The following is a 57,441-nucleotide window of genomic DNA, read 5'->3' on the forward strand; positions in this document are numbered from 1 at the left end:
TCTCGATCTCCTGACCTCGTGATCCGCCCGCCTCGGCCTCCCAAAGTCTCTATTTTTTTAAAAAAGGTCCGGGCACGGTGGCTCAAGCCTGTAATCCCAGCACTTTGGGAGGCCAAGGCAGACGGATCACGAGGTCAGGAGATCGAGACCATCCTGGCTAACCCGGTGAAATCCAGTCTCTACTAAAAAATACAAAACACTAGCTGGGCGTGGTGGCGAGCGCCTGTAGTCCCAGCTACTCAGGAGGCTGAGGCAGGAGAATGGCGTAAACCCAGGAGGCAGAGCTTGCAGTGAGCCGAGATGGCGCCCCTGCACTCCAGCCTGGGCATCGGAGCGAGACTCTGTCTCAAATAAATAAATAAATAAATAAATATAAAAAATTAAATTAAATTAAATTAAATTTAAAAAAGACCAATGTGCCAGGCGTGGTGGCTCACACGTGTAATTCCAGCACTTTGGGAGGCCAAGGTCGGCAGAAACTTTCCATATGTAATGCAGGTAAAAATAAGCCCTCTCTGGCCACAGTCCTTGAGCCTCTACTTGGAGACGCCCACGGTGAAACATTTCTTCCCTGTCCTCCCAAGGATATTATAGGCACATGTAAGCATCTCTACCAAAAATACAAAAATTAGCCAGGTATGGTGGTGGGCACCTGTAGTCCCAGCTACTTGGGAGGCTGGAGGCAGGAGAATCACTTGAACCCAGGAGGTGAAGGTTGCAGTGAGCCGAGATCGGGCCAACTGCACTCCAGCCCAGGCGACAGAGTGAGACCCCATCTCAAAAAAAAAAAAAAAAAGACAGATTAAAAAGGAAAAGAAAGAAGATAAAGGCTAATGTAGTACATCCTCAAAATAGCCTCAGACAGACATAGATTTTGTAAAGTTAGATTTAAAACAACAAAGAACAGTAGAATGCAATATAACATATGCCACAGTTTTTGTAAAAAGTAAAATTAAATGTATCTTTTTGCTTGCATGTGCCTATAATATCCTTGGGAGGACAGGGAAGAAATGTTTCACTGTGGGTGTCTCCAAGTAGAGGCTCAAGGACTGTGGCCAGAGGACTTATTTTTACCTGCATTACATATGAAAAATTTCAAAAACATACATTTTAAAATAAATCAGTAGTATGTGGCTCACTCCAAGTACTTAAACAAAAATATTGTTCAAAAATTAGACTTTTTTTTTTTTTTTTTCTGAGATGGAGTTTTGCTCTTGTCACACAGGCTGGAGTACAATGGCACTATCTCAGCTCACTACAACCTCTGCCTCCCGTGTTAAAGCAATTCTCCTGCTTCAGCCTCCTGAATAGCTGGGATTCCAGGTGCCCGCCACCACTCCCAGCTAATTTTTGTATTTTTAGTAGAGACGGCATTTCACCACGTTGGCCAAGCTACTCTTGAACTCCTGACCTCAGGTGATCTGCCTGCCTTGGCCTCCCAAAATGCTGGGATTACAGGCATGAGCCACTGCGCTTGGCCTTTATTGTTTTTTTTTTTTTTTTTTCTTTTTTTTGAGACGGAGTCTCGCTCTGTCCCCCGGGCTGGAGTGCAGTGGCCGGATCTCAGCTCACTGCAAGCTCCGCCCTCCGGGTTCACGCCATTCTCCTGCCTCAGCCTCCCGGAGTAGCTGGGACTATAGGCGCCCGCTACCTCGCCCGGCTAATTTTTGTATTTTTTAGTAGAGACGGGGTTTCACCGGGTTAGCCAGGATGGTCTCGATCTCCTGACCTCGTGATCCGCCCGTCTCAGCCTCCCAAAGTGCTGGGATTACAGGCTTGAGCCACCGCGCCTGGCCGGCCTTTATTGTTTTGTTTTTCTTTCTTTTTTTTTTTTTTGAGACAGTCTCCCTCTGTCATCCAGGCTGGAGTGCAGTGGCATAATCTTGGCTCACTGCAGCCTTTGCCTCCCAGGTTCAAGTGATTCTCCTGCCTCAGCCCCTTGAGTAGCTGGGACTACAGGTGCGTATTACCACACCTGGCTAATTTTTATATATTTATTTATTTATTTATTTTTAATTTTAATTTTTATTTTTTTGAGATGGAGTTTCGCCCTGTCACCCAGGCTGGAGTGCAGTGGCGCAATCTCAGCTTGCTGCAACCTTTGCCTCTCAGGTTCAAGCGATTATCCTGCCTCAGTCTCCTGAGCAGCTGGGATTACAGGCGTGAGCCACGTCACCCGGCTATTTATTTATTTTTGATACAGAGTCGTGCTCTGTTGCTCAGACTGGAGTGCAATGGCGCAATCTTGGATCACTGCAATCTGCGCCTCCTGGGTTCAAGTGATTCTCCTGCCTCAGCCTCCTGAGTAGCTGGGATTACAGGCGCCCGCCACCACACCCAGCTAATTTGTTTTGTATTTTTAGCAAAGACGGGGTTTCACCACGTTGGCCCAGGCTGGTCTTAAACTCCTGACCTCAGGTGATCCACCTGCCTTGGCCTCCCAAAGTGCTGAGATTACAGGCATGAGCCACCACGCCAGGCCATAATTTTTGTATTTTTAGTAGAGATGTGGGGGTTTACTATGTTGGCCAGGCTGGTCTTGAACTCCTGGCCTCAAGTGATCCTCCCACCTTCGCCTCCCAAAGTGCCAGGATTACAGGTGTGAGCCTCCACATCCAGCCCATTCATTATTACTTTTATTACTTATTAGGCAATTTTCCAAAACAAAAGCTGGAAATCAAACCAGGCAAAGTGGCTCATGCCTGTAACCACAGCATTTAGTGAGATCCTCCTCCAAGGCAGGAGGATCACTTGAGGTCAGGAGTTGAAGAGCAGCCTGGCCAACATGGTGAAACCCCATCTCCACTAAAAATACAAAATTAGCTGGGTGTAGTGGCGGGCACCTGTAATCCCAACTACTCAGGAGGCTGAGGCAGGAAAATCACTTGAAGCTGGGAGGCAGAGTTTGCTGTGAGCTGAGATCACATGATTGCCCTTCAGCTTGGGCGACAGAGTAAGACTCCATCTCAAAAAAAAAAAAAAAAAAAAAAAAAAAAGGCCGGGCGTGGTGGCTCATGCCTATAATCCCAGCACTTTGGGAGGATCTGGTGGGTGGATCACGAGGTCAGGAGATCGAGACCATCCTGGCTAACATGGTGAAACCCCATCTCTACTAAAAAAAAATACAAAAAATTAGCCGGCCGTGGTGGCGGGCACCTGTAGTCCCAGCTACTTGGGAGGCTGAGACAGGAGAATGGCCTGAACCCAGGAGGCGGAGCTTGCAGTGAGCCGAGATGGCACCACTGCACTCCAGCCTGGGCGACAGAGCGAGACTCCATCTCAAAAAAAAAAAAAAGAAAGATCAGGCGAGGTGGCTCACCCCTGTAATCCCAGCACTTTGGGAGGCTGAGGTGGGAGGATCACCTGAGGTAAGTAGTTTGAGACCAGCCTGACCAACATGGAGAAACCCCATCTCTACTAAAAATACAAAATTAGCCAGGCATAGTGGTGCATGCCTATAATCCTAGCTACTCGGGAGGCTGAGGCAGGAGAATCCCTTGATCCCAGGAGGCAGAGGTTGCGGTGAGCCGAGATCAAGCCATTTTACTCCTGGGCAACAAGAGACTCTGTCTCAAAAAAAAAAAAAAAAAATTAGCTAGGTGTGGTGGCGCATGCCTGTAGTCCCAGCTATTCAGCAGGCTGACCCAGAAGGTGGAGGTTGCAGTGAGCCAAGATTGTTCCACTGCCCTCCAACCTGGGCAACAGAGTGAGATTCTGTCAAAAAAAAAAAAAAAAAGCAATTTGTGTTAATCCACTCTTTTTAAATCTGCTTTTCATAGAAAAAACTTTTTTCATATTTATTTCATAATAGATTTACATAATTGCTAACTGAATTGCATATTTAAAATAGATATTTTTCACATATGCAGATCTGGGAAGAAATAGAATAGATTCTTTTTTTTTTTTTTTTTTTTTTTTTTTGAGACAGAGCCTCGCTCTGTCACCCAAGCTGGAGTGCAGTGGTGCAATCTTGGCTCACTGCAAGCTCTGCCTCCTGGGTTCACGCCATTCTCCTGCCTCAGCTTCCCCAGTAGCTGGGACTACAGGCACCCCCCACCATGCCCAGCTGATTTTTTGTATCTTTTTAGTAGAGACAGTGTTTCACTGTGTTAGCAAGGATGGTCTCGATCTTCTGACCTTGTGAGCTGCCCACCTCGGCCTCCCAAAATGCTGGGATTACAGGCATGAGCCACCGTGCCCGGCCGTAGAATGGATTCTGGGTGAACACACAAGGGTGTGGAAGTAAGCACAAGTTTGTTCGTTCGTTCGTTTGTTTTGAGATGGAGTCTCTGTCGCCCAGGCTGGAGTGCAGCGGTGTGATCTTGGCTCACTGCAACCTCCGCCTCCCGTGTTCAAGCGATTCTTCTGCCTCAGCCTCCTGAGTACCTGGGATTACAGGTACTCCCGTAATCCTGGCCACCATGCCCAGTTTATTTTTGTATTTTAGTAGAGATTGGGTTTAACCATGTTGGCTAGGCTGGTCTCAAGTTCCTGACCTCTGGTGATCTGTCCGCCTCAACCTCCCGAAGTGCTGGGATTACAGACGTGAGCCGCTGGGCCTGTAATCCTGGGAGACAGAGATCGCAGTGAGCTGAGACCGCGCCATTGCATTCCAGCCTGGGCGACAAGAGCAAAACTCCGTCTTAAAAACAAACAAACAAACCCGCCCACCCTGCCTGAACAAAAAAAAAGACTATTTTTCAGCCAAATGCTTAATTTCCTGAATTTCAGTATTTTGGGGGAATACTTTAGGCGAACAGTAACTAACATATATCCCTAAAAGTTGTGGACATTTAAGCTTTTTCAAAATTTCTAACCCTAACTACAAGTCAACCCCCAGCACTAGCTGAAGCTGCAGTGGGAGGAGGCATCCAGAGGTGGGAGATGGTGAGTGCCTTGGGGCCAACTTGGGCTTCAGGGACCTAGTTTTAGGTGCAGTCAGTGGCCTCCCTGGAAATTTCGACACCGTCTGGGTTGTAGTGCTGCCTCCAGCCTGTTCTCCACTCTGAGACGAGCTCTGGTCAGACTGGCTTTGAGTTCACTTTTATAATTACCACCTGGGGAGCCTTGGGGCAGTGATTTATGCTAAGTCTGTTTCCTTATCTGTAAAAAGGGTATAATTACAGTACTTACTTCCTCTAGTAGTGCCTAATTTTGGTACAAATTGAGTATCCCTAATTAAAAATCCAAAATTCAAAATGCTCTAAAATCTAAAACTTTGAGAGTGCTGACAAGATGCCACAAGTGGAGAATTCCACACCTGACCTCATGTGATGGTTGTAGTCAAAATGCAATCAAAATTTTGTTTCATGCACATTTAAAAAAATATTGTATAAAATTATCCTCAGGATACATGTATTAGGTGTATATGAAACATAAATGAATTTTGTGTTTAGACTGGGGTCACATCCCCTAAGATAGCTCATAATGTATATGCAAATATTTCAAAATCTGAAAAAAATCACAAATTCAATAAGATGGTACCAAGAATTTCAGAGAAGGGATACTCAACCTGTAATTTTTTTTTTTTTTTTTGAGATGGAGTCTTGCTCTGTTGCCCAGGTTGGAGTGCAGTGGTGCAATCTTGGCTCCCTGCAACTTCCACCTCCTGGGTTCAAGCGATTCTCCTGCCTCAGCCTCCTGAGTAGCTGGAACTACAGGCATGCACCACCACGCCTGGCTAATTTTTGTATTTTTAGGAGAAATGGGGTTTTGGTATGTGGGCCAAGCTGGTCTCGAACTCCTGACCTCAAGTGATCCTCCTGCCTTAGACTTCCAAAGTGCTGGGATTACAGGCGTGAGTCACCTTGCCTGGACTGTATCTTTCATTTATGCAATTGCTAAATCTTTTTAAAATCTAGCTGCTCTTTTTTTATTGGTGGTTTGCCTTCTTATATGGTTTTTGTTTTTTTTGTTTGTTTTGAGACAGGGTCTCATTCTTTTGCCTAGACTGGAGTGCAGTGGTGTGATCATGACTCACTGTGCCTTGACCTCCCTGGTTCAAGCAGTCTTTCCATCTCAGCCTCTTAAGTAGCTTGGCTAATTTTTTATTTTATTTTTTGTAGAGTCAGGGTCTGTCTCCCTGTGTTGCCCATGCTGTTGTTGAACTCCCGAGTTCAAGTGATCCTCCCATCTAGGCCTCTCAAAGTTTGTACTTTTTTTAAAAGGTGTTTTCCATTAAAGTCCCATGTGTCCTGGGACACATAAACATCTCTTTTTTTTTTTTTTTGAGACAGAATCTCACTCTGTCACCCAGGCTAGAGTGCAGTGGTGCAATCTCAGCTCACTGCAACCTCTGCCTCCCGGGTTCATGCCATTCTCCTGCCTCAGCCTCCTGAGTAGCTGGGACTACAGGTGCCCGCCACCACGCCCAGCTAATTTTTTTGTATTTTTAGTAGAGACGGGGTTTCACCATGTTAGCTGGGGTGGTCTCGATATCCTGACCTCGTGATCCACCCGCCTCAGCCTCCTAAAGTGCTGGGATTACAAGCGTGAGCCACCGCGCCTGACCCCACATAAACATCTTTATGTGGGGCCTAGTTCACTTTCTGCAGGACTGCTGCTTGCAGCCCAGTTTTTGTATTCACTGGTCTGTGGGGCAGTGACATGGTTCTCAGAATGGGGGCTCTATTTTTGTACCTGTGATGCTGGGCAGATGGCAACTTCCTCAATTTCCTGTGAGAGTGTTTGTGTCATTTATCTAGGTCAATTTCAAGGACACAAAGTCTTTTATTTTTTTTGAGACAGAGTCTCACTGTGTTGTCCAGGCTGGAGTGCAGTGGTACAATCACAGCTCACTGAAGCCTCGACCACCCAGGCTCGAGTGAACCTCCCACCTCAGCCTCCTAAGTAGCTGGGACTACAGGCACATGCCACCACGCTTGACTAATATTTGATTTTTTTGTAGAGACAGGGCCTCACTATGTTGCCTAGACTGGTCTTAAACTCCTGGACACAAGTGATCCTTCCACCTTGGCCTCCCGACGTGTTGGGATTACAAAGTCTTTTCTAGTCCCATAGTCAGGGAGTCAAGCCCAGCCAGCCGCCTTTCCTCAATGGGCCTTGAGTCCTTCTCGGTCCCCACTGCACCCTCTGGCTGTGGTTCCTGAGTACCATTCACCCCTGAAGCTTTTTCCTTTCTTACTCTGGCAATAATTTTGTGATCTTTTTTTCCAGTGTGTCTCTATGCATGGAGTAACAAAGAAACCATCCTACAGTAGCCCCAAATCCAGCATGGATGGGTCAGAAGACTGACCACCAGGTGTTCTGGAGTAGTCAGCTACAATGTAGAAAGGGTGGAACAATGACCTCATAATGATGCAGCAGTGACCTTGTAGAAAAGTAGATAGGCTGGGGGCAGTGGCTCACGTTTATAATCCCAGCACTTTGGGAGGCCGAGGCGGATGGATCACTTGAGCCCAGGAGTTCGAGACCAGCCTGGCCAACGTGGTGAAACCCCCATCTCTACTAAAAATACACAAATTAGCCAGGCATGGTGCTTGTAGTCCCAGCTACTCGAGAGGCTGAGACATGAGAATCACTTGAACCTGGGAGGTGGAGGTTGCAGTGAGCCTAGATCACGCCACTGCACTCCAGCCTGGGCAGAAGAACTCGACTCTGTCTCAAAAAAAAAAAAAAAAAGAAAAGAAAAGAAAAAGAAAAAAAAGGCCAGGTGTGGTGGCTCATGCCTGTAATCCCAGCACTTTGGGAGGCCGATGTGGGTGGATCACGAGGTCAGGAGTTCGAGACCAGGCTGACCAATATGGTGAAACCCCGTCTCTACTAAAAATACAAAAATGAGCTGGGCGTGGTGGCAGGTGCCTGTAATCCCAGCTACTCAGGAGGCTGAGGCAGGAGAATCGCTTGAACCTAAGTGGCAGAGATTGCAGTGAGCCGAGATTGCACCACTGCACTCCAGCCTGGGTGACAGAGTGAGACTCTGTCTCAAAAAAAAAAAAAAAAAAAAAAAAAGTGGGTAAAATGTGATTGCTCATCTCTGGACTGTACTAGAGAAACAGGAAGTTTTATTTTCTTTTCTTCCTGACCAAGGAAGGATGAAGGTATCGGCAGACAGGAACAAACTGGGATTTATCCCAAGAACAACTTACTTGTGAATTTTAAAGGGCTCCCATTCTCCTCTGGCAAGTGGCAATTTAGACTATGCCATAATTCTGAGGACTTGCTCTTGGGCCAAAGCCTCAGGGCTCAGGGTCCTCTCAAAGCCTTGACCCGCTCTGGGGTTGTAACTCTCCCTGGTGTGGAAAAATGGTTCGAATGCTGTTGCTTTCAAGAGGTTCTTTTTCTTTCTCCTCAGCTGTGTTGGTGCGGGACTGTCACATGTCTTTGGAGTAGAATAAGATATGCCAATCCAGACTCAACTCCATCTCATTAAGATCCAGTGATCTTCATTTTCCGATTGTCTACCCCAAGCTCTCTTCCTCTCCAAACTCATCCTCCACCCTGCTACTGGACTTGTCTTTGTACTCTCAAAGCAGTGTGAGGAGATTCATCAACCAGTGGTGTGGACATGTGAACAGCGTGAGGCAGAGAGTAAGCATCACCCTACAAAACCTAACCCCTTATAGGGTGGCATTCCCTTTCAGTCAGTCTCCACTATCTACTGATCCCAGGAGGGAATTTGCCCCTCAGCAATTTGACATGCCACAGCTCTCATTCTCTTGTGGAATGCCTGCCTATCTGCGCTGCCTCCCTCTCAAATCTCTCCTTCCCTCCACTTCTTTTTTCTTCCCCTCTGTCTCCTCCTTCCCCTCCTTCTTCTTTCCGCCTTCTCTCCTCCCTCTCCCTCCCTTTTTCTCTCCTTCCTCTCCCTCCCTTTTTCTCTCCTTCCCTCCCCTCCCTTAGCTTGGTGTCCCCATCTCCAAGGCTCTCACTTTCACACTCCCAGGACATTCCTAGCCACTGAGTGGAAATCTCCGCCTTTGAACTCTGAGGTGTTTATATGTGGGTACTTTGGAACACTTAAAAACATTTTTTTTTTTCCTTAGAACACCTTATAAAGAACCTTAAAATTAAAAAAAATCTTTTTGGTGGGGAGATGAGGGTCTCGCTATGCTGCCCAGGCTGGTGTTGATCTCCTGGGCTCAAGGATTCCTCCTGCTTTCAGCTTCCTAAGTAGCTAGGACTATAGGCAGGAGCCACTACATCCAGCTTTAAAAAAAATCTTAATAGTTTTTACTTGAAAAAACAATCTGTGGCCAGGCACAGTGGCTCATGCCTGTAATCCCAATACTTTGGGATGCCAAGACGGGCGGATCACCTGAGGTCAGGAGTATGAGACCAGCCTGGCCAACATGGCAAAACTCCGTCTCTACTAAAAATACAAACAAAATTAGCTGTGTATGGTGACACGTGCCTGTAATACCATCTGCTCAAGAGGCTGAGGCAGGAGAATCGCCCAAACCTGGGAAACGGAGGTTGCAGTGAGCTGGGTCGTGCCACTGCTCTCCAGCTTGGGCAACAACAGCAAAAACTCGGTCTCAAAAAAAAAAAAAAAAAAAAAAAAAACAGAAATCTCTGGACAATGGGAAGGGGCCAGTACCGCACATCTTGCGCCCTGTCATACAACAATATGCAGCCTTGTGTCTGGAATCCGTCTATATGCCCATGTCTCCTTCCTTCACTTAGGTTTTAAGCTTCTTGAGGGTGGCAGCCGGACAGGAGCAGTTTGTGTGCAAAGTCCCTGCAGTGGCATATGGCAGACTTTAAATACATCAGGACCAGAGGATGGACTGGAAAGGAAATCACACCCAGTGGTGGCAGAAAACCAAACTTGATGACAGAGGACCAGTAGAGGAGGCAGCTTGGGTATGTGTCCTCAGATGCAGACACAAGGCCTTCCCTTTCTGGATGAGACAGGCACTGACTAGAGCAGGGTTTGCCAGACTCAGAGGGCCACATTTTAGGGACAGTCTAAAATGTGGTATATGGACAGTCTGCCAGTGGTATGTAGAATGGGTTAAAACTGGAAAACTGGGCTGGGTATGGTGGTGCACGCCTGTAATCCCAGTACTTTGGGAGGCTGAGGCAGGAGGATTGCTTGAGCCCAGGAGTTCGAGACCAGCCTGGATAACACAATGAGACTTTGTCTCTAAAAAAACAAACAAAACTGGGTGATTAGGAGGTGACTACAAGAGCATAGGGAGTGAAAAATGACAGGATGTGTGTAAATCTGAAGAAACGGTCAGAACTGAAGGTCAGAATGTGTGCTCTGCAATATGTGAATACAGTACGAATGTGCTCCAGGAAGAATATCTGAAACAGATTCTCATGACAGTTTCCAGAAGTATGTGGCTATACTCAGAGTTGGGGAAGAAGATAGCAGGAAGTGGGCAGAGGCAGTCAAAGTGGAACGGGGATTGAAGAATTGATGCCCCTGATGAGAAGTGAGAGAAAAAAAAAAAAAAGGCAGCTTGTGTTGGGGCATGTGTGGGAGCAGGAGCAAGTTTTTGACAGGACAGGCTGTCACATAGGGTTTTGCTGCTGAACTCCACCAAGCAAAGTCTTGGAGCAGAGTTCCTCAGCTGCTGAGATCCACACTCACACTCAGCTGTGGCAGAAGGCTATGGAGTCTACAGTTAATTCCCGGAGTGTTAGTTCCCCACGGGCATTCTGGGCATGTGAGGGGCTTGTAGGGCTGGGCTGGAGACTAGATGAGCCTGCTTGTGTGCAGGAAGTGCTAAACTGAATACTGAGTGCCAGGCTTGCCTGGTTCCATACTAAATAGGGAGTCACGGCTTCTGTCCATTCAGGAAATACATGTACATCTCATATATACCTATTCCACAAACTCTTTTTGAAAGCCCAGACGATAAACAGGCACAAAGCTACCTAAGCTCAAAAGGCCACCTGGCTCTACATGTGAGACATTAACGTCAGGGCTTTATAGATACTTTTCTATATATGGCCTCAAGCAAACCAGAAGAATGTAAGTGCCATCGCATGTCCACAGGTCAGCTGCAGACCCCCCTTGAGCAGACTTGAGACTTTTTGCACTGACCTGGGTTCAGATTCCTGTGTCACCAACTGGAGCCATGTGACCCTGGGCTTGGGCTAACATCTCTGGTTTTTTTTTTTTTTTTGAGACAGAGTCTCACTCCGTCACACAGGCTGGAGTGCAGCAGTACAATCTTGGCTTCACAACCTCCACCTCCCAGGTTTAAGCAATTCTCCCACCTCAGCCTCCCGAGCAGCTGAGACTGCAGGTACGTGCCTCCATGCCTGGCTAATTTTTGTATTTTTTGGGTTTGTATTTTGACAGGGTTTCACCTTGTTGGCCAGGCTGGTCTCAAACTCCTGACCTCAAGTGATCCACTTGCCTCCGAAAGTGCTGGGATTACAGGTGTGAGCCACTGCGCCAGGCTCTAACATCTCTGAATCTGAATTTCTTTGCTTGTAAAATGAGGCTGGTATTTATCTCCCAGATTAATTCAGGAGGTTAAATGAGATAAATCCACATAAGACAGGCTGGTAGGTTTTCAAAGAAATGTTTAGTGACTGTCCCCTTCCATAGGAAAAAACTTAAGTTTTGAAGCTAAACAGACCAGACTCTCAGCACTTTCCCACTTCAGATTATGTGACCCTGGGATGTTGAATCATCTTCCTCTGCCTGAATTTCCTCATCTGTAAAATGAAGTATTATTGACTTCTTGCTGTGGAGATGGAAAACTGAGAGGAGCCTGAGGCACTCCAGCAGAGTGTGGCCTGAGAGTGGCCAGGGCTGGTTACGTCCACCCTCTCCAACACCTTCAGAGAGGGAAGGACTCACTTTTTCAGTTTCTTCCTTTTTTTTTTTAAAGACAAGATTTCACTCTGTTGCTCAGGCTGGAGTGCAGTTGCATGGTCACAGCTCATTGCAGCCTCAACCTCCCAAGCTCAAGCAATCCTACTCAGTCTCCCAAGTAGCTGGGACTACAGGTGTGCACCATCACACCCAGCCCTTTCTCAGAGTTTTTTTTTTTTTTTTTCTGAGATAGAGTCTCACTCTGCCGCCCAGGCTGGAGTGTAGTGGTGCAATCTCGGCTCACTGCAAGCTCCGCCTCCCGGGTTCACACCATTCTCCTGCCTCAGCTTCCCGAGTAGCTGGGACTACAGACACCTGCCACTACACCCGGCTAATTTTTTGTATTTTTAGTAGAGACGGGGTTTCACCATGTTAGTCAGGATGGTCTTGATCTCCTGACCTTGTGATCCTCCCGCCACAGCCTCCCAAAGTGCTGGGATTACAGGCGTGAGCCACCACGCCAGGTCCTTTCTCAGAGTTTCTAAAGCTGAAAGTCATTGTCCAGAAATATTTAGTCCATACCTCTTTTTACACAGAATATATTTAATTCCATCATATTAGCTAGGAACAACGTTAACCAACAGAAAATGTAATCACGAGCTACATACAATAGAAGATCAAATGAAGCACACATATCCATGGAAAAATCATGCCAATTAAATATTCTCTGCATTTCCATTAATAGTAGTATGCTACTCTTTGAATTTTTTGCTGATAAGCAGTCAAAACATTTAAACTCAAAATTGACAAATCAACTAGCTTGCTTTTTGTCATTTGGAAGACTACCATTATTCAAATTTATTATGTAATACACTCATCTAGGTAATGAAACATCTGTGAAAAAGTGTGGGAACCACCTCATCTGTGCATAAAATGGCTATTATACATGAATGCAGACATTTGAAGTTAGAAAGGAATATAACTCAAATAGCAAAAGGTCCTAATTACAGAGTTTAAAAATAAGCAGTTTTATTTTCAAAAGTACATACTAAGTCCAGACTGGGCTATTGCCAAATAACTAATCTTTAGAGTCTACTTTAACATGTTACATGGTATTCCTGACTCTACAGACCATCAATATCTGTAGAGGGTAGCTCCTAAAGGTCCCAAAGAACAGGAAACACGCAGGAATAAAGGACTTCTCATGAAGAGTAGGTGGGAATGAGTGGGCAGGCCTGTATCTTCTCAGCGAAGTAAGGATTGAGTATAGAGAGCTATTTGTCTTAACTGGGCTTCCCTGAAGAATCTGAGCCAAACTGGAATAAACCAGCCTCATTTCCAGTGTTGAAATGTTAGCTGTACAGTGGCTGTACAACTACAGTTTATTTATAGAATTAGAAAGAAATAATTTTAAAAAATTTTAAAAGCTTTCGTGTAATCATTAATCAGAGATGATATTCAAAAATTCTGGAAAAAAAAATCTGACTCTCCAATTATCACATAAACAGGAAACAGGGCCATGCCACCAGGGAGGACTGTCTCAGCTGCCATTTAGGGAGCTGACCCCTTTGTTCTCCCGAGACCAGTTCCTGAAAGGAGGGCCTGTTTTGTACAGATGTGGCCACGGAGCTCATGGGGCCCTTGTATCACTTAAAAAATACGTATCTTTGGCAGGCAAAACATTCATTCCGATTTCACTAACTTTCATGTATCCATTTCAAAGGTCTATAACATATATAGTAATTTAGTTTTCTAGGTGCATAATTTGAATCTAGGGTGCTTACAGCTAGGAGACAAGATGAACAGAGGTAATTGTCAGGCACTCCTATTTTAACATGGCTATTCTTTTCTGTTCACATATTGCCAGCAATTAGTACATTTTTTGAAGCTTTCATGAAACTATGCCCTGTGATGCTCTTCCAACTTGGGGATACCAATACATATGGCTGTGTCTGAGATATACATTTTTTTGAAATGTCACAGGTCTACTTCTCAACATTCTAATGGATTCACACATTACTTATTATTACTGATTCTTAACGACCTTGGTACTTCCTGCAGCAGTCTTCTAAGTGACTGGCCTGGGAGTCCCAGTTTTTATGTTCTCCATTTTGAGATTATCCTGCCCATGTTCTCACTGAACCTCTGGTAATAATGGCTCTTAGAAATCTTGACTGAAAAACGGGGTCATGGTGCTTTCAGGTGTTGGAGGTCTTTGAGTACCAGGAACTGTGCTAAGTGTCTTACGTGTGTTCTCATTCAGAGATCAGAGTGAGGTAGGTACTATCATTTCTACTTTAGGGATGAAGACAGAGGCTTAAAGCAGTGAAGTCACACAGCCAGGGACTGGCAAACAAAGATCTGAACCCAGGTGGATATGACTCCAGAACTATAATCACCCTTGAAAGAATTACAAAGCCCAACTCTCCACTGCTCTCTACTTGTAACTCACAAATCTCTACCCTCAGGGGCATAAAGCCCACAAATCCTGTATGTATTCCTCTGTTTATTTTCTACTGCTGCTTTAACAAATTACCACAAACTTAGTGGCTTTAAACCAAGTTTCTGTAGGTGAGAAGTGTGGCACAGCACAACAAATTTATATGCTCTGGGTCTCACCAGGCTAAAATCAAGGCATCAGGTAAGGCCAAGATTCTCGTCTGTGCCTCAAGGTGCTCTTCCAAGCTCACTGGCAGGATTCACTTCCTTCTCTTGATTTCCACATGGCCCCTCTATCTTCAAGTCAGCAATAGCACCCTGGGCCTTCCTTTGAATCTGACTCCTACATCCTCTTCCATTTTTAGGGATTCATGTAATTATACTGGGTTCCCCCCGCTAATCCAGGATAATATTTCTATTTTAGAAATTTTAGTTACACCTGCAAAGTCCCTTTTACCACATAATGTAACACATTCACAGACATAACACTGGGCATGGAAGGTGATGGGGACCAAAATTCTGCTTATCACCCCCTTCTGGAACCTCTCTTGTACATCTACAGCACTCAAGGCAAAATGCCCTCTCCCGTCAAGTTTTGCAGTACTCTGTCCTCTGCCAAGTGTCCAAGCAGTTATAGCAGCTGGACTGGGCCTCACTCAAAATATAAATTAACACCATGTATTTTCACCTTAAGAAATGCTAGTTGGCTGGGCCTGGTGGCTCATGCCAGTAATCTCAACACTTTAGAATGCTTAGACAGGCGAATCACCTGAGGTCAGGGTTTGAGACCAGCCGGGCCAACATGGTGAAACCCCATCTCTACCAAAAATACAAAAATTAGGTGAAACCCCATCTCTACCAAAAATACAAAAATTAGCTGGGCATGGTGGCATGCGCCTGTAATCCCAGCTACTTGGGAGGCTGAGGCAGGAGAATCGCTGGAACACGGGAGGCTGAACTTGCAGTGAGCCAAGATCGCGCCATTGCACTCCAGTCTGGGTGACAAGAGCAAGCCTCTATTGAAGAAAAAAAAAAAGCTAAGTTAACTGGTAGAAGATTGTGGAAAAGCCTATTTTTACTGGGGATAGGAATGGGATGGTCTTCAACTGTTACACATTTCAGGTTACCCCACTCAGGACTCCCTATGAAACAAAACCTGAAAAACGGACACTAACTATAACCCTTTCACTCCCAGGTTCTCACCCTTTCCAGCGCCTGGAGATCCCCAGACTTACTAAGTCTTCACTCAGGATGGTAGTGTGGACCAACACTGCAGCAACACAGTTTATCCGAAAGGTCAAACATAAACAGAACATTTTATACATTCAGAAAATTACTCATATGCAAGTAAAAGTGCTCTGAAATTACTTTAAATCAAAGCTGCTCTGAAGCAGATCAAGAGTCTTGCTTAAAATTGAATTCACGTATCTGAGAAGCAAATGTCCTTGTTCAGCACATTCGGGTGGTTCCTTGGTTCAGCTCAGCACACATCCCAGTAGAATCTTGTTTCACTAGATCACCAAAACCTTGCAGTCACCTAATACAATGATATCTTCTGATCTAAGAACACCTTCTCTTCTCTAACAAGAAATAACAGGACAAATAGAGAATAAAAACAGCAGGCAAATAAATAAGGGCCATCTCATAGATGAGCTGATAACTGGATAAAATACAAGTAAAATGTTAATTATAGATATAGGTGGTGAGTATAAAAATTCACTGGATAACTACTGTAACTTTTTTGCATGTTTGAAAATTTTCATAATAAAATGTCAGAAGCATCGCAATAAATTCAACCATAGGCACCAAAGCAAGTCACATTTCTCATTAAATGTTTCATAAAGAGTCAGATACTCTCCAGGCCATTTGTTACAACTTCCCATATAAACGCCATTCTTCATTCTCGAGACCTTATTTGTGTTGTTTCCCCACTGCACTCTTCCCAAATGCAAACCAGGCCCAGTTCAGGTTCTCACACCTTCTATTTGAAAAAAGAAAAAGAAGTCCTTCTTCTCTCTGCTTAAGTGCCATTGCACTTCACTGTGTTGTACTATCTAAAATACAGATCTGATGATTTCTTAGGTGTTACACTAGTTAGACTGGGCGTTGTTTTTAATGATAAGAAATACTTTTTAGGCTGGGCACAGTGGCTCATGCCTGTAATCCCAGCACTTTGGGAGGCTGAGGTGGGTGGATCACTTGAGGTCAGGAGTTTGAGACCAGCCTGGCCAACATAGTGAAACCCCATCTCTACTAAACAAACAAACAAACAAAAAACACACAAAAATTAGCTGGGCATGGTGGCACATGTCTATAGTCCCAGTTGCCTGGGAGGCTGAGGCAGGAGAGGCGGAGGTTGCAGTGAGCTGAGATTAGGCTATTGGACTCCAGCCTAGACAACAGAGTGAGATCCTGTCTCAGAAGCAAAAACAAAAGAACAAACAAACATTAGCCAGGCATGGTGGCAGGCGCCTGTAATCCCAGCTACAAAGGAGGCTGAGGCAGAAGAATCACTTGAACCTGGGAGGTGGAGGTTGCAGTGAGCTGAGATCGTGCCACTGCACGCCAGCCTGAGCAACAGAGCAAGATTTTGTCTGAAAAAAAAAATTAAAAAAAATAAAAGCTATCTTTTAGATATGCATTAAGATATTATACATGAAGTGATATGACAGCTGGAACATGCTTTAAAATAACTCATGGGGTTGGGTACAAATGAAACAAGACTGATGATAACTGTGAGAGTTAGACCCAGAGTACCTGGCCTAGTTGTTCTATTTCTGAGTTTTTTGTTAGAAAACAAGTACAACCCTGGGAAGAAATTATGTAGTCAAGTAACTATCCAACCAAAATGAATTAGACATTTGAAGCAATTTTCTATAAAACTGCAGTAAAAATTGCCCTGAATCAAGTGATTCAGCCAAAGGAAGGTCTGTTGATTATATTGCACCCCCCGTTTTTCTTTTTTTAAACAATCAGCTTTCTATTGCTACCTTTACTGTAGGCCTGACTCTCAATACAGAAACTTCAAAATGGGTGCCTAGATAATTCAATCAGAATTTGAAATTTCTATTTTATCCTGCCTTGTGAATTAATGAGCAAAAGTTCTTTATAGGATTCCAGCTAATAGATGCATAAGGAATGACAAGATATCACCAGTTGGCAACCTCTAATAGAATCCCAGATCTGGGCAAATAACATTAATGGTGGCTAAATCCATCAGGGGAAAAGCTGATAGAGAACTTTTATAATGAATGGAGTGGGCTGGCAGCATCCAAACCTACTATCAATCTTAATGTTACAAGATGAGAGCCATTATGTGCCATGATGTGATACAACAGGGAGCATATATCTCCTATGAATTGTTTTTGTGAAAAAGCAAAACAGAACAACAAAAGCCCTCTAGATCTGTCAGTTTACAGAACATATAGGGGACAGAAAAGGTGTAAATGATCCCATTAGGATACATTCAGTAAAGTCCACTGAGGGACAATTCTGTAGGATGAACAACTTAGTTTCTTCAAAAATTAAAAACAGGAAAGTTAAATCCATAGATTAGATTAACAAAATGCAAGATCTAGATCTGTGTCTGGATCTTGATTCAAACAAACCAACTTTTTAAAAAAACTTATGAGACAATCAGGAAGTTTGAATATTGACTGGTACTTGCCATCAAAAAATGTTTTAGCAGTCTTAAACAATGGTATTGTGGTTATGTTCTAAAAAGAACCCTATCTTTAGAGTTATATTTGAATTATGTCTCTGATCACACAGACACGAAAATACTATGCCTGTAATGGGACTCAAACTGATCCCTGTGGGTTGGGGCAGGGGACAGGTGGGGATGCAGGTAAACAAGACTGACCACAGGACAGCTGTTGAAGTTAGAGGATGGGTACACGGGGCTTCATTCTGCTATTCTTTTTGTGTATTTGTGAAAATTTCCATAATAAAATGTTTAAAAAAATGAGTTTGGAGAGCATTATACTATAAAACACTAAAAAATTTCCTTCTTTAATGAAGACTTGCAAGCAGAAAAATATAATTTTCTAAGGGTCTACTAGTACATTAACTCAAATTTAACAGTTATTTGGGGCAGGGCAAGGTGGCTTATGCCTGTAATCCCAGTACTTTGGAGGCCAAGTGGGGAGGATGGCTTGAGCCAGGAGTTCAATACCAACCTGGGCAACATAGGGAGACCTCTGTCTCTACATAAATAAAAAAAATTAGCCAGGTATGGTGGCATGTCCCTACGGTCCCAGCTATTTGCAGGGCTGAGGTAAGAGTACTGCTTGGGCTTGAGACGTGGAGGCGGCAGTGAGCCAGGATCACGCTACTACACTCCAACCTGGGCAATAGAGCAAGACCCTGTCTCAAAACAAAAAAAGTTTCTTGGAAACTGATAAATAAAAATAATTTTTAAAAGATTGTACAAATTACTGTTATTGCATCACTAAGAGACTACTAAAAGTTGGGATTTTATTTTTTTTTTGAGACAGAGTCTCACTCTGTCACCCAGGCTGGAATGCAGTGGTGTGATCTTGGCTCACTGCAACCTCTGCCTCCTGGGTTCAAGTGATTTTTGTGCCTCAGCGTCCCAAGTAGTTGGGACTACAGGCATGTACCACCATGCCTGGCTAATTTCTGTATTTTTAGTAGAGATTTTTTTTTTGAGACCTAGTATCACTCAGTCGCCAGGCTGGAGTGCAGTAGTGCCGTCTCAGGTTACTGCAAGCTCCACCTCCCTGGTTCACGTCATTCTCCTGCCTCAGCCTCCCAAGTAGCTGGGACTACAAGCATGTGCCACCACACCCAGCTAATTTTATTTTATTTTTTTAGTAGAGACGGGGTTTCACTGTGTTAGCCAGGATGGTCTCGATCTCCTGATCTTGTGATCCGCTCACCTCGGCCTCCCAAAGCACTGGGATTACAGGCATGAGCTGCTGTGCCTGGCCGAGATAGCGTTTTACCATGTTGGTCAGGCTGGTCTCGAACTCCTGACCTCAAGTGATCCACCAGCCTCAGCCTCCCGAAGCGCTGGGATTACAGGCATGAGCCACCATGCCTGGCCAAAAATTGGGATTTTAAACCAAAAGGAAAAACCTTTGATAAACTGAACATCAAGCTCTGAAGTCAGCCAGATCTAGGTTTGAATCATAGCTCTGTCATTTTCTATCTACTAGTTGAATGTTTTTTGGCATAGCACACAATTTCTGTGACCCTTAGACTCCACATCTATAATGTGGGGGCAATAAAATTTCTTAGTAGAGCACTCAGCAAAGGGCCTGGCACATGGTAAGTGCTCAGTATAGAATTCAAATAATTCCATTACCATTTCAGTCATAAATGCACACTTTTCCATAATCTAACATCTCTCGAATTGGGATGTCTCATAATTGATGGTGTATCATGATTTAATTGGCAGGTTTTTTTCCTAGTGGTTTGTAAAAAATGGTGCTACAGATCAATAGCATGTAAGAGTCAATATACCATGGTATCAATCATTGTAAAGCTATATTCCCAATTTCTGTTCCAAGGTTACTCTGAATAACCAATCTGAGATTTAAAATATTTAAAGTCTGAGCAAAATATTTCTAATACATCATGAACAGAACAGTTTTGAGACAAATTAATTTTGTAAAAAATGGTTTATCAATTCCATTTTTGTATAAAACACGCGGGAGAAACCTAGCCAATCAACACACAACTGTCACCACATGAAAAGGTACTTTTATCAAACTTCGAGTCTAAGAACGTACAAATGTTTCTTTTATCATGTCTACAGTAATTGTCTATGCTTTTCCATTTAACTGTTGTTAAAAATTCCACATATCCCCATTATTTCTTCTGTCCCAGTTACAGTACAACGACAGGGAGGAAGAGGGTTGGTTAAAGCATCCCTCTAAGCAGTTTTCTGCTGTCCCTTCTTTCCAATCAGAGATTTGTGGATGTGAGGGATCACACCTAGAATGAAATTTAAAAAAGTTATTAAAAACTTTTAAAGTTTTTGCCTCAAGAAGTTAATTACACAAAAAATGAAATTAAGTCCCTTTTCATATTCTGATACTGTTGAACTATCTAAACCAATGGCTACCTCCCACGGGTCTGTGAACCCTTTAAAACTGTATGTAAAATTGTGTGACTTTCCGTGCATTTTTCGAGAAGAGTAACCACGGTTTTTTTTTTTTTTTTTGAGATAGTCTCGCTTTGTCACCAACGCTGGGGTGCAGTGGTGTAATCTCAGCTCACCGCGACCTGGGTTCAAGTGATTCTTGTGCCTCCGCCTCCTGAGTAGCTGGGATTACAGGCATGCACCACCATGCCCAGCTAATTTTTGTATTTTTAGTAGAGACAGGGTTTCACCACATTGGCCGGGCTGGTCTTGAACTCCTGACCTTGGGTGATCCGCCTGCCTATCAGCCTCCCAAAGTGCTGAGATACAGGTGTGAACCACCGCGCCCAGCTGTAACCATCGCTTTCCTGATGTTCTCTGAGGGTTATCCAAATAAGATTCAGAACCACCAACTTACCTCTCACTTTCACTGATCCTGACCCACTTTTCAAGTGTATTTATTTCAACCCTTCCCAGTGTATGTTATGCGACTTCTCCAACTCATTTTTCAAACACAGTTAAAAAGGTATGGGAAATATGTTAAACATCAGGCTTTAAGTATCATATGAAATTTAGATAAAGAACTGGCTAAAATAAAAATAGCATTATATATGGGTATAAGGAGAAATATTTATTCAGATCATTATGAAAAGCTTAGAATTGTTATAGATTTAATATTTATGAAATTAAAGTTTATATGCTTTCTAGTTAACCAATCAAATATACTGTATCATTGATCTGAACGATATTAGTCAGAAAGACCAGTAAGAATCAAGGCTTAAGTAGTAATACATACCACCCCCAGCTATGGTAGCCTTGATAAGAGAATCCAACTCTTCATCACCACGGATTGCAAGCTGCAAGTGACGCGGAGTGATACGCTTTACTTTGAGATCCTTAGAAGCATTACCTGCCAGCTCCAGCACCTACAAAGCATCCATGATTAGCATATCAAATGATGGACGTTGGATTCCAAATGAAGGATCTCTTAGCATTTGTACATACAAAACGCACAAACAATACATAAACTGATAACACATTTTTCTTTTCTTTTTTTTTTTTTTGAGACTGTAATCTCACTCTATTACCCAGGCTGGAGGGCCAGGGGCGCAATCTCAGCTCACTGCAAGCTCTGCCTCCCGGGTTCGCGCCATTCTCCTGCCTTAGCCTCCTGAGTAGCTGGGACCACAGGTGCCTGCCACCACGCCCAGCTAATTTTTTGTATTTTTAGTAGAGACAGGTTTCACCATGTTAGCCAGGATGGTCTTGATCTCCTGACCTCCTCGTGATCCACCCGCCTCAGCCTCCCAAAGTGCTGGGATTACAATTGTAAGCTGCCACACCCAGCCAAAGTCACATATTTTAATAGATACTTGTAGTCCATTTTTGTACAACTCTTAATAGCTGAAACGCATTTCCTAACGCTATTAGAAGTTTTCAAATGTATTTTTTAAATTTTTAAAAAATAAAAGAGATGGGACCTCCCTATGTTGCCAGGGCTGGTTTCAAACCCTTGGCCTCAAGTGATCCTCCTACTTCAGCCTCTCAAAGTGCTGGGAATACAGGTGTGGGCCATCGCACTCAGCCTAAAATATAATTTAAAATTATTTCTTTTTTTTGAGATGAAGTCTTGCTGTGTTGCCCAGGCTGGAGTGCAATGACGTGATCTCAGCTCACTGCAACCACTGCCTCCTGGGTTCAAATGATTCTCCTGCCTCAGCCTCCGAAGCAGCTGGGACAACAGGCGCCTGCCACCATGCCTGGGTAATTGTGTATTTTTAGTAGAGATGGGGTTTTGGCTGGGTGCAGTGGCTCACGCCTGTAATCTCAGCACTTTGGGAGGCCGAGATGGGCAGATCATGAGGTCAGGAGATCGAGACCATCCTGGCTAACACAGTGAAACCCCATCTCTACTAAAAATACAAAAAAATCAGCCAGGCATGGTGGCAGTACCTGTAGTCCCAGCTACTCAGGAGGCTGAAGCAGGAGAATGGCATGAACCCAGGAGGCAGAGCTTGCAGTGAGCCGAGATGGCGCCACTGTACTCCAGCCTGGAGGACAGAGCAAAGACTCCTTCTCCAAAAAAAAAAAAAAAAAAAAAAAAAACACCAGACACAGGATTTCACCATATTGGCTAGGCTGGTCTCAAACTCCTGACCTTGTGATCCGCCTGCCTCGGCCTCCCAAAGTGTTGGGATTACAGACACGAGCCACTGCGCCAGGCCACCTCTTCCTTTTAAGTAGAGCAGTGTTGGTTAGACATGAGAATCAATTGAACTTTAAAAATACAAAAATCAGGCCGGGCGCGGTGGCTCAAGCCTGTAATCCTAGCACTTTGGGAGGCCGAGACGGGCGGATCACAAGGTCAGGAGATCCAGACCACCCTGGCTAATACGGTGAAACCCCGTCTCTACTAAAGAATACAAAAAACTAGCTGGGCGACGAGGCGGGCGCCTGTAGTCCCAGCTAATTGGGAGGCGGAGGCAGGAGAATGGCGTAAACCTGGGAGGCGGAGCTTGCAGTGAGCTGAGATCCGGCCACCGCACTCCAGCCTGGGAGACAGAGCCAGACTCCGTCTCAAAAAAAAAACAAAAACAAAAACAAAAATCTGCCGGTTGTGGTGGCACACCCCTGTAATCCCAGCTACTCAGGAGGCTGAGGCAGGAGAGTTGTTAAACCCGGGAGGTGGAGGTTGCAGGAGCTGAGATCGTGCCATTGAACTCCAGCCTGGGTGACAGAGCAAGACTCCATTAAAAAAAAAAAAAAAGTTGACTGCACCCACACAGTCATTGTCCAATCTTGACCTAAACTGTTTTTTTTTGTCTGTTTTGAGACGGAGTCTTGCTTTGTCACCCAGGCTGGAGGGCAGTGGCGCAATCTCAGCTCACTGCAAGCTCCGCCTCCCGGGTTCACGCCATTCTCCTGCCTCAGCCTCCCCAGAAGCTGTGATTACAGGCGCCTGCCACCACTCCCAGCTAATTTTTTTTGTATTTTTAGTAGAGACGGGGTTTCACCACGTTAGCCAGGATGGTCTCAATCTCCCGACCTCATGATCCGCCAGCCTTGGCCTCCCAAAGTGCTGAGATTACAGGCGTGAGCCACCGCGCCCAGCCTGTTTTTTTTTTTTTTTTTTTAAGACATGGTCTCACTGTCATGCAGACTGGAGTGCAGTGGTGCAATACATGGCTCACTGCAGCCTCAACCTCCTGGGCTCAGGTAATCCTCCCACCTCAGCCTCTCCAGTAGCTGGGACTATAGGTGCATACTATCACATCTGGTTAATTTTTTGTATTTTTTTGTAGAGACAGGGTTTTGCCATGTTGTCCAGGCTGGTCTGGAAGTCCTGGACTCAAATGGTCTGCCTGCCTTGACCTCCCAAAGTGCTGAGATTACAGGCATGACCCACTGTGTTAACTTTAAACATTTTCACCAAAGTTTCCAAAGATTAAAAAAAAGGGGTGCTTAGATGGGCTTGAACCTTGTGAACCAGAATGCTGAATATAAGCCACCACACCCAGCCAAAGTCATATATTTTAATATATCCACGTGGTCTATTTCTGCACAACCCTTAATAGCTGAAATTTCTTTCTTTTTTATTTTTATTTTTTTTGAGATGGAGTCTCGCTCTGTCACCAGGCTGGAGTGCAGTGGCGTGATCTCGGCTCACTGCAACCACTGCCTTCTGGATTTAAGCGATTCTCCTGCCTCAGCCTCCTGAGTAGCTGGGACTATATACAGGTGCCTGCCACCATGCCCAGCTAGTGTTTGTATTTTTAGTAGAGATGGGGTTTCACCATGTTGGCCAGAATGGTCTGGATCTCTTGACCTCATGATCCGCCCACCTCAGCCTCCCAAAGTGTTGGGATTACAGGCGTGGGCCACAGTGCCCAGCTATGAAATTTCTGAACGCTTTTAGAAAAGTTTAAACATGTATTTTAATTAAAATTAAAATTAAAAAATTTTAAAAAATACAAGAGGCCAGGTGGTCTCTTTTAATAGAAGGTGGCTCATGTCTGTAATCCCAGCACTTTGGGAGGCTGAGGAGGGCAGATCACTTGAGGTCAGGAGTTTGAGATCAGCCTGGCTAACATGGCAAAACCTTGTCTCTACAAGAAAATAACAAAAATTAGCTGGGCGTGGTGATGCATACCGCTAGCCCTAGCTACTCTGGAGGCTGAAGTGGGAGAATTGCTGGAACCCAGAAGGCAGAGGTTGCAATGCGCAGAGATCATGCCACTGCATTTCAGCCTGGGAGACAGAGAGAGACCCTGTCTCCAAACAAACAAACAAACAAACAAGAAAACCCCAAAAAACAAAACACCTCTTAATCATGACACAGCTAAGTTGAAACTATCCATAATATCCATAATTCAATGTTAAATCCCCAGTGGGACACAGATGACTTGGTGAGATTAATGAAAAAATGACAGCAATGATAACTGACATACAGATTAAAAGCTAAATTCCTCAGCCTAGCTCCCAATCACATCTTCCCCAAGTAAGACCCTTCTGTTTCTACCAGGATGAATGTGTCTACCACTTGGCCCTCTTGTTACTCAAATTACTTCCCCAGCCTGGAATGTAGGTGAAGTTTCATGACTTCCCAATGGATTTTTTTTTTTAGGAGGAATAGGGATGGGGAAAGTGGTGGTCTACGACCCAAGAATTAAGAACTCTTGCCCAATTAACTTGTCTTCCTGAAATTTCAAACTAAGTAAGATACAGCAATTTTGTATGTATAATCCTGCAGAGAACCAGAAGAACAGATTGAGTCTTTTACTTCTAATATCATATTTGTGATTTTTATGTATCATCACACTGGAAAAACTTTACATCATCGCAAATCTTCATAAACTAAAACATTATGCTGTAACTTCACAAATACTTCTACTGATTATATACATACTCAAAGTTCACTGGGGTATGGTGGCTTATGTCTGTAATCCCAGCACCTTGGGAGGACCACTTGAGGCTAGGAGTTGGAAACCAATCTGGGCAACATAGGGAGCCCCCAACTCCACAAAAAATAAAAATAAAAAATTAGCAACTGGTGTGGTGGCTCACACCTGTAATTTCAGCACTTTGGGAGGCTGGTGGGTGGATCACCTGAGGTCAGGAATTCAAGACTGACCTGGCCAACATGGTGAAACCCTGTATCCACTAACAATAAAAAGATTAGCCGGGCGTGGTGGCGGGTACCTGTAATCCCAGTTACTGGGGAGGCTAAGGCAGGAGAATTGCTTGAACCCAAGAGGTGGAGGTTGCAGTGAGTCAAGATTGCGCCACTGCACTCCACCTGGGGTACAGAGCAAGACTCTGTCTCAAAAAAAAAAAAAAAAAAAAATTAGCCAGGTGTGGTGGCACAAACCTGAAGTCACAGTTACCAGGGAGGCTGAGGCAGGAGGATCCCTTGAACCCAGGAGGTTTGAGGTTGGAATGAGCTATGATCATGCCACTGTACTCCAGCCTAGGTGACACAGTGAGACCCAGTCTCAATATAAATAAATGAAAATAAAAGATAAGAGATTGCTGGCCTTTGCTTAACTTTAAAAAATTTTTTTACTTTGAGATAGGGTCTTGCTCTGTCACACAGCCTAGTCTGGAACTCCAGGACTCAAGTGTACAATCTACCCGCTTCAGCCTCCCAAAGTGTTGGCATTACAGGCGTGAATCACCATGCCCAGTCCCTTGCTTAGCTTTAAAAACAAGTACACCAAGGTTCTTTTACATTAGTATTGGGTAATAGCTGACAAGATGTGCTGTTAAAGAAACCAATGAGGCCGGATGTGGTGGCTCAAGCCTGTAATTCCAGCACTTTGGGAGGCTGAGGCAGGTGGATCACCTGAGGTCAGGAGTTTGAGACCAGTGTGGCCAATATGGTGAAACCCTGTCTCAACTAAGAATACAAAAATTAGCTGGGCATGGTGGTGCACACCTGTAGTCCTAGCTACTTGGGAGGCTGAGGTGGCAGAATTGCTTGAATCCGGGAGGCAGAGGTTGCAGTGAGCCGAGACTGGCCATTGCACTCCAGCCTGGGAAACAAGAGTGAAACTCTATCTCCAAAAAAACAAAAAAGCCCCAATGAGCATAATATGTCTTTTTTCAAATATATTCCATGGGTTTATGTCACTTAGACTAGTGCACCTTCTGGACTGCCATATACAAGACATTCCTGTACAAACCTCTGCAGTGAGGTACTCCAGAATCGCAGCACTGTACACGGCAGCAGTGGCACCCACCCTTCCATGGCTTGTGGTGCGAGTCTTCAAGTGTCTGTGGATGCGGCCCACAGGAAACTAAAAGAGAGATGTCTTAGTGGGAAGCACTGCAGAGTCTTAACATTGCACTGACTGTAATCAAAGGCTGAACAATGTGAGTAACCATGAAATAATAAAAAACTTGATCACACATATCAGAAGTCAAACCTATTAGGCAATTAACAGTTCCCAGGGCCTGTCTCTATGTTCTGGTAATCAGTCCAAAATCTTTAACCTCTGCATAATATGGAGAATATCACTCTAAAATGAAGAAAAACCATGCAGGGCTGTCATCAACTATACATTCAACATGACCCATGGATCAAATTCCTGTCTAGTTAATCTCTTCACATAAAAGGCACATGCAACTTTGAACCTCCAATACCTTCCTCAGATCTTATTAAATGTTCTTTCTTCAGTTTCAAGAGGTGATCTCATAGTTAAGAAAAATCAATACTATTATCTCATTGTGATTCTACTTTCTGAAAAAGAGGGTACTTTTCTCATTTCAGAGTATCCTAATCCCACTTGTCTGCGCCCTTTATTATTTTTTTTATTGAGACAGAGTCTCACTCTGTCGCCCAGGCCGGAGTGTAGTGGCGCCATCTTGGCTCACTGCAAGCTCCGCCTCCCGGGTTTCAAGCGACTCTCCTGCCTCAGTCTCCTGAGTAGGTGGGATTATAGGCACGCCAGGACACCTGGCTGTTTTGTATTTTTAGTAGAGATGGGGTTTTGCGTGATCTGCCCATCTTGGCCTCCCAAAGTGCTGGGATTACAGGCATGAGCCACTGCGCCCGGCCTGTCTGTGCCCTTTCTTACAGGCCTACCTCATCCCTTCACTGTTCCATTATTTCAACAGCTACAATTACTTCCTTTCCGCTGGTTCCTTTCCTACTACAGACTTTACTGAAAACTTCACAATCCATGAAAACTGCTTCCAGTTACAGTATAGAAAGTCTCTTTCCAAAGACTGAATTTAAAAAACAAATCCTGAAACCCTTACTTTCTTGTCACCCATTTTTTCCTAACCCTAACTTGGTTTCTGTTAAACAGTACTTTTGAAGGTCAGCAGTGACATTTTACTTCCTTAATAAACACAAGCAATCTTTTTTTTTTGCATTTATACTTCGTCTCTAAGTGACTAAAAGCTTCTTAAGAGCAAGATTTATGTCTTCTTTTCCTTTTTATCCTTAGCAACCAGTATGTTGTCTGGCATACAGTAGGCCCTCAAAAACATTTCTTCTTAGACTTCAGAGTTCTCATACCAACCCTGACTACTCCTCAGCCTTTTCTTAAAAGTTTTTGAGGGGTCCTCCAATGTCCTTGTGCTCCTTTCTCATTCTCTTAGGTTAGGAAACTCATCCATAACATAAACTATCAATTTTACATAAATGATCTCAAATTTCTAATTCTATCACCTCTCTTAGAAAGCTGAACTCACGTTTCCAACTTCTGGACATTTTCACATGGATGTTTTAGTGAACTTCAAAATGATTCCATTTAAATTTACTCATAACTTGATCCTATTGCAAACTCCTCTGTTCCTTAGGTTCTAAGCCTTAGAGAAACTTCTGACTTCCTCTCAACCTTATACTGCTTCACCTATTTTCTGCACACACATGATTTCTACTGCTTCCAAGTATGTTACCTTATTCCTAAATCACTGCAATAATCTCCATTGGCCTTCCATTTTCTTTTTTTTTTTTTTTTGAGACGGAGTCTCGCTCTGTCGCCCAGGCTGGAGTGCAGTGGCCTGATCTCAGCTCACTGCAAGCTCTGCCTCCCGGGTTCACGCCATTCTCCTGCCTCAGCCTCCCGAGTAGCTGGGACTACAGGCGCCCGCCAACACGCCCGGCTAATTTTTTGTATTTTAGTAGAGACAGGGTTTCACCGTGTTAGCCAGGATGGTCTCGATCTCCTGACCTCGTGATCCGCCCGTCTCGGCCTCCCAAAGTGCTGGGATTACAGGCTTGAGCCACCGCGCCCGGCCCTGGCCTTCCATTTTCTACTTCAAATTAAGTACGCCTTAAAATAAATTCTAATTAGGAATATACATGGAAACCTAAAATACAGAATGTGCACATCAATATAAATTCCCATCCCCCTTCTTTCGGTATCATCTGGATCATGTTGTCCTCTTGCTTAAACTCTCAATGGCTAACCACTGCCAAAAGGATAACAATTTACAGTTTGGCCTTCCAAGTTTCCTGATTAAAAGTATTTCTCGGCCAGGCACAGTGGCTCACGCCTGTAATCCCAGCACTCTGGGAGGCTGAGGCGGGCGGATCACGAGGTCAAGAGATTGAGACCATCCTGGCCAACATGGTGAAACCCCGTCTCTACTAAAAATACAAAAACTAGCTGGGCATGGTGGTGCGCACCTGTAGTCCCAGCCACACAGGAGGCTGAGGCAGGAGAATCGCTTGAATCCAGGAGGCAGAGGTTGCAGTGAGCCAAGATTGCGCCACTGCACTCCAACCTGGTGACAGAGCGAGACTCTGTCTCAAAAAAAAAAAAAAAAAAAGTTTGTAGTAATACAAGTAGACTTCTGTAATCGATGAAACATAGGTCATAAATTACAACAGTAAAGAAAATAGTAATGTAACGACAGCATGGATTCATTACCTGTAGCCCAGCTCTCTGTGAGCGAGATACTGCCTTAGCCTTGGCCTTCCCACTGTCCTTTCCAGCTTTGCCTCCAGCCTAAATGCAAAAAAAAATTTTTGAATGAAAAGAGTTGAAAATACTACTTCAAAAATATTCTGGAAACAGAATTTCTTCTACTTTTACTTTAGGTAGTTAAAAATATGTAGGTGATCCCCTTCCTCATATACATGGGATTCTATCACCTTTCATAATTTCTATCAAAGAAGTCAAACCTTAAATGCTTATTGAAAATATAAGATTTTTCTTTTCTCTTTTTTTTTGAGATGGAGTCTAGCTCTGTTGCCCAGGTTGGAGTGCAGTGGGGCAATCTTGGCTCACTGCAAACTCCACTTCCCAGGCTCAAGTGATTCTCCTGCCTCAGGCTCCTGAGTAGCTGAGATTACAGGTGCGCACCACCACACACAGCTAATTTTTGTATTTTTAGTACAGATGGGGTTTCACCATGTTGGCTAGGCTGGTCTTGAACTCCTGACCTCATGTGATCCACCCGCCTTAGCCTCCCAAAGTGCTGGGATTACAGGCATGAGTCACAGTGCCAGGCTGAAAAATATGAGATTTCTAAAAACTAACATATTTATCAATTTCCAGATTAAAGAATCTTGCAACTCAATATAACTTTTATGCATACATGAAATATTTCACAATTTTTATCAATGTCAATGTAACATATATTACTTCCACAGAAATATTTAGAACTCTCAGAAAAATAAAGTATATTCCAAGAAAAAAAACCCTCAAAAATAAAACACAGAATTGTCATATAGTCTAGCAATTCCACTTCTAGGTATACACCCAAAAATTGAAAGCAAGGATTCAAACAAATACTTGTACACACATGTTCACAGAAGCTTTATTCAGAATAGCCAAAAGGTGGAAACAATCTTGAGTGTCCAATGATGGATGAACAAAATGATATATATATAATGGGATAGTATTCAGCTTTAAAAAGGAAATTCTGACACAAGCTATAACATAAATGGGCCTTGAGGACATTATGCTAAGGAAAATAAGACAGTTACAAAAAAGACAAATACCGTATGATTCTACTTATGAGATTCCTAAAATAGTAAAGTTCATAGTCAGCAGATTTGTGGTTGCCAGGGGTAGGTGCTTCCTGGGTTCAAGTGATTCTCCTGCCTCAGCCTCCTAAGTAGCTGGTAGTACAGGTGTGCGCCACCACACCCTGCTAATTTTTGTATTTTTAGTACCAACAAGGCTTCCGCACGTTGGCCAGGCTGGTCTTGAACTCCTGACCTCAAGTGATCTGCCTGCCTAGCCCTCCCAAAGTACTGGGATTACAGGCGTAAGCCACCACACCTGGCCGAGTTACTGTTGAATGGGTAGAGTTTCCACTTGGGAAGATGAAAATGTTCGAGACAGATGGCAGTGATGGTTGCACACTATAAATGTACTTAATGCCACTGAACTGTACGCTTAAAAAAAAACTATTTCTGCATGAAAAAGGTAAAGTATGTGCAAATGTAATGAGCTATTAAGTAAATATGGGGTATTATAAAGTATGTGTGTACACACATATTTCTAGAAGGTGACACTATAAATTAGAAATGCTATTTGCCTCTAGGGAGGAAATACTAAGGGTCTGACTTAAGAAGAAAACTAATTTTCTCTCATATATTTTGTTTTTACCATTTAAATAGATTATTTCTTTACTGTTAAATCAGTTTACAGGATTGGCTGTTTGAGGGGCTATACTTTCAAAATAGATGGTAAGTTTCGAAATGGCATATCCCCTTTGTAGCTAACTCTTTCCTTAAAGATTTTTTAAAGCTAAAAATTACCCCTGTATACTTCCTCTAATTGCATGTCTAAGTGAATTAAGCGCATCACCCAAGATAATATGGAAGAAAAACAGTAAAACCTTGGCAGGTATTAGAAACAGGAAAAATAAAAATCTAAGAACCAATTCATATTCACTCTCTTACATTAGGTAATTCAGCAAGAGACTGATTTAAGTTTATCAGTAAGAACTGAGATGCTCTTGATTTCTACCAGAATGCCTCATATATTTCAATAATTTTGACGATGTTGTTATATAAGAAAAATATAATTTTTGGATTTTTGAGGTCGGCTCCACTAACAAGACAGGTCTTACTTCTCAAATAAAAAACCTTTTTTATCTCTATTTGCCTAATATATAACACTTAAAAACCTCTCAACTGGCATCTAAAATTATAATCATTGTCTTCCTATGACTGGATTGGAAAAAATAAGAACTAGTCACTAATGAAAAGCCAACAACTACAAAACTCCCCAGGCTCCCCAGGTCATGTAATAACTACTCTGCTTAAGCAATTTTATCCTCACTGTTTCAGATACGTCATTATTTGCTGTTCTATTTGCTTTTTAAAGAAGTAGATATATAGTCAGATTTTAAAAGCCTCAATACATTAAATGACTAGTTCCAACATTTAGAGACTCTCGATACAATTCTCATACTTAACAAAAGAAAACTTTCATGGTATCAAACTTATCTGAATATAAAATTATATAATAAATGGATAATTTCTTTCTTTCCGATATCCCCTCAAACTGTATATATAGCCTCCCTACTTTGAACATTCATTTTAATTGGTGCTTGAGAAATCAAATATAATTTTTTTATTCCAAGAATTGACATCATATTAACCCGAGTTAAGGTTGCTGGTTTTTAAAAATTACACACACACACACACACACACACACAGGAGGAAGAGGGAGTTCATTTCACTTGGATAAATTTGCAAACTGGATACTAAGACACTTTCATGTCAGTTTTAACAGACATCTGCTTACTTCCTTTCAGGTTTAAAATCTGTCAAGAACGACGACTCAATGTCTCCTGCATTTTTAGCTTATGTTAATACTTATGTATTTTTAGCTACTGGTAAGTGGATATAAAACATATAGCGTATCACTAGAGACTGAAAAATATTTAAGAAACTAGAATCGGCCGGGCGCGGTGGTTCACGCCTGTAATCCCAGCACTTTGTGAGGCCGAGGCGGGCGGATCACGGGGTCAAGAAATCGAGACCATCCTGGCCAACACGGTGAAACCCAATCTCTACTAAAAATACAAAAAATTAGCTGGGCGTTGTGGTGCACACCTGTAGTCCCAGCTACTCGGGAGGCTGAGGCAGGAGAATCGCTTGAACCCGGGAGATGGAGGTTGCAGTGAGCCAAGATCACGCCACTGCACTCCAGCCTGGCGACAGAGTGAGACTCCGTCTCAAAACAAACAAACAAACAAAAAACTAGAATCATGAAAATCATCTGTTTGAGCAAATTCTTTTACAGATTAGATGTAGGCTGTACCTCAGTTTATTAAAGTATAGTACTTGACAATAACAATAAACTATAAGTTAGACGTTGGAAGCACTTATCCCTAAAGTCTATTCCAGCTATAAGATTTGGGTATTCTACAATAACCAAACATTTTGTCCTCTCGACTGGCCAATCTGTTTATAGTTAGGTGTTAAGTCCACTAAATACCATATCTGACACATCAAGCACAAATCATCTAATATTATCTGCAGTATGAGAAATGACAGCCTGGTGTTAACTTTTAAGCAGGTAGCTCCCGTTGAAGTAACCTTTCAATAGAATGCTTAAAGCACGAATACCGGCAAAAATAAGATTCCATAATAACAGTCTTACTATTTTTACACAATCGTTGATGCAACTCAGAGCGTATCCTTTAGCACTTTCTCCTTTCCCTCAACTTTAAAATGGGGCTGAAGTTCTATTCACTTTCATTTTTTTAAAGCCACACTTTTCTTATCTAGATCTGAATTTCAGAATGAAAAGATGAATGCTTTAAGACTGAAAATTCACAGCAAGGGCAAAGGAAAGTACCGTTTTATAATGAAAACCGCAAACCGCATGGGGGTCAGAAGATAACGGGCGTTCATTTCAAACCTGTGCAATCACCTAGAACAAATCGTGCGGTTCTGGTCTATAAAACCATTCTTTGTAGCTCAAAATACCACAAATACAAGTACCCTTTCGCAGAAACCCTCAAATTGACTGCCAGAGAGATTACGTAACCAAACATCGCCAAAGACTTATCTAACTTGTATAGCGGCAGCCTGTTTGACCTCATTCACACAGAAGAGCTATCACATTAAGATCCGGCACTTGTTTCTACATTTCCAAGCCGGATTCTGGCGTCCTCCTCCTTCTAAGACGGGCGGTGCAGCGTCACCAGCGTCGGGACAGACCTGTCCGGCTCGGAATAGACTTCGCGCTCTACCCGGCCAGGCCCAGCTCTCACCCGGGTACCCGTGTCGGGCTCCGCAGCCGGGATATGGCGCCCCCCGGCGGGTGGCGAGGGGCTCAGCCGGACGAAGCCCCGACACCCGCAAACTCCCGACTCCACAGGTAGCGGCGTCGACGCCGGGGCCTCCGCGCTCTGTTGCCCCGGCCCTGTCCTAGGCTCCGTGCCCCCGACCCACTCGGCCGCCCTTACCATGTTCTCGGCGCCGACTCTGCCTCCGCTCGGCCGCGAGCCCTCCCGCTGACGACCCGCGCCGCAGCCGCCGCTCTCGCAGCACGGACCGCCGCCGCCGGAGCCGGACAATACCCCGTGCCCGCCTCGCGCTGCTGCGGCCAATGCCCGCTTGTCTTGCTGGTTCGAACCCCAGCTGCTGTTCAATCGCGCGCCTCCTTCTAGCCAGACCCCGCCCCCCCCGGCACCGCCTACCTAACGGCTGTTTGTTTTTGCACACGGCACGCGGAGGCGGGGCTTCCAGCCCCAATAGTGACGCCCTCTCCGCCTTTCACCAGGCACCCAAGCCTGACGAACAGAAAAGCAAACCAATGAGATTGGACGCCTAGCAGACGAAAGCCAATGAAAATATCGCCCGCGAGCAAGGGAGGCGGGCCACTGAGAAGGACAGCAACATTAGCTAATGAGGTGAAGCAATTGCAGGCCCTGTGGCTTTCCCGCCCATTCGCGGCGTTGGTTTTCCCGCTTCTGAGACTTGTTTGGGGAGGTCAAGACTTTTGGACGTGCTTCTCCTGGTGGGTTTTCACAAAGACTGTGAGGATTTATTCGTCTTAGGACGTGTGGATCAGGAGGGCGCTGGGTTTCAAGGTTAGGCAGCCCTCATGCTCAGCCGTTATTCTGGGGAACTGGCTCCCCTGACGTCCTCTCAGCGCGGACCCTGGCAAGGTCCGCGGCAGACTGAGGCGGGAGAATCGCTTGAACCAGGGAGGCGGAAGTTGCAGTGAGCCGAGATCGCGCCACTGCACCCCAGCTGGGCGACACATCGTCTCAAAAAAAAAAACAGCTATCAATTGGCTACCTATTGTTATTTGTATGATAAATTATTTTTCCTTTTTAAGAGACGGAGTCCTAGGACTACAGGCGCGCGCCCCAATGCCCAGCTAATTTTTGTATGTTTAATAGAGATGGGGTTTCCCTGTGTTGGTCAGGCTGGTCTCGAACTCCTGACCTCAGGTGATCCGCCCGCCTCTGCCTCCTAAAGTGCTGGCATTACAGGCGTGAGCCACCGCGCCCGCGGTGTATTACAAATTCTAAGAATAGGAAGATAATGGGGCCGGCTTGGTGGCGCGGACCTGTAGCCTCAGCTACTGTCAAGACTGAGACAGGAGGATCTCTTGAGCCCAGGAGGTCGAGGCTGCAGTGAGTCATGATCGCACCACTGCACTCCAGCTTGGTAGACAGAGTATACCCTTTCTTAAAAAAAAAAAAAAAAAAGGTAATGGATGAGGCCGATAGTCAGGAATAAAATGACTTTAGACAATTGGGTATGCATGGGATTGTGTATGTGGGGGCAGGGGGTGGGCATAACCGAAGTCCCATACTCATGTCCCTCTAGGCCTTATACATTTTGCAGACCTTACAGAGCTCAGACTGTCATAAGCTGTTTTTCTTCTCAGCCTCTTCAGTGTGCTTATTTTGCTTACATCATTAGGTTAAAATTTGGAGGGTAACTCCCAGCTAGAAAGGAAGAAAAACTCTAAAGTGGAATCGCCTTGCCCCGGAAGCTGTTGTAAAAATTGAAGGATGTATGTGAGTGCACAGGCTCTCCAACGATCGTTTTTCTTCCGCAGTGTTTCCACTGTTTATTTATGTATTTATTTACTTTTTGAGATGAAGTCTCGCTCTGTTGCTCAGGCTGGATGGAGTGCAGTGGTGTGATCTCAGCTCACTACAACCTTCGCCTCCTGAGTTAAAGTGATTCTCCTGCCTCAGCCTCCTGAGTAGCTGGGACTACAGGCTCCCGCCACCATTCCCCGCTAATTTTTGTATTTTCAGTAGAAATGGGGTTTCACCATGTTGGCCAGGCTGGTCTTGAACTCCTGACCGCAGGTGATCCTCTCGCCTCAGCCTCCTAAAGTGCTGGGATTACAGGCGTGAGCCTGTTTCCACAATTTAAAAAGGCCCATCACCCTATCATGATCATCTCTATTACAGTCTGGGCAATATGAGCTTTCTGGGAGAACCAGCTTCATTTCCTAACTGAAGAAATGGACTTAGGTGAACTTAGTCATTTGCCTCAGACCGCATAGCCTGCAGATAACCAAGATACCAGCTGACATTTGTTCCAACTCATTCCAGCTTTAAATTCTTTAATTCTTTTCACAGTACAATACATCGACTGTGCTAGAATGTGTTCTTGGTGTTGGTGAGTTAATAGTGAAACAAGTTTCTGCCTTAGTGGAGATTCTGTTCTCAGGATTTTCACAGGCTGGCACTTTAGAAATTTGTATCCAGGCCGGTGATAGCTGTTCCAAAGTTTGAATGAGGAGAAGCAACTTTGGGGAAGTGAGTCTTTAAAAAAAGGTAACTTAAATTCAAGAAGAAGAAGAGGGTGAACTTCTAAGTAAGAATTTGGAAAAATAAGGATGAAGTTATAGACAACTGTGAGGAAGAGTGTCCAGTGAAATAGGAAGGAATGGAGCAATGTGCCCAGATTAATAGAAGTCTCAAAACTATGTAGAAGAGTGGAGTTACTTCAGTAGCAATAGCCATTGTTAATTGTTGCTCCTCTGTGTTTCTGGCCTCAGTGGATGGCATTACCAATCTACTAAGGCATAAGCCTGCGAGTTATTCCTTTAACAAATCACTCAGTGCCTACTGTTTGCTGGCACTGTGCTAGGCACTGAGGATTTGGTGATTAGCAAAATAGACATTGTCCTTGCCCTCATGGTCCTCTGCAGTAGGAGTCAGATGTTAAAGAAATAAATACCGTATGTGAATTATAAGTTCAAGTGTGCTGAAGGAAAAGAACAAGGTGCTTTAAGAGAGCAACAGGGAGCTGGGCGCGGTGGCTCAAGCCTGTAATCCCAGTACTTTGGGAGGCTGAGACGGGCGGATCACGAGGTAGGAGATCAAGACCATCCTGGCTAACACGGTGAAACCCTGTCTCTACTAAAAATACAAAAAAAAAAAAAACTAGCCAGGCGAGGTGGCGGGCGCCTGTAGTCCCAGCTACTCGGGAGGCTGAGACAGGAGAATGGCGTAAACCCGGGAGGCGGAGCTTGCAGTGAGCTGAGATCCGGCCACTGCACTCCAGCCCAGGCCACAGAGCAAGACTCCGTCTCAAAAAAAAAAAAAAGAGCAACAGGGAATGTAGTTTAGTTGGCGTGGGTGGTGTTCCACAAAGGAAGAGGCATGCAGGCTGGGCGCGATGGCTCATGCCTGCAATCCCAGCAATTTGGGAGGCCAAGGTGGGTGGATCATCTGAGGTCAGGGGTTCGACACCAACTTGGCCAACGTGGCAAAACCCTGTCTCTACTAAAAATGCAAAAATTAGCCAGACATGGTGGCGCATGCCTGTAATTCCCAGCTACGCGGGAGGCTGACCCAGGAAAATCACCTGAGCCCAGGAAGCGGAGGCTGCAGTGGGCTAAGATCACGCCATTGCACTTCAGCCTGGGCAACAGAGCAAGACTCCACTCCATCTTAAAAACAAAACAAAACAAAAAAAACTTGCCCTTGTGAAGGGATTGAAAGAAGTGTTCAATAATGTATGAGAAAACACCTAGCACTGTACCTAGCACATGATAGCCAATAAATGTTAACTTCCTTCCTTAACAGGAAAATCATTTTCTCGCCACTCTCTACCCCTCAACCTTCATGTCATTGATTCAGATTTTTTTTTTTTTTGAGATGGAGTCATGCTGTTTCGCCCAGGCTGGAGTGCAGTGGTGCGATCTCAGCTCACTGCCAGCTCTGCCTCCCGGGTTCACGCCATTCTCCTGCCTCAGCCTCCCGAGTAGCTGGGACTACAGGCACCCACCACCACGCCTGGCTAATTTTTTTTTTTTTTTTTTTTTTTTGTATTTTTAGTAGAGACGGGGTTTCACCATGTTAGCCAGGATGGTCTCAATCTCCTGACCTCGTGATCTGCCCACCTCGGCCTCCCAAAGTGCTGAGATTACAGGCATGAGCCACCGTGCCTGGCTGATTCAGATTTTGATGAAAGTGGAGTTAGGTTGAAAAAAACTGGTTCTCATTGTAGACAATAGTAATCCTTTTACTGATTTATATATCATCACTGTGAATTATATATCATCACTGTAAACACGGATGCCAGAAAAAAGTCTGCCTACTAACAGTTTTATAAACCAAGTGTGTTAGTAAAATCTAGTTTCTAGTGAACTAGGGTTACAAAACGGGCAAAGATGAGCTCAAAGAAGAACACCAGTCTAACCAGAAAATTTTATGTAATAGCATCTATAAATGATAAACTACAAACATGGACAGATTATTCAACTTTGGGCTGGGAATGGTGGCTCATGCCTGTAATTCTAAAGCTCTGGGAGGTCAAGGCATGAGCCACCAGGGCAGGAGTTTGAGACCAGCCTGGGCAATATGACAAGACTCCACTTCTACAAAAATTAAAAGAAAAAAATTAGCTGCGCCGGGCGCGGTGGCTCACACCTGTAATCCCAGCACTTTGGGAGGCTGAGACGGGTGGATCACGAGGTCAGGAGATCGAGACCATCCTGGCTAACACGGTGAAACCCCATCTCTACTAAAAATACCAAAAAATTTTTTTGCCACCGCACTCCAGCCTGGGTGACTGAGCAAGACTCTGTCTCAAAAAAGAAAAAAGAAAAAAATTAGCTGAGTGTGTAGTGCATACCTGTGATCTCAGCTACTTGAGAGGCTGAGGTGGGCAGAGAACTTGAGCCCACGAGTTCAAGGCTGCAGTGAGCTATATATGATCCTATCACTGCTCACCAGCCAGACAACAGAACCAGACAGTATCGCTTAAAAAAAAAATTATTCGGCCGGGTGCGGTGGCTCAAGCCTGTAATCCCAGCACTTTGGGAGGCCGAGACGGGCAGATCACAAGGTCAGGAGATCGAAACCATCCTGGCTAACACGGTGAAACCCTGTCTCTACTAAAAAATACAAAAAACTAGGCGGGCGAGGTGGCGGGCGCCTGTAGTCCCAGCTACAGGAGAATGGCGTAAACCCGGAGGCGGAGCTTGCAGTGAGCTGAAATCCGGCCACTGCACTCCAGCCTGGGCAACAGAGTGAGACTCTGTCTCAAAAAAAAAAAAATTATTCAACGTTGCTGGATTTAACCCAGTAATATATAGTATAATTGTTCTCAAAGTGTGATCCTTGGACCACCAGCATCAGCATCGCTTGGAAATTGTTAGAAATGCATTCTTACCCCCACCTCAGACCTGCTGAATCTGACACTGAGGGTGGGACCTACAAGCACTCCAGGGAATTCTGGTGCATACTGAAATTTAAGAACCACTGGTATAGTATGTGCTGCAGTGTACAGTCCAGAGGCCACGTATTCCTTATAAAACTGGAGCACTTGGTCAGGTGCGGTAGCTCATCCCTGTAATCCCAGCACTTTGGGAGGCTGAGGTGGGCAGATCACCTGAGGTCAGGAGTTCCAGACTAGCTTGGCTGACATGGTGAAACCCCATCTCTAGTAAAACAAAAAGCTGGGTGTGGTGGCGCATGCTTGTAGTCTCAGCTACTCTGGTAGGCTGAGGCAAGAGAATCATTTGAACCCGGGAGGCGGAGATTGCAGTGAGCCAAGATGGTGCCACTGCACTCCAGCCTGGGCAACAGAGCAAGACTCTGTTTCAAAAAAACAAAAAAACTGGAGCACTCATTTAGCCCCTGGAAGCGTTGACTGATCATTACTCAGGGATCTCTACCCAGCAATTGGACTTGGCCAAAGGAAGCTGTATTGCCCAAGTTTACACTCTTTTCCAGGGGGCCTACCTCCAGTGACTGGTGGATGGAGGATGTAGTGCCTAGCTCTTTTGCCTTAATTTGAGGCAACACTGAAGGCCATTCCAGTTCCAGAGTTTCTTGTGTGATTAGTATTGACTTGATCTAACTGCATTCAAGCTCAACTTCTGCTTAATCCTGCTCTCTCCATTTTCTCATAGTTATGTCCCCAAGAGCATTCCATACTATTGCCTCTTGAAAGCAAATCCCATTTGTTTCCTGGGAAACCTGAACTAAGACAATGACTTTTCTCTGCAAAAATATAGTCAATTTTTGAGTGGGCAAGATATTCACACGTACAAAATTTCAAAAGGTACAAAGGGCATACAGTGAAAAGACTCCTCTGGGCGCAGTGACTCATCCCTGTAATGTTAGCACTTTGGGAGGTTAAGGCAGGAGGATCGCTGGAGCCCAGGAGTTGAAGACCAGTGTGGGTGACATAGTGAGACCCACAGCTCTATGAAAAATTAAAAAAATAAGCCAGGCATGGTGGCGTGCACATGTAGTCCCAGCTACTCAGGAGGCTGAGGGAGAAGGATCACTTGAGCCCAGGAGTGTAAGGATGCAGTGAGCTGTGATTGTGCCACTGCATTCCAGCCTGAGTGAGAGCAAGATGCATACACACACACACAAAACTCCTCCCATCCTTGCCCTTAGCCATCAGTTTCACCTGTGCAGAGGTGCCCAGTGTTGTTGATACAGTGAAGTGTGTTAGCATTTAGAGAATTAAGCCTTAAAGATTACTATACATAGATTTGCAGGAGCTTTTATTCCTGTGTTCACTTTTAAATTCCATTTTAATGCTGCAGTGCTCTTCAAAATATAAAGACTGTAAGAGACAGAAATTTCCTTTTGGCTACTCTTGTAAAGGATAGCCAAATTCTCTCTCTTTTTTTTTTTTTCACGAGACGGAGTCTCTCTGCCGCCTAGGCTGGAGTGCAGTGGCCGGATCTCAGCTCACTGCAAGCTCCGCCTCGCGGGTTTACGCCATTCTCCTGCCTCAGCCTCCCTGGTAGCTGGGACTACAGGCACCCGCCACGGCGCCCGGCTAGTGTTTTGTATTTTTTAGTAGAGACGGGGTTTCACTGTGTTAGCCAGGCTGGTCTCGATCTCCTGACCTCGTGATCCGCCCGTCTCGACCTCCCAAAGTGCTAGGATTACAGGCTTGAGCCACCACGCCCGGCCCAAATTCTCCTTTTTAAAGTACAGTGATGCATTGCTTACTGATGGGGATATGTCCTGAGAAATGTGTCATTAGGAAATTTCATCATCATGCTCACATTATAGAGTGTACTTACACAAACCTAGATGGTATATATAGCCTACTAGACACCTAGCTATATGGCATAGCCTGTTGCTCCTAGGCTACAAATCTATACAGAATGTTACTAGTGCTGAATACTAGTGTAGCATAATGGTATTTGTATACCTAAACATAGAAAAGGAACAGTAAAAATACAGTATATAAGATACAAGACTGAGCGCGGTGGCTCATGCCTGTAATCCCAACACTTTGGGAAGCTGAGGCAGGTGGATCACCTGAGGTCAGGAGTTCGAGATTAGCCTGGCCAATATGGTGAAACCCCCGTCTCTACTAAAAATACAAAAAATTAGCTGGGCGTGGTGGCACGTGCCTGTGATCCCAGCTACTGGGGAGGCTGAGGCAGGAGAATCGCTGGAAACCAGGAGGCAGAGGTTGCAGTGAGCCAAGATGGTGCCATTGCACTTCAGCCTGGGCAACAAGAGCGAAACTCTGTCTCAGAAAACAAACAGAAACCCCCAAAAAGATACAAAATAGTACACCTGTATAGGGCAGTTACCATAAATGGAGCTTGCAGGACTGGAAGTTGCTTTGAATGATTCAGTGAGTGGGTGGTGAATGACTGTGAAGGCCTAGGACTTCATACTGTATATTACTGGAGACTATGAACACTGTACATAGGCCCCACTAAATTTATAAAAATATTTTTTCTTCAATAATAAGTTAACCTTAGCTTACTGTAACTTTTTAACTTTATAAACCTTTACATTAAAAATTTTTTTTTGAGTTTTTGTAAAACACTTAGCTTAAAACAAATACCTTGTATGACTGCACAAAAATGTTTTATTTCTTCATATCCATATTCTGTAAGCTTTTTGCTATTTATTTTATTGAGAAGGGATTTTACTCTGCTACCCAGGCTTCTGTGCAATGGCGCAATCTCAGCTCACTGCAACCTTCGCCTCCTGGGCTCAAGTGATTCTCTCACCTCAGCCTCCTGAGTAGCTGAGACTATGGGCACATATCACCAGGCCTGGCAAATTTTTGTATCTTTTGTAGAGATGGGGTTTCTCCATGTTGCCCAGGCTGGTCTCCATCTCCTGGACTTAAGTGATCTTTCCTCCCTCGGACTCCCAGAGTGCTGGGATTACAGACCCATGAGCCATGGCACCTGGTCTATTTTTAATTTTAAAAAAATTGTTTTTTCACTTTTAAAAACTTGGATGTTAAAAACGAAGAAACAAACACATATATTAGCCTTGGTCTATTCAGGGTGAGGATCATCAATATCACTGTCTTCTACCTCCACATCTTGTCACACTGGAATGTCTTCAAGGGCATTAACACATATGGAGCTGTCATGTCCTGTGATAACAATGCCTTCTTGTGGATACCTCCTGAAGGACCTGCCTGAGACTGTTTTACAGTTCTTTTTTTATGAGTAGAAGGAGTACACTCTAAAATAATGATAAAGGGCCAGGCGCGGTGGCTCTCGCCTGTAATCCCAGCATTTGGGAGGCCAAGGTGGTTGGATCACTTGAGGTCAGGAGCTTGAGACCAGCCTGACCAACATGGTGAAACCCTGCCTCTACTAAAAATACAAAAATTAGCCAGGCGTGGTGACAGATGCCTGTAGTCCCAGCTACGTGGGAGGCTGAGACAGGAGAATCGCTTGAACCTGGGGCGGAGGTTGCAGTGAGCCGAGTCGAGTCACTGCACTCCAGCCTGGGCGACAGAGGGAGATTCCGTCTAAAGAAATAAAACAGCCGGGTGCGGTGGCTCAAGCCTGTAATCCCAGCACTTTGGGAGGCCGAGGCGGGCGGATCATGAGGTCAGGAGATCGAGACCATCCTGTCTAACCTGGTGAAACCCCGTCTCTACTAAAAAATACAAAAAACCAGCCGGGCAAGGTGGCAGGCGCCTGTAGTCCCAGCTACTTGGGAGGCTGAGGCAGGAGAATGGCATGAATCCAGGAGGCGGAGCTTGCAGTGAGCTGAGATCCGGCCACTGCACCCCAGCCTGGGTGACAGAGAGAGACTCCGTCTCAAAAAAAAAAAAAAAAAAAAAAAGAAAACATAAAAATAAATAAATAAATTATTGATAAAAACTACCAGTAACGGCCGGGTGCGGTGGCTTATGCCTGTCATCCCAGCACTTTGGGAGGCCGAGGCTGGCAGATCACCTGAGACCAGGAGTTCGAGACCAGCTGGTCAACATGGTGAAACCCCTTCTCTACTGAAAATACAAAAATTAGCTGGATGTGGTGGCACGCATCTGTAATCCCAGCTACTCAGGAGGCTGAGGCAGGAGAATCACTTGAACCTGGGAGGCTGAGGTTGCAGTGAGCCGAGAGCACACTACTGCACTCTATCCTGGGCCACAGAACAAGACTGTCTCAAAAAAAAAAAAAAAAGTACCAGTAACAGTTTTTTATTATCATTAGCAATTATATATTGTACATAATTGCAAATGCTATACTTTTATACAACTGGCAGCCAGTAGGTTTGTTTACACAAGCATTGCCAGAAATGTGGGTAATGCTTGTCACTAAGAAGTTACAATAGCTAGGATGGTTATGATGTCACTAGGCAATAGGAATTTTTCAATTTCATTGTAATCTTATGGGGCCACAAATAAATGCCCTATGTGGCACATCACTGTATTATTATTATTACTATTATTTTGTAAAAATACCTGGAAAGATTTAGGGCAGATTGCAGTGGCAAGGCAGCTACTCACATGAGCCAGAACCTGCCCAGGTTTTTTTTTTTTTTTTTGAGATGGAGTCTCGTTCTGTCGCCTAGGCTGGAGTGCAGTGGCCGGATCTCAGCTCACTGCAAGCTCCGCCTCCCGTGTTCATGCCATTCTCCTGGCTCAGCCTCCGGAAAGGCTGAGTAGCTGGGACTACACAGGTGCCCGCCACCACACCCGGCTAATTTTTTTTTTGTATTTTTAGTAGAGACGGGGTTTCACCGTGTTAGCCAGGATGGTCTCGATCTGACCTCGTGGTCTGCCCACCTCAGCCTACCAAAGTGCTGGGATTACAGGCGTGAGCCACTGCGCCTGGTCCAAACCTGCCCAATTCTAAATGAAATCAATCAGGATGCACCCACCCTTCTATACTCAGCTGTGATGCCTGGGACTCTGCAAAACACACTTCTGCTTTGCCTTTGCTTCCCTGCTAGGTTTTGCCAATAGGGGGAACTAGAGGGAGATGGCAAGATTGAAGGCGCCCTCCAGTCTGCTTTCTGTTTCTCTGAGCATCACTTATTCAGGACTTCACTCTGGCAGGAGCAGTTCATTAGGTAGCTGCAGCTGACTCAGTTTTTCCAACACTTAAAAAACCAGCCCAATTGTCCCTAACCCCCTCACCAGCACCAGCCAGCTCCTTCCTCAGAGGTTTCAGTTGCAGCTCCAGAGGTCGCTTTCTGTAGGTTTGTAAGATTTTCCCTTTGATTTTTTCAAGGTAGCTGCTAGTTGCTACCCCATGACACTTTAGAGTCCTCTTTTTACCCTTTAGTAGTTAGCTATATACATATATAGTTATATGTGTGTGTGTATATATATGTGTGTGTGTATATACGTGTGTGTGTGTGTGTGTGTGTGTGTGTGTATATATATATGGTTTTTTTTTTTTTTTGAGACAGAGTCTCACCCTGTTGCCCAGCCTGGAGTGTAATGGCGAGATCTTGGCTGACTGCAACTTCTGCTTCCTGGGTTCAAATGATTCTCCTGCCTCAGCCTCCCAAGTGACTGGGATTACAGGCACCCACCACCACGCCCAGCTAATTTTTGTATTTGTGGTAGAGACGGGGTTTCACCATGTTGGCCAAGCTGGTCTCGAACTCCTGACCTCAAGTATCAAAACAAAAAAAAAATTGTATTTTCTGGAACCTGAATGAACGTTTACTGATGCAGCATATGATTTTGTTTTGTTTTGTTTTTAAACTTTCTCTTATCAAAAACGTTAAGCTCATGTGAAAGTAAAACAAACAGTGCAATGAACCTGGCATCACTCAGCTACAATAATACTTCATGGCCGTTTTTACTTTATTTTATATTCTCATTCATTTTGCCCCACCTTCAACTGGGTATGTTAAAGTAAATTCAAAGTAAATCGGCAACAAATGTTTTTACAAGAAAATTGTTTATTTAAGAAAACCTTGGGTCACTAGAATTTGTACAGTGTGCATGCTTATCCATTAGCAATGCAGAAATGAAAAATGAAACTTTATTTTCTCTTGTAGAAATGTAACTTGTATATGGTTTTTTTCCTTTTTTTTTTTTTTTTTGAGCCAAAGTTTCACTGTGTCACCCAGGCTGGAGTGCAGTGGCAGGATCTTGGCTCACTGTAACCCCTGCCTCCCGCGTTCAAGTGATTCTCCTGCCTCAGCCTCCCGACTAACGAACTACAGGCGCCTGCCACCATGCCTGGCTAATTTTTTTGTATTTTTAGTAGAGATGGGGTTTTGCCATGTTGGCCAGGCTGGTCTCAAACTCCTGAGCTCAAGTGATCCACCCGCCTTGGCCTCCCAAAGTGCTGGGACTACAGGCGTGAGCCTGTTTCATCAACTTTATATGCTACACCAGCCTGTTTCATCAACTTTGTATGCTACAAAATAGTAAGTCCTCTCAGTTTCACTCCATTCCAGTACAGAATATAATTTTTTAAAATTTTGTTTTCTGTTTTTTATTTGAGACAGAGTCTCACTCTGTCGCCCAGGCTGGAGTGCAGTGGCTGGCATTTCAGCTCATTGCAACCTCTGCCTCTCAGGTTCAAGCAATTCTCCTGCCTCAGCCTCTGGAGTAGCTGGGATTACAGGCATGCGCCACCACACCCAGCTAATTTTTGTACTTTTAGGAGAGACAGGGTTTCGCCATATTGGCCAGGCTGTCTCAAACTCCTGACCTCAGGTGATCTGCCAGCCTCGGCCTCCCAAAGTACGGGGATTACAGGCGTGAGCCACCATGCCTGGCCAGAATATACATTTATCCAATTAAAAATGGAAGTTCATTGCTTTGGGAGGCTGAGGTGGGAGGATTGCTTGAACCCAGGAGTTCAAGACCAGCCTGGGCAACATAGCGAAACTCCATCTCTACAATAAATACAAAAAGTTAGCTGGGTGTGGTGGTGTCTGCCTATAGTCCCAGCTACCCTGGAGGCTGAGGTGGGAAAATCACCTGAGCCTAGGAGGTCGAGGCTGTAGTGAGCCGAAATCGTGCCACGGCACCCCTGCCTGGTGACAGAGTGAGACCTGTCTCAAAAAAAAAAAAAAAAAAAAAAAGTTGCATTACAAGCATTTTTCCATAAGCCAAGGTATTTCAGGGTGATTTGTCATTATTTTTTCAACCTTTCCCTTGTAGGGATCAAGTCTGATGTCTTCCTGTTTGCAAGTATTGCTTTCAACACTTTGCAACTGAATAAGGGCTTCATAAACTGAAGTTTTTTTTTTTTTTTTTAGATGGAGTCTCACTCTGTCACCCAGGCTGGAGTGCAGTGGCATGGTACCGGCTCACTGCAACCTCCACCTTTCAGGTTGAAGCAATTCTCCTGCCTCAGCCTCCTGAGTAGCCAGGATTACAGGAGCCTGCCACCATGCCTGGCTAATTTTTGTATTTTTAGGAGAGACTGGGTTTCACTATGTTGGCCAGGCTGGTCTTGAACTCCTGACCTCAAGTGATCCGCCTGCCTTGGCCTCCTGAAGTGCTGGGATTACAAGCCTGAGCCACTGCACCCAGCCTGAAGTTTCTCTCTCTCTCTCTCTCTCTCTGTCTCTTTATTATTATGATTTTTTTTAGAGTCGGAGTCTCACTCTGTCACCCAGGTTGGAGTGCAATGGCGCAATCTTGGCTCATTCCAACCTCCACCTCCTGGGTTCAAGCAATTCTCCTGCCTCAGCCTCCCGAGTAGCTGGGATTACAGACACCCAACACCATGCCCAGCTAAGTTTTGTAGTTTTAGTAGAGACAAGGTCTCACCATGTTGGCCAGGCTGGTCTCTTGGCCAGACTGGTCTCAAATTCCTGACCTCGTGATCCACCTGCCCTGGCCTCTCAGAGTGCTGGGATTACAGGCATGAACCACCACACCTGGCTGAAGTCTCTTATCATTCTGTTCATTAAATGGTCAGATGAAAGATTCCCAATTGATTTTAAATAAAATACTATCAGCTGGGCGCAAGTGGATCATCTGAAGTCAGGAGTTTGAGACCAGCCTGGCCAACATGGTGAAACCTCATCTCTACTAAAAATACAAAAAATTAGCTGGGTGTTATGGTGGACGTCTGTAATCCCAGCTACTTGGGAGACTGAGGCAGGAGAATCGCTTGAACCCAGGAGGCGGAGGTTGCAGTGAGTTGAGATCACACCCTTGCACTCCAGCCTGGGCAACAAGAGTGAAACTCCTTCTCAATCAATCAATAAAATACTACCAAAATTTAGGGGCTTCATTTATCAAAAATTTCAATATAGGATAGACTGATTTTCAAAGGCTTAAACATTTCTAAAAAGGATGATGGGTGAAACCTGCCATGCTGAAGTGCTTTTTGAAAATTTATTTATTGTTATTATTTTTTTGAGACAGGGTCTCTCTCTGTTGCCCAGGCTGGAGTGCGGTGGTGCAATCATAGCTCTCTGCTGCCTTGAAGTCCTGGGCTCACTTGATTCTCCTGCCTAAGCCTCCCAATTAGCTAGGACTACAGATGCCTGCCACCACGCTGGCTAATTAAAAAAAGTTTCTTTTATATAGATGAAGTCTTGCTATGTTGGCCAGGCTGGCCTCAAGCATTCCTCCCAATTAAGCCTCCCAAAGTGCTGAGATTGCAGGTGTGAGCTGAAGTGCTTTTTAGATTCAACATCCACTTTATCACAACAATTTTGTAGGTTAGTTACTCAAAACTTGTTAAAATTTGACAACTATACCTTCTATTTTAGTCGGTAGAATAAAACAGCTTCCTAGGATGTTATCATGAATTATATGTACACTACATCCAATTCCAAGTACATTTATCCTCCATTGATTTCCTAATTCATTAAATACATTTTTGTATTACAATGCTTTGCTCCACCCAACTTTGTATTATCACAAATACAATTTTAATTGTTGAACTTTAAAAAAAATTTTTTTTAAAGTTCCTGGGTACATGTGCAGGATGTGCAGGTTTGTTACATAGATAAATATGTGCCATGATGGTTTGCTGCACAAATCAACCCATCACCTAGGTATTAAGCCCAGCATACATTAGATCTTTTGCCTAACGCTTTCTGTCCTGCAATGCTTCCCCGACAGGTCCCAGAATTGTTGAACTTTTAAACTAATTTCATAGTAACATTAAAATATCAGATTGTTTTACTTCAACACTGATTAAAAGAATTGAGTGAAAAATTTGAAACTTACCAGAATTAATGAAGTCAGTTTTTCTATTTGAATCTGAAGATGTTACTAATAAAACTGGCATCACATAACTGGAAGTTCTGGGTAGTAACATATGTCTAGTCTAGTCTACATATTAACAGCCATGGCTTCACTTTTTGTATGGGCAAAAGAAAACTCTGAATTGAAGATGAGAAGATGAGTGAAATTAATTAAAAACAGTCAGTTTATTTAAGTAAAATGTCTTGCTTCACAGAGCGATTTGTAAGTGCACCTTCTGTATTAATTGTATTAAATCATTGTCTCTGGGTATTTTTTTTTTTTTTTTTGAGACAGAGTTTTGCTCTGTCACCCAGGCTGGAGTGCAGTGGCACGATCTTGGCTCACTGCAACCTCTGCCTCCTGGGTTCAAGTGATTCTCCTGCCTCAGCCTCCCAAATAGCTGGGATTACAGGCACCCACCATCACGCCTGGGTAATTTTTGTATTTTTAGTAGAGATGGGATTTCACCATGTTGGCCAGGCTACTCCTGACCTCAAGTGATCCACCCGCCTCAGCCTCCCAAACTGCTGGGAATACAGGCGTGAGTCACTGTGCCCAGCCTCTGGGTAATGTTTGTTTAAGATAATTGCTAAGTTTTGAAGTAGATGCAGATACTTCTACAGAAAATTTATGTCTACTGGTTTTCCTGTGGTTATTGATCTTTTTATTTTTTGCAACAGAACCTTGCCTTGTCGCCCAGGTTAGATTGCAGTGCTGTGATCTTGGCTCACTGCAACCTCTGCCTCCCGGGCTCAAGTGATTCTCCTGCCTCAGCCTCCTGAGTAGCCGGGATTACAGGAGCCTGCCACTGTGCCTGGCTAATTTTTGTATTTTTAGGAGAGACTGGGTTTCACTATGTTGGCCAGGCTGGTCTTGAACTTCTGACCTCAAGTGATCCACCAGCCTTGGCTTCCCAAAGAGCTGGGATTACAGGTGTAAGCCACCACGCCCAGCCTGGTTATCTTAATATGGCACTGATAGTAAATGTCAGGTTTTTGTGTAGGTTTTACACAGAAATGGAAATTCAGTATTCACTTAGGTTTTTTTTTAGACACCTTTTAAGCTCATTATTGAAGAAAGGGCTTATTGCAAAATAAAAAAATTATCAAATAACAAATAGTTATAGATTTCTACCATACAATAAGTAAAATAGTTGTAGCAAGAACGTTTACAGTTCTCTCTGTACATGGTTCATACATCACTAGCCTATCATTTATTACTGATCCCAGATAGCAGCCTGAAAGACTTCTCCAACCATCACAACTACAGAAGGAGTTAGCTCTTCCCAGTCACTCCAAGTGCACTGTTTTGTTGGCAAGTGCTGTCCACGCTGACTTGAGAGGAAAATGTTATACTGAGTTTGCGAGGGTCAAGCACAGGGATGTCATTGCTGGTCTTTTTTCAAATTTAACCAGGTGTTCAAGCGAGAACTCTGTTCACTGAGCACAATATAGACCATAACGAGCTAGGAATACAAAGTAGACGTCTAGTAAGCTAATCCTTGCTTATTCTAGTAAAAGTAAAAATCATATTACCTTGTAAAGACTGAAAGATCTAGGACAAATGCTAAACTGATGGCATACTGAGACAACAGACAAAATGTGACTATCCAAGGCGAATGCTTCTCATGGTAACGAAGAGGATGGATAGAGACAGAGTTAGGATCAGGATTTCTCAATCTTCATTTTATGTTATTTCAATTATTATTTATTTATTTATTTTTATTTTATTTTATTTTTTTTGGAGACAGAGTCCCACTCTGTTGCCCAGGGTGGAGTGCAGTGTTGCCATCTCCGCTCACTGTAATCTCTGCCTTCTGAGTTCCAGCAATTCTCTCACCTCAGCCCCCTGAGTAGCTGGGATTATAGGCACCCACCACCACACGCAGCTACTTTTTTTTTTTTTTTTGAGGCGGAGTCTCGCTCTGTCGCCTGGACTGGAGTGCAGTGGCCGGATCTCAGCTCACTGCAAGCTCCGCCTCCTGGATTTACGCCATTCTCCTGCCTCAGCCTCCCGAATAGCTGGGACTACAGGCGCCCGCCATCTCGCCTGGCTAGTTTTTGTATTTTTAGTAGAGATGGGGTTTCACCGTGTTAGCCAGGATGGTCTCGATCTCCTGACCTCGTGATCCGCCCGTCTCGGCCTCCCAAAGTGCTGGGATTACAGGCTTGAGCCACCGCACCCGGCCGCGCAGCTACTTTTTAAAAAATTTTTAGTAGAGATGGATTTTGCCATGTTGGCCATGGTGGTCTTGAACTCCTGACCTCAAGTGATCTACCTGCCTCAGTCTCCCAAAGTGCTTGGATTGCAGGCATGAGCCACCGTGCCTGGCCTGTTATTTCAATTTTGAACCATGCAAATGTATTATCTATTTTAAAGTTAGACTAAAAAAAGAAAAAAGGTGTAGAATAGTGTATAGAATGCCAGCATCTGTGGGCATCTCTTTATTAAAAAAAAAAAAAACTACTTACCTACAATTTATTTATTTATTTTTTTGAGATGGAGTCTTGCTCTGTCACCCAGTCTAGAGTGCAGTGGCACAATCTCAGCTCACTGCAACCTCTGCCCCCTGGGTTCAAGCCATCCCTCTGCTTCAGACTCCTGAGTAGCTAGGCCTACAGGCATGCGCCACCATGCCTGGCTAAATTTTTTTTTTTTTTTTTAGTAGAGACAGGGTTTCGCCATATTAGCCTGGTCTCGAACTCCTGAGCTCAGGTAATCCACCCACCTCAGCCTCCCACAGTGCTGGGATTACGGGTATAATTTATTCTTTTAAAACCAGCAGTCTCCAATATTTATAGCACCAGGGACTGATTTCATGGAAGACAAATTTTCCATGTCCTAGGCAGGGGGATGGTTTGGGGATGATTCAAGCACATTACATTTATTGTACACTTTATTATTATTACATTGTGATAAATAATGGAATAATTGTACAATTCATCATAATGTAGAGTCAGTGGGACCCCTGAGCTTGTTTTCCTGCAATTAGACAGTCCCATCTTAGGGGGAATGGAAGACAGTGACAGATCATCAGGCATCAGATTCTCGTAAGGAGCACACAACCTAGATCCACTGAATGCGAAGTTCACAATAGAGTTTGTGCTGCTATGAGAATCTAATGCTGCTGTTGATCTGACAGGAGGTGGAACCAGTGGGAACTCAGGCTGTAATGTTCACTCATTGGCTGCTTACCTCCTGTTGTGTGGCCCGGTTCCTAACAGGCCAAGGACCTGGTACTGGTCTGTGGCCCAGGAATTGGGGAACCCTGCTTTTTGTTTTGTTTTGTTTTGTTTTTTGAGATGGAGTTTTGCTCTGTCACACCGGAGTGCAGTGGCGTGATGTCAGCTCAATGCAACCTCTGCCTCCCAGGTTCAAGCGATTCTCCTGCCTTAGCCTCCCGAGTAGCTGAAACTACAGGTGCATGCCACCATGCCCAGCTAATTTTTGTATTTTTAGTAGAGACAGGGTTTCACCATGTTGACCAGGATGATCTCGATCTTTTGACCTTGTGATCCGTCCTCTTTGGCCTCCCAAAATGCTGGGATTACAGGCATGAGCCACTGTGCCCAGCCAGAGCCCTGTTTTAAACAATATTCTGAGGCTCTTCATATTGTACTTGTAGTTAGTGAAGAGAAGATCTAAAAATAAGGGAATGCCTTTGTCATTCCAAGTAAAAGATTTCTTAGCTTGCCATAAGTGAAGAGGCTTAGAATATAAGTCCTCACTGAATGTCATTGATAAGTTATTGGAAATGGAACTTTAAGTTAAATTGGTTTTTAACAAAACCAATTTTACCATAGGCGTGTGAAAGTTAGAGATACCAGGAAGAAATCACTTTTCTCAGACCCAGGCAAAATAGGACCAGGAAGGTCTGAAGGAGAGGAGGCTCATGTTTGCAAATCTGAAATAAGAACTTTCCAAGGACTTTCTAAAAATCCTTTCATATCCTTCACAAATCTCCTGCTTTGATAAGGTTTACCACTAAACATTCTTTTGGACTTCAATAATTCAGTTAAGATGTTCTTAAAAGAACACTTGCATCTCCACCAAGGAACTGACAACTCTGGCTTTGAACCTCTGGAAGTGATGAACTCTGTTTCCAAGCAGCTTATATAAATCTCTTTTTGCTAATAAAAGCTCCCCTTACCCTTCCCTCACTAAATGCACTTGTAGCTTGCCGTTTCGTGCACTCCAGATTTCTTTTTTCTTTTTCTTTTTTTTTTTTTTCCCAGACAGAGTCTCACTCTGTCGCCCAGGCTGGACTGCAGTGGCCCGATCTCGGCTCACTGCAATCTCCACCTCCCAGGTTCAAGCGATTCTCCTGCCTTAGCCTCCTAAGTAGCTGGGATTACAGGCGCGTGCCACCATGCCTGGCTAATTTTTTTTGTATTTTTAGTGGAGACGATGTTTTGCCATGTTGGCCAGGCTGATCTCAAACTCCTGACCTCAGGTGATCTGCCCACCTCAGCTTTTCAAAGTGGTGGGATTATAGGCGTGAGCCACTGCACCCGGCTGCACTCCAGATTATAATCCTTATTTCTATTCCAGAGTAAACCCAACACCTAACATATTTAGAGATGATTTTTTTCTAGTGTCTTTTTTTTCAGGTTGACAGGGTAATTAATATAAACAAGAGTTAAGTTCCTACAGCATATTTCTGGTCACAAAAACATCACCAAACTTCTAAATAAAGACCCAAAAGCTTCTAATATTAAACATTGAAATAAATTTGAGCTATACATACATTTAAGAAAGATTAATAAAAACAGGCTGGACACGGTGGCTCATGCCTGTAATCCTAGCACTTTGGGAGACCAAGGTGGGCAGATCACCTGAGGTCAGGATTCGAAACCAGCCCGGCCAACATGGTGAAACCCAGTCTCTACTAAACATACACAAAAAAAATCAGCTGGGCGTGGTGGTGCACGCCTGTAGTCCCAGCTATGCAGGAGGCTGAGGCAGGAAGAATTGCTTGAATCCAGGAGGCAGGGGTGGCAGTGAGCCGAGATTGTGCCACTGCACTCCAGCCTGGATGACAGAGTGAGACTCCATCTCAAAAAAAAAAAAAGATTAATAAAAACAAGTAGGATAATTATTTGCCTCATTTTTGGTGAATAAATGAGTGATGACTGTCATAGTGGGGTGGGTTAAATTAAGGAATAAATGTTTATAAAGCAAAAATTGTAAGGAATGGCCTTTGCTACCACACAGTTCAAAACAATCATACATTTGGCAGACTCACTGAGCAATTTCATTCCTCATTGTCTATAGTCATGCATTTGTATAATGATCATATTCTTTACCAATTTTTATTTTATAATAATTTGTATTCATTTATCCATTCACTGATTTTCTAACCCATTTATTCCAGTTCAGGGTTGTGGGTGGCTGGAGCCTATCCTGGCAGTTGAGGGTGCAAAGTGGGAGCCAATCCTGGACTGAACACCATTCCACACAGGGCACACGAACTCAGACTGGGACACTTTAGACATGCCAACGAACCTAACCTGCACATCTTTGGGATGTGGGAGGAGACTAGACAGAGTACCCAGAGAAAACCCACACAGACATGGGGAGAAGGTGCTGTAGAACACACCCTAGCACTGATGTCAGGCTTGGCCTCAGAGGGTGGATGGGAGCAGCTTGCAGGAAAATGAGAGAGCTGGCTCCCCTCCCTCTGAGACAGGGTCTCATTCTGTTGACGAGGCTGGAGTGCAGCGGTATCATCATGGCTCACTGCAGTCTTCATCTCCCAGGGTTGGGTGATCCTCCCACCTCAACTTTCCAAGTAGCTGGGACTACAGGCATGTGGCAGCATGCCTGGCTAATTTTTTATATCTTTTAATAGAGGTGAGGTCTCACCATGTTGCCCAGGCTGGTCTTGAACTGTTGGACTCAAGCGATCCACCCACTTCAGTGTCCCAAAGTGCTGGGATCACGAGCCACCTGCCTGGCCCTGGTTCCCTTAGAATGTGACCTTTGAAGGCAAAATGGTAGGTACAATATAAAACACTGCAACAAACCCTGATAATTCCCACGCTTGTTTCTATTCTAAGTCTTGCCCACAAAAGAGAAAACCTGTAGCTGACAAAGGTTTGGGAGAGTTCAGCAGGTGTAATCAAAAGACAGTTTGCAGTCCCCACCAGAAAAGATGTGGTGTCAGATGAGGAGCAGATAAATGAGAGCACTGCTCTGATGAGTCACTTGCCTGAGTGATGTCACCAGCTGGGTTTTCACTGCCAGAAAACCAGCAGCTGCTGGACTAGAACATTCCACATCGCTGACAACAGCTCTTCTTCCTTCAGAAGTTTGTTTTCTGCCATTCTGCCAGAACACCTAACATGCTTTCTCCTTTTATGTTATTTATACTAGAAGATGAGGAACCTGCCTTTATGTTCTGAACTATGCATGATAAGGACCCAATAAAAAAACAAACAAACAAAAAACCTCTTTCAGAATTCCAAGCCAAAGCCTCAAGGCCAGAAGCAGTTAGATGTAAATAAGGGCAGGGATTTTTTATGCAGAGAAACAACTCACTTAAAGTCATATAACAAACCAGTAAAGACAACACATTTTCTTATTCCTAAACTTAGCAATCGTCTCAAGGCCAATTGGATCCCAGTACTCCTTCATCCAGTGAACTATCAGCAGAGAATCACTTCATTTAGTGACTTGTTCATTTTATTTTTTTGAGATGGAGTCTCGCTCTGTCACCTCGCCCAGGCTGGAGTGCAGCAGTGCGAATCTCGGCTCACTGAGGCCTCCATCTCCTGAGTTCAAGCAATTCTTGCTTCAGCCTCCCGAGTAGCTGGGATTACAGGTGCATTCCACCACACCTGGCTAATTTTTGTATTTTTAGTACAGTTGGGGTTTCACCATGTTGGCCAGGCTGGTCTCAAACTTCTGACCTCAAATGATCTGCCTGCCTCGGCCTCCCAAAATGTTGGGATTACAGGCGTAAGCCACCACACCTGACCAGCTTGTTCATTTTAAATGTAAGTTGTTTACCTCAAAGGGAAATATGCACCTATTTGTTTTTGTTTTTGTTTTTTTTTGAGACAGAGTCTTGCTCTGTTGCCCAGGCTGGAGTGCAGTGGCACAATCTTGGCTCACTGCAACCTCTGCCTCCCAGGTTCAAGTGATTCTTCTGCCTCAGCCTCCTGAGTAGCTGGGACTACAGGCACGCGCCACCACGCCTGGCTAATTTTTCCTTTTTTAAATTTTTAGTAGAGATGGGGTTTCACCACATTGGCCAGGCTGATCTTGAACTCTTGACCGCGTGACCGCCCACCTTGGCCTCCCAAAGTGCTGAGATTATAGACGTGAGCCACATGCCTGGCCAAAGACCAAGAATTTTCATTTTACCGTTACATGAGATGTACTTATCTGAGTCTGACTGAATGGGGCCTAGAAGAAAGAATGAAATTACTTTTCAATTTATTTCTGCAAACGAAAAAAATCTCAGCATGGTATAGTGCAAAAAAAAAATTATTTCTGCCTAAGATTTTTGGGCCTTGTGCACAGCTCAATATAAGACATGTACGTTAGAAAATACCTCAGGAGGTTGGATGGGGTGGCTCACACCTGTAATCCCAGCACTTTGGGAGGCCGAGGCTGGCGGATCAAGAGGTCAGGAGTTTGAGACCAGCCTGGCCAACTTAGTGAAACCCCATCTCTACTAAAAATACAAAACTTAGCCGGGCGTGATGGTGTGCACCTGTAGTCCCAGCTACTCGGGAGGCTGAGGCAGGAGAATCACTTGAACCCCAGAAGCAGAGGTTGTAGTGAGCCAAGATTTTGCCACGGCACTCCAGCCTAGGCTACAGAGCGAGACTCGGTCTCAAAAAGGAAAACAATAAATTAGCCAAAACTAACAAAAAAACCTTAGGGAAAAGCCATCAGTGTTCTCGACATAAATTCATTATCATTGTATTTACTTAGCTAATACAATTCTTTTCAATATATATTAATACATACATAAATGTGATGGCCACTTAACACTGTTGAGATTTAAAAAATACTTCATTAAAAAATTACAAAAGGATGTATATTAAATTGTTTAACAGCAGTTATCTTTAAAGAGTAGGTTTGGGGGAAAGGAGGCACATTCATTTATTTCTTTACAGAGAATCTATACTGTTCATCTTTGTAAAAATGAGTTGCATTAATTTTGTAATAAAAGAAAGTTTGGAGACTATAACTCCAAAAAAGAAAAGAAATGGCCACCAACTATAATGGGTACTGAGTAAATGAAGCAAAGGATACGATCATTTTGAGGGTATGAGGACAGTGTAGTGCTGCATGGGGGAATTTCTGGTAGTCCTGCATGTGAGAAGATGGGGAAGTGTGTGTGAGGGTTGAGTCTAGGGCAATCTCTGTGTTACCCACAGGCTTGAGAGACTTAGTCCATTCTCTCCAACCTCTGTTCTACAAACTACCAGTGGATTTGTTGTGTCATCTCAGACACATAGCATAGGAGTAAGAAGTTTGTCCTTTCTAGGCCGGGTGCGGTGGCTCAAGCCTGTAATCCCAGCACTTTGGGAGGCCCAGGCGGGCGGATCACGAGGTCAGGAGATGGAGACCATCCTGGCTAACACGGTGAAACCCCGTGTCTACTAAAAAATACAAAAAACTAGCTGGGCGAGGTGGCGGGCGCCTGTAGTCCCAGCTACTCGGGAGGCTGAGGCAGGAGAATGGCGTAAACCCGGGAGGCGGAGCTTGCAGTGAGCTGAGATCCGGCCACTGCACCCCAGCCTGGGTGACAGAGGGAGACTCCGTCTCAAAAAAAAAAAAAAAAAAAAAGTTTGTCCTTTCTCTAACAACATGGTGTCAGATAAGAGAGCTAATTTAGATGTATGTTTGCTCGTCATTAACTAGTTTGGAGACCTTAATTAGCTCCACTGAGGGGTTTACACAAGGTACCATGGTTGTCTAAGATAAATTAAACATCTGTCTTGTGTAGGGAATAGTTCCTTTTCTTTTAAATTTCAATGGGGCTGCCTCTTGTAAACAGTAAATGTCTGGGCCGGGCGCGGTGGCTTATCCCAGCACTTTGGGAGGCCGAGGCAGGGGGATCACGAGGTCAGGAGATCGAGACCATCCTGGCTAACACGGTGAAACCCCGTCTCTACTAAAAACACAAAAAAATTAACCGGGTGTGGTGGCGAGCACCTGTAGTGCCAGCTACTTGGGAGGCTGAGGCAGGAGAATGGCGTGAACCCAGGAGGCGGAGCTTGCAGTGAACCGAGATGGCGCCACTGCACTCCATCCTGGAGGACAGAGCAAGACTCCATCTCAAAAAAAAAAAAAAAAAAA

General features: G+C 44.3%; 1 protein-coding gene across 3 annotated transcripts; it reads right to left on the reverse strand.

Annotated features, from left to right (window-relative positions):
- Positions 1–17,574: 17,574 nt before the first annotated feature.
- LOC111552303 (histone H2A.V) lies at positions 17,575–33,882 on the reverse strand. Of its 3 annotated transcripts, XM_023226453.2 has the most exons (5): positions 33,678–33,882; positions 29,171–29,248; positions 26,471–26,584; positions 21,085–21,214; positions 18,177–20,140 (listed from the first exon to the last, which is right to left on the reverse strand). In XM_023226453.2, exons 1-5 carry the CDS (start codon positions 33,678–33,680, stop codon positions 20,079–20,081), a joined length of 387 nt encoding a protein of 128 aa, XP_023082221.1. In that variant the 5' UTR covers positions 33,681–33,882; the 3' UTR covers positions 18,177–20,078. The 3 variants fall into 3 exon arrangements, with proteins under 3 accessions (XP_023082220.1, XP_023082219.1, XP_023082221.1); XM_023226452.1 differs by lacking the exon at positions 26,471–26,584 and having other exon boundaries at positions 17,575–20,140; positions 33,678–33,809; XM_023226451.1 differs by lacking the exon at positions 29,171–29,248 and having other exon boundaries at positions 17,575–20,140; positions 33,678–33,808.
- Between the last annotated feature and the right edge of the window lie 23,559 nt (positions 33,883–57,441).

The sequence above is a fragment of the Piliocolobus tephrosceles genome, chromosome 8, assembly GCF_002776525.5.
Source record: "Piliocolobus tephrosceles isolate RC106 chromosome 8, ASM277652v3, whole genome shotgun sequence".
NCBI classification, from domain to species: domain Eukaryota; kingdom Metazoa; phylum Chordata; class Mammalia; order Primates; family Cercopithecidae; genus Piliocolobus; species Piliocolobus tephrosceles.

Coding starts and splice junctions, on each gene's coding strand:
- LOC111552303 (XM_023226453.2), bottom strand. Junction 26,585..29,170: donor CACAGAGAGCTGGGCTACAG/GTAATGAATCCA, acceptor TCTCTCTTTTAG/TTTCCTGTGGGCCGCATCCA. Junction 21,215..26,470: donor TGGAGTACCTCACTGCAGAG/GTTTGTACAGGA, acceptor GATGCTTTGTAG/GTGCTGGAGCTGGCAGGTAA.